Raw genomic sequence first — 57,426 nt, forward strand, 5'->3', positions numbered from 1 at the left:
TGCCGGAACCTTGAACAAGTGTTTGCTCTTAATTTAAAGGTTGCATGTTAAAAGGAACTGCCACATATTAAACCGATCATTGCTTTGTGATTTAGCTCCGATGGTGGAAGTGAACTGAAAGCAGAGGGACTTCAGAAGTCCAAGTCTTCTATTCCACTCAGATCTGATGCGCTATCCCGCTACTAATAAGTCCCGGGTGAATATCATCCTGCATCGGAAAATGTCACTTGTTTTCACCCCCTCAAGAATACACACCTGCTAAAACAAAGAGCATAGAGTGCTTTCATGAAACGATAAATAAATAAATTCCTGCTTACACTGTTTTCAGACCTTATTCAGTTACTCATCCTCCGTACATGGAAATGCTGACCCTCCTACGGTGGTGACTGCACTGCTGCACCTGCAGTGACAGACAGGTGAGGCTTCTGTCTGTACAAAATATTTTTTCTTCTTAAACTCAGTGTTTATTTGATTAGATCCAGGTGCGCTGGGTAGTCCGGAAATCACGGTAGAAAGCAACCGATTTTTATGAAATTACAATATGGGTTTAAAACATTAAGAATAGCAAAAGTGTAACATTTGTGTGCCATGACCTTTTATCATGGCATTGAATACCAAAATCATAATAAACAATAAAAATTGCTGAAGAAAGTCAGAATTGCCAGCTGAAGGTGTCTATATGATTACTCTATATTCATGTCTAACAATTATTATATTATTACATGGCACTAATTATAAAAAATGTACCGTAATATAGAGAACTATAAGCCACTACTTTTCTCATGCCTGAACCGTTGCACAACTACACGGCTAATATATGGATTTTTACAGGCTAAAGAACGTCATTCTGCCAAAATGTTGAGTCTCGTCACATCAAACCGATGAAATCACAGGCATTTTATTGACCTTAAAGCGCTCAAAATGTGCTGCCGACAGAGCTAATCTCCTGGAGGAGCAAAGACGAGAAGTAGCAGCTGAGACCAGCTGTGGTGTCGGAACACGCGGTTGAAAACAGTGCATTTTGAGCACTTTAATGTCAATAAAAGATAGAGGAGTTCATGATTCTAGTTCAGGACATTGCTGAGTTTGTTTCATGACTCAGTCTCGATGCTGGACCCCGTTTTCAAAACTAGTTTAGAAGTGAATCCCCATGCATTTTTAAGCACCACTGACCTTTCTACAGTGCAAGCAGCACCACTGCGGCCGCAGCGCATAGAGCTACTATTCTAGTGCTCTTTATAGTTCAGAATTTATGGTATGTTGTTATCTTACTAAATACTACTATAAACTATTTATTGATTTTCTTTTTTAATTATATTATTTTACAATTATTCATTTTCTTACTTTTAAATGAGAATAATTGCATTTTATCTGTGTTGAAAGGTTAAGAAAAAAGATAACAAAAACTTGAGGAAGTGTGAGAAGTCCTGAATCATCTGTTCTGTGAGAGCAATAAAGTTACATAGTTGACAGCCAACTCACACTTTTACACTTTGAGGTCAAAGGGAAACAGGTGGCCCTTCTTCCACCCGGCAGTCAAGCTGTTAGATTACTATATTAGGTTGCTTCAAGATCACCAAAATCCCGTTGCTTTGCGGTTGTTTTCTAACATATATCAGCCTTCATAATCTAAACAGATAATGGTAATAAAGAAATGTCAATATGATGAGACAAATGAGAAAAGACTCATCACTTTCCCTCAACGCCTCAGAATAGCCGTGAGAATATGAGTGACCCCCTTGTGGCATGCATTGTGAACTTTGACCCCTAGAGCTGGCCAAAAAGCCGATCGTGACCTCCAGTGAGGAGTCATCCAGCGTTGCATTTGCCCGAGTTCTTTTCATAGCCAGTGTTTGTGTTATTCAAGCGGGATGGAGGAGATGAGCAGTTTGGCTTTTCCTCTGTGAGAACAGGAAAAAGCTCATTTTCCACCTAATTCAAGGCCGTTTGGAGGCTTACTTTGATTTTCAGTGAACTATTTTTATTAGAAAACGTCCAACTTTCAGCACACTGCACTAGATTTTGTTTTATTTAAACTTCGGCTGAGGTCAGGCTGAAGTTGAAAATGTGCAAACAATAGAGCTATATGATATGACGATGACACGATTGGATGTTTTATTGACATTTGTTTTCATATTAAAATCATCCGTGACACGATATCAGATTTTTCATATCTGGTCGAACAACAGAATTAGCTGGGTAGATGTTGATCATATTGTGCTGTTGTGTTGTTTTTGGCGTTCTCTCAACATACATTTGTAAACATATAAATATGTAATTACAAACTTAAAAACATTAGGAAATATCTGTCTAAAGCAATCTTAAACACTGTCTCCATGCCAGATCTTTTCAGTACCGTTTCTGTAGACCTTTAGTTGAACCCACGTTTGCATATCAATGCCTTCACATCTGACTTATCTCAGATCACCGGTACCCACTGCTCCATAAAGAGACATAAAGGAAACTTTTCACCAGGGAGAAGCGCGACTACACGGCTGGTAGGTTCCCTTGACTCATTCAGCACCTTTGAATGGGATCGTGTGACTCCTATAACTGAGAAAATACCAAATGAAAGAGGATCTACGACAAGCTGTCAAAGAAAAGGTGACATCTGACACTTGAATGCGAAGCAGTGGCAGAGGAGTCAGGTGAACAAAGTTCATTTTTTTCTTTAGAAGTTAATTCAATATACTTCCTCAGAAAGAAAGCATGTCCTCAAAGAGAAGAAAAATCTAGTTTTATTATTCTTGAGGCATAAAAACATGAATGAACCACGTGTTTTATGTATCGGCAACAATAAACATTACATAAAAGCAAAAATAAATCCATAAATTAATTTAATCTAAACCACATGTGCAGTTTTATTATCGATTGGGTAATCGGGAATGAGAAATATTAACTGGGGAATTCAGCCATCAAGAACTTCAGTGGCGGTAACTGCACGGACGTGAGACCCCAGAGTGGATCGTATTTAAGACCACGCATCAATTGGGACATGTTGAAGATATATCAAGTGTTAAACAACATTTTACAAATGTGTAATAGCGAGGCATCCAGGAGCCGCCAGCTAAATCAAAGTGACAGCAAGACATGGGTCGTATACGCGCACATCCCCTCCTCCCATAAACTAAACAGGCAGGTATTGATCGGGACGCACTCCCTTCAGTGGAGGTCTTGGAGGTTGAGGATGCAATATTAATGGATCAGGAGGGAGTCGTTTCATGTGTGTGTGTGTTTATTTGTGTGTGAGCGAGAGCATGCCTCCACACTATGGCTGACTCCATTAAGCAGTCTGCTGGTAGCGGTCAGCAGTTTATGGCGAGTGGGCTCACAGGTCAAGGGGGAGGTCAGAGATCCCCTAAAGGTCACCAATCAACTCAGAGAATCGATTGCTTACACATCAGAAAGCCGCTGTGCAACTTCAAATTTAGCGCCGGATGCTTGTGCAGGCATTTGACCCTTCATTTCATCACCGTCTCCATGCACCGGCTGCTTTCACTTCCTGGACACTTGTAGGTGACGAAATTGGTCACAGAATTCACCTCTGAGTTCAAAGAAGTTGCTTAGATCAGTTAGGCAAAATACGAACTTCTGCAACTGATGTTAACAATGGCAGGAAGATTTTAGTTTTTGAATTATCAATTGCAATTAACCACATTTAAATATTTAACACTACAATGACCTCATTGAAGTTGAATCTCAGTGTTTAAGTGCTCCAGTTTGTTGCACGAAGAGCACAGAGAAACAACTTTTATGCATCTATCCTCGAGAGTTTTTAATTTTCCGTCCATCAGAATGTTGGTGGTGACATCACATTGTATGACGCAGTGCAATGAAAAATGCCAAAGAAAAGTTTACACAAGATTAATCTGTATAATATGCATGGATCAGTAATTTTGTTGGTAATTCAATAGTTGAAATTATTTGCTTACAATATGGGATCTAGTTATAGAGTGAACCAATATGTCATGTTCTTTTTTCTCATTGTGTTGTTGCAGCAGAAAGGAAGAAATGTGAAATGAAACAAAAATAACACACAAAAACATTTATAAGAATAAACACTTTACTCACAATTTTATATACAAAAGATCTGAGGGGAAAAAACTTGTCATCTTATAAATTAGGGAGTCAGAAGTGAACAGTTCTTAGCAAGCAACCTGAGAAGAACTTTTTAAGTGTCAGATTAAAAAAATGAACACAGAGATTCCATGGCAGTTGATTTGAGCCCAGTTACCAACAGGTAGTCAGCTTTCATTCAGATAGATTATCCTATTACAGACCAGGGGATTCTAATCGGTTATATGTCTTCTCTTTTCCTTGTGTTTGGCACAGAGTCCGTGGTTGGCACTGACAAGACACTACAGAAACATAGGACGATTCCAATAGAGCAGACCTGGGCAAAGTGCGGCCCGGGGGCCATATGCGGCCCTTTTCCTGTGTTTTTGCGGCCCTCGTGAGGTCGGACTAAAACTATACAACTGATAAGTAGTCATTTTTTGGACTATTTTTTTGTCTTGTTTCTTTCTTAGCATTACTATTTCAAGAATGATTATAACATGTTCAGGACTTAAATTTCTTTTCATCTGCCATTTTAGTGAGTATTTTTTGTTCCTCAAAATACATGAAAAGAAAATTGAAAATATATATTCTAATTTCCTTTTAATATTTCATAGATATTTTTGCTCTAGTTTCATTATTTATATTCAACTTAAATTGCATAATTGCCTAATAAATGCAATATTTTTATAGGTTTCATGCCATATTTGCACTTAATATCTTTGCTTCCATTGAATGGTTCATTCTTTGTTACGTAAGATTTTTTTTGTCCCGTCATGTTTCTTAGTCATCGCCGCCTTCCTTTTGGCATGATGGCCCCTCACTACTGTCACAGTTTATAATGTGGCCCTTTAGGAAATTTAACTGCCCACCTCTGCAATAGAGGATGCTTGGCTCAGTTCAGTATACCAACTCAGATAACAATAAAAAGGGATTGATGGTGAATTAGCTGACTTTAAAATATCACTGCAGACATATCAATGTGATATTATTGGTTGGTTTTATTCCCACTTGCAACTTTGAAGGCCAATTTATGCTTCTTTTATGTACAAAAATGTGCCCCTGCATTCTTTACTTGGTATTGTTGTTCACCAATATATTCACCAGGGGGAGCAGCCCAGAGTCAAAAACTTATGACACCAACAAACTCTGAAACCCACATGATGACTGTGAAAGAAGTATTGATAATGTAGCTCTTGCACAAAAGAGCAAAACCTAGCGAGGTTGTAGGAAGCAGTGGTTGGTGAGGCTGTTAAATACAAAGTGACTGAAGAATGGAGAATTTCCACCATTGTTATGTCTATATCTTCGCTTCTCATTAGATCGACGTGACAGGTAGTAACAGCAACACTGCCCCCATGGCTGCCAGGCTCACGGCTCTGTTCGATCTGTATCCGTAAGCGTGTAGACAGAAGGCTCCGTCCGTATCCAGATGTGTACGCAACATTGAGCATAAACAGGCCTTAAGTTGAATAACGTCCTTTAGGGGTCATGGCAGACACTCAAATGAACGCAGGCTAGTTTGAGTGTCTCAGGATTCCTCTAGCACCTGACGGCTTATCTATAAATAAAGGACACGGCACAAGTATTTGGTATGCACTATGATTGGGTGAAGAAATGTATGGTAATGAGGAGGAAAGCAAACAGCTGATGCAGATTAAATTGTGAGTGATTAAGCTAAAAGAATGACAAAATGTTCTAAATGTCTTCCACCATCCTCCGACAATGGTATTCACAGGAGACAGAAACCAAAGCAAGTGGCTCAGACTCATCTGTCCCTGCAGCAACCTGCTTGAGCATTAACTTTTAACCCAGGGAAATCATCTACTGTTTCTGATCACCAGTTGTTAGATCACCCATGAAAAGTTCATTTCAAATAGAACATTGTTCGCAGGTCTGAAGGCACAAAATCCCGGCTGCTAAATGTAATGGGTAGACTTCATGGCGTAATGGCATCACCACAAGTACTCAATAAACCGTCAGTTTCTCTGAGGTACATAGTTGAATGTCTTCTACAAACCTGCAAGATACATGCGGACCTGTTGGGAAACCGCTAGAGAACCAAAGGCTGAAAGGATTTGGTTCACAATGAAAACAGAACTGGAATTAACATCCTGTTGGAGCTTACTTTCCTCTGAGAGGGTTCAAATATGAGGCTGATGAGTTTCATTGTGACATAAATCCTGATTCCACCACAGCTTCCCTCAGTTTTGACTGCAGAAGAGTGCATGTGGATGAGCCCACTGCTGAGATACTTTAGTCGACACACGGTACCAGCAGCAACTCGGGAAGTTAGCTGGTGTATAGATATATGACCTTTGCCATCTTAACACACAAAACTGTGGTGTAAACTCAACAGATACCCAAACAAACAAGAAGTATTTGAGGTGGCAAATCATGAAAAAGAAAACGTTTCAGAGTGATGATGATGATGATGATGATGATGATGATGATGATGATGATGATGACAGCAATAATGTGTGTGTGGGCCGATCCTGATGTAAGAAGTTCAAGAAATGATGAATGAGACTTTGGTAACTCGTGTCTGGTTTGGGTAATTAGCAGGATCAGAAATGTGCTGACAACGTCCATAAGGATGAAGCTGTTCAGTCCCAGCCAAAATCGAGCCCAGTCATTTGGTAAAACTTCAGGTTGAAAGGTCTATAGAAGTCTCTGAGTCTGAGCAGAACCTCCGAGGGGATCTGAGGATGAGTCCTTCCCTTTGACTTCCCGAGGCAGCGAGGCCTGCTGCTGCCCTCCGGCTTCTTCAGGCAGGGGAAACCTTTGGTCTGGTTGAAGTAGAAGTGCTTGTCTGTCACAACACGTTTAAGTCCCAAGAAGTCCTGCACTCGTCCCATCTCACCAGCCGGGTCAGACACCAGGCGTTCACCACTGACAAACAGAAATCGTGAAAGTGGAAAGAAGCGCAGCCAATTCTCAAGGTGTTTGGCGTAGATGCCGATGCGAACGGCACTCCAGGAAGTGTCTATCAGGCCCGTGGTAGCATTGCGGAAGGCCAGGTTCTCGAAAGAAGGCAGACCTGGAGATTTGGACACAGTCTGGGTGTAGTCGGACACAGCCCGGGTCACGGGGTCTCGCACAACTACGATCAGTTTGGTGTTGCGACTCATGGAGTAGACACGCCGAGGGGCTTCTCTGGTGATGAAGTAACTGGGAGTCTTCTCCATCGTGATCTGACCTTCCAGGGTGCGTGGCATCAGGCTCCTGGATGCAGGAGGACAGAAACAGATGATTAATAACACAGAACTATTCAACTTTGTCAGATCATTTCAGATTTTCAAGAGAGGAAATCTGGCATCCATCTGGCCCAACACTAAACAGGGCATGATCGGGGGCATGCTGACAGTAATGGGTTTTCAGTCACCCCTAAAATGAAACCCTAAAATCTCATGCTTTCTGTTTATAAGAGCATGTCAAATTTGAATTTGTGGATCACAGGGTGCGGTTCCTCAACTGGCTACTGGGTGGATGGCATGGGTTTGGCATTTCCTCTTTATCCAATGTGAAACGGTTACAAAACACTGTTTAAATAAATTCCTAAAGATGGAAATATTACTTGTGCATAAATCTCATTTTAGCTGCCACCAAATCACTTCCCCCTTGTTTGCAGCCCAGCCTCACCAGGACTTGCCACTGGTGGTCCTGGGTGAATTGAGTTTTAGACCCCTGGTATATAAGGCCGTTTTGGCAGCGCAAGTTGTCTGCTTGAAAGGAAAGGTATTGGAAGTTAGTTTCAAGTCTGCTCCTGCACATTTATAAATTGTAGGTTTTGGGACTGTAAAAGTTGGGTGGTCCAATCTCTTGAATAACTTTGGTGGGACTGTGTTCTCTCATGAGTTAAATCCTGCGCACGTACGCACCCGATGTTTCCCTTTAAACAAATGTCCTTTGTTATTGAGAACTTAAATAACTCTCTTTCATGACACAAGTTTGGACACGATGGCCATGTTGTCACTACCTTGGATTTGCTGAGTATATTTTTGCCTGTCACTTGTTTCATTAAATCACAGACACTAGAGAATATGAATGCTGCACTAGCTGAAACAGATGTCAAGATAATGGGCATCACACCTCGTGTTTTCCTCTTTTATCATTAAGAGGTTTAAGGTTAAGCAGTGATTTGGACTTGAGTCAGCTGACATATTAAATTAAAATCCAGAGAGTTATTAAAAAAAAAGAAATTAATTTCCGTAGTGCTTAAGCTTCAGAAAAGCTTTGATGCTACTTCTGAGAAGTCGGGATAATTGATAACTAGGCTGCTAAGTTTACAATATTGTTAAAAGTCCTGTGTTAAACTCAAAGGCTTCCTCAACCATCGCTATAATTACAGAGCTGCACCAACAACCAGACAGAGATAAACGTCAACTGTTGGCTCAGTCACTGATGTCGAGTCTGTGCGTGGCTACTGTAAGAAAAACCACAAGGCTCTATTAACCCCTGGAAAAAAGTAATTTCCTTGTATTCGCTGACTTCCCTTTAACAGGCTCATAACTCCTGGGTCTCGCTTAATTCTGTTGTTTTTCTTTTTTTTTTTGTCTCAGAGGGTAGATATAAAAGACACATTAGTCAGTTCCTCTGAAGGATTTACTGAAGTATTTCATTTTACTTTCTTTGATTTGAATCCAAAATATAAAAAATGAACCGTTCCGATGGGAAAAAGGATATTTTGTTAAGAGAGACATCCCTCTACTTGGTTCATCAAACACATAAATAAAATAAATATGTTAAGTTTGATGCAAGCTAAGACGGAAATGGGAAACAAACATGCCTAAAAAGACACTTTAAAATGAATAATAAATCAATGTGAAGGTTATGTTGTATGGTCTCAACATTAAAAAGGTTTTCCTTAAGAAAGTTGAAAGAAAAAAAAAACATATATATAAAGTGAATATGTAATCATTGAGATCCACTGCAGGTACTGACTGGATGTGAGTATTTTTCTGTTTCTGTGCCAGTCAATTCGGAGTTCATCTCTTCCCCCTCATTGTGTATGAGGACGGAATATTAGGGTTCGTGTCTTAACTATTACCGTCTGCCCTGTGCTTCCAGTCTTGAGCCCAATTCAGCTAATTGTTTCCTGCCTTCGTCACTGCCAAAACACAAGAGCACTCCGACCAGCTCGGCCTCATGGGGCGACTGCATTAATGCCGTTTAAAGAATCTCCAGTTCTCCACTTCAATGTACTGTAATTACTATGATTTCTGACATGAAACTTGATGGAATTGGAAGCAAATGATAAACATACAGTACGTGATCTGGTTCATCTTAGCATGGTAAGAGCTTTCATATCGCTTTCCATATAAAGGTGTGTAAGCGAGAATTGTAAAATGAGCCGACCCTTTTTCCACTTCATCTGACCACAGTCACATTATTTATGACATAATCGTGAGAAGAAAAGAGAAGCTTTCAAAACGTAGGTAAGAATATTGCTTTTGCTCGGCTCTTCTTTAAGCATTAACAACTACAGTTCAAATGTGAATATAAGATGTGACTCATTTTCAGGCCAACATACTTTATTTTATTATTATTTATGAACAAAATAGCAAAGACGGTAAAATAATTGAGGATATTAAAGAAGATGAATCCATGTCAGTTCATTTCCAGTATTCTCTCCCGTTATTTTTGCAACAGTGAAGTAAATAAATATTTATGTTTCACAGACTGATTTCACATCTGGTCCGTCTGTGGTTTCACATTCTAGAAGAACTGGTCTGATTGCTACCACAGTCCTCCCCGGTTTAAGACACATTACGATCATTATGATGCTCTTGAGTCTCCACAACACACTTCCCATAATACAAAAGGTTATAACCCGTGAGTCTTGGCAAAGGGGAGCTCCTCTCCTTTCCGACTTGATTGTCAGCATTATCAGTGTAGTTCTGGTCTTGCGCTGGCTTCTGGGACTCCTTTCTTCCTCCTCTACTTAGATGACTCAGAGGCCGAGCTAAGTTCAACAAGCCTCCACCAGAGCGCCCTAATAACATGCCAGATCACTGTTGTATATAAAATAACAGACCAGAATTCCACTATTCCTCTTATATGTTTACATGAAATGCCACCATAATACTACAGTAGAATGTGGTTAAAAAAAGGTTCCATGTTGGAAACAAATGTCTTCCCAATTTATGCATGAAGGATTTTTCAGAATTGTTAAGAGAGCAATTCTTGAAAGTTGGTGAGATTTAACTTTTGGGGACTTTATACAAGCTAATGTGAAGTATTAGGCTGGCACTTTATTTGAGCATTAGTGTCACAGAAGGTTGCTGGTTCCTCATATTTCTCACAAAACTTTTCCATCAGTGGTGTTGTGGATTCCAAAACAAAAACTTCACCACATATTTTCTAATTCATTTCCTGTCAGTTATATAATAAGACAACACAAAAAAAGAAAAAACAAAGTATGACGGCAAGCTTCTCCATGCAAAAAAAAAAATAATCTGACCTCCCACACAGGACACTAATCCATCGACAGGGATGTCTAAAGACTGACTTGAATTAAGGACTATCTTGCTGAACCCAATAGCATTGTGCATTTTTGTTGCTATTTGAAGATAGCGACTGGACATTTATTTAATGTTTTTGCTGTGGAAGGAAGGGAGGAAGGATGAACGGAAACATGGAAATGTGTTTGTGGTTTTCATGATTAAGGTCCAAGAGTTGACCAGTGCTCTCAAAGTGCCATTTAAGTTGCAAACACTGAGGGCTAAATGGGCACATCCTAATGTCCATATCCTTAGTCACAGCTAACTGTATTGAGTGTCCGTAGAAAGGTATAACACAACTCCATATCAATCAAAACTCAGTAGCTCTACCCTGAGTCTTGGACGACTGAGTTCTAAAGAGTTGGCCAACTGACCGAGAAATCCCTGAGGTGAAGGTAAGAAGTAGGAGGTAGCACAAGCAACTCCATGTAATGGTAAAAATTCTCAATGAGGAATCGTAATTTTGTGACTAGTACGTCTCTTCGGCGAGTTTCCAAGTTGCATGTCCACAGTCACTGTGATCTCTGCTCTTCTGTTAAGTGCCGATGCGGCCGACTCCATCCCCTGCTTCGCATCCAACACACACACAAACACTCCACCACGTCTCTGGCACTGGGCAGCAAACATACAACTTCTGGTTTTCATAAGACATCCCAGAGTTGTGTTTCAGGACTAACAATATCAAGAAAAACACGGCTAATACCCCAGAAAGAAAAGTCAAGAAAAACAATCCGGTCTCTGTCAGTTTCACTGACTGTGAAAGTGCAGTGTATTCGAGTGCACGCTGGATGCCAACGTCTCTAAAGTCTTTCAGTCTGCTGGGTTTATTTCGGGCCACCACATGACGTGAGTAGCAATATAGTTTTTATGGATCTGGGTTCCAGAGAACGGATGCTGGATTTCACTTTCAAATCCAGGGAAAGTTTAACAATTCTGGCTTGAGTCGATATATTTCAGGCTTTGTATGCTGTACAACCCGCAAGTGTTATTTTCTGTTGTTCAGTTTTGCTGTTGTTTTTGGTCCATCCAGTCCATTTCACACGGTTTCCTTCGTCTTCCCAGGCAGCCTGCTGAGAGGACATGCTGGATAAATTAAACATGTGTTTCCAGTCGACGGTTGCATCCTTTAATCAGCACCTTCTGGCTCTTCCAATACGACAGTCAGGGGCCTCTTTTACAAGTCATTTCTCCCACTTCGACCGGTGAGCACAAAAACAGTGGCTTCACCAGCACACTGGCCTCATGCAGGATGACAGGATGTTTTAAATTCAAGAACAAATATGAGGCCATCAAACACGGATGTCGCTTGCCTAGGAAAACTCCATCTGTCAGGTTGTTTGCCGTGCGCTCACCACACGAAGGGCTGCGGCAGAAAGTGTGTTTAGGCAGCTTCATATGGATGTAAGTGAATGTTTGATTTAATTCAATCAGTCTAATGGAAGCAGCTCTGTTTCATGTGAGTATTCAAGAGTGGGGTGGAAGCTCCTGGGTGAACGACATGTTTACATTCTGAACCAAAAGTTTACAATCACAGAGGAAGGTGGAAGAGCAGGCAGCATGGAGGAGTGGATGAGGCAAAGAGGGCGTGTGGGGAGGGACACAGAAGCTCCCTTTGCCTGCAGTGGAATCACAAATTTATTCATAAAAGTCTGAAGCAGAAGGTTGTCTGGCAACTATTTCATGTGATCTGGTTTTTAGTGTTGACAGCAAGTGATCGGATGCTAGCTGTTTAGTAAAAAGCTCAACATGGATGTCAATAAGAACTAACACACAAATGTACAATGAGCTGTCATTCAGAAAGTAATGAATATCTAATTCAAGAAAAAGTAACATGATGCATGCGCCATCTGTTCTTTAGTCACCCTCCCCGCTGTTAGACTGCTGTCTGTTTATACAGTATGTGAATGGCAGCTGCTGATGCCAAGCCCCATTCTACCTGTAATTTAGACACATTTAGATCACGGAAGGCTGTATGACACCAACCTAGGCATCACATTAAGTTCCAACCAAACATTTACGCATAGGTTCACCAATGAGGTGTCAGCTGAAACAAGCCTGACTGACAAATTATTACAGTCTTCAGATGCCTGATTGGTGAGATGGTGTCATTTTCAATCTACGAAACCTGCATGCAATGTGGTACATTTGTGGCTCAGTTTGAGACACATACAAGTCCTTACCTTTTGAATGTACCTTTTCTAACTGTATTTCATTTGTCCTATGTTCTAGTACTGCACGTTTTTCCTATAAAACTTTATGTTTACTGCTCTTTCTACTAGGTTCTGACAATTGTTCTGCAAATTTGCTTTGTTTTTTTCTCTATAATATATCTTTACAGTAGAAAAGTTATTCAATGCTGTGATTTTTCTTTTGTCTATCAAGCATTTTGTATTATATGTAATGATAAATTTGTTTCATACTTCCTTATGAGTTTCTCTTGATGTTGACTCACATGTTGCGATAACTCACGCAACAATAATATCGAACTGCTGTCAATGTTTTGGTCTCAGCTTATGGGGATTGTGCATTTATTGTTTGTTCCGAAGAGAGTGTGTGATAGAGATGCTGTGGGTGTTTGTGACAGGACCGCGTGGGGGGCAATGTGTGTTTGCTTCTGATGCACATTTTAAACACAAATCAGGTCGACACACACACACACACACACACTGACACACACACCTTCCGGATGGATCCACATCTGGGAGCAATGAAGTCTGCATGTGTGTTAAGTATTTGGGCAATTGGGGAGATGAGGGAAGTGTTTCTGAGCGCGGAGGGTGCTCTCTGAGGGTCTTGAAAACTCACAGAGCCAAACACTGTGATCCATACCAGCGCAGCCGGGCTTCGGGCCAGACCCCTGGACCCCAGTGGTTCCCACCCCCCTCTACCTTGCAGACAGAGTCTCCTCCGAAAACGAAGGTCAGATGGTTGTGATTCAGGGAGCGAGACCACCAGGGATCAGGAGGGTTCGTGTAAATCAACGTGTCATCATATAAAGATTTCACCGCTGCTTCTACATCTCTCCTCTCATTTCTTCACTTTTCTCACTCTCCATTTCAAAGTCTTGGCTTCTACTGCATCCTTGACAGTGGGGCTATTATAAATTTATTTGAAAAGAAACTCAGGTTCCAGCTCAGTCCAACATATGAAGACAGATACACTCCTTCCCTGACTATGCTGGAATATAAACATTAACTCGGCTTATGTTTCAACCAGGCTTCACGCTGAACGATCTCGTTATTCTTTGCTCGCCCATAACAACACACAGAAATCAAATATCTCAAATGACCTTTGAACCTAAAACAACCGTGGAACCATTTCGTCACTGCTTCCTCTTGGTTTCATAGTCTCATCGTGACAGAACAAATATGAAAATTAGCAACTAAAAGTCTGACAATTGAGAATTTTATTTATTTATTTATTTATTTTTAATGTTTCAGAGGACAAGACAAAGCACTATAGCTCTGAATCAAGAAAACAACAAAACATCACTGTTTATTAAAGTTATCAAGTAGGAAAAAAAAGAATAAGAAGTTCTTTCTGAAGTCATCAGAGACTTGCACATGAGGTGCTGCACTTTACTGTTCTTTGATACACTTCACCAACTCTCAACCTAACCAGAGTGTGGTGGTGGATAGGGTTGACAAGTCTGGCCAGCTAAAGATAATATATTTTAATGCAGTGACATGCATTCCACATCTATCTGAGGGTGGTAAACGGCCCCTGGGCCAGACTTTGGACAGACCAATCTGTTTTGAAGTTTAAGTCTTGCATTGTGGTGACTCAACTTCCCAACAGGGTGTGTGGTCAACACCCTCTGACGGTTACTGTCCGGCTCAGGACGCAGAGTGTTTTCGGAGGTCTACCTCTCTGGTGTAGGTCGGTAGGAAAGAGTTGAGAGATGCGTGTGAAGGGAAAGAAGAAGAGGTGTGGCACTTCACACGGTTGAGCAGTGAGAAGTGACTCGTCAGAGTTTCCTGAGAGAAACTCCGCAGTTGAAATGACAGAGAGCGACGTCCTTCTGACTGTCTCTGTGGTCTGCTCTAAGCCAAACCTCTAATTTGTCTGTTTGCTCCTTGCGTGCAACTGTTTGGCAAAAATAACTACATTTTTCTGTCTTAATGATTATCAGCTTGTTCTCAACAGCCCTTGTGGAGTGATTCAGAAGTTTTGAAAGATCATTACGCACTCTGCTGCTGGAGACCAGAGCGGACGACTGATGATGGTGGAAAAGATACAAGGACAAGAAGAACAGACCCTGATTCTTGGCAGATGGGGGATGGAAATAAATGAAAATAAATGAGGGGACAACAATAGCTTTTACCACATATAGGTTATTTTTATTTATTTATTTATTTTTTGGTTTTAATAAAATTATATTTTTGTGAAAACAATCCCAGCATATACTGAGCTATCAGGTTTATAATTAATAATAATAACATGATTTGCACTGATAAAGTATGACAATACAATACATAGATGACAATTCAAGGAAAATAAAAACTAATCGTGAAACTGGTCCATGAGGACAATTAGAGTAGACAGAAATGTGAAAAGATGATTCTGAAATCTGTTTTTTTTCCAACCAAATGTTATGAGGAAAGATATTAAAATATGAGATTTAAAAAAAACATGTTCAATAATCAAATGAAAAATAATCAGTTGTTAATATAATAAAAACACAATATTTAACAAATAAAATTCATTACACAGTAATTACAAATTACACAGGAGGCTTAACCTTAATTTAACTTGGTCCAACCAGTCAGCTCCACATTATTATCTAAAACGATTTAATCAATGAAGGGTTGTGTACATGGTAAAATGTGTGTGTGTGTGGATTGCTTCCACCCATCCCCTCTTATCCAATGGGAAAATCTGCAGCGGGCCACATGTGTGGCTTTATCAGTCAGCTACCAGGGGTCCACAGCTCCGCCCTGTCTTCATCAGATCATTAAACATCAGGGTGGGGTGAACTTCAACTCTGACCCCTGAGTACAAATGTAAAGGACGATGCACAATTATTATGTGGACTTTTTTTTTTCATTTTTAATAACATTTTGTACCTTTGATATTTCATATGGCATTTCTATGACATGTGTATTATATTTTTGCATTTTGTCTCTTAATTGCACTTAAACATTGCTAAAATGAAGAAAATGTATTTCTTGATAAACCATTTAAGATTTATAAAAAGTCGTAAGATTGATAATGTTGAAACTAAGTTTACATTTTTCTTTAAATGTTTCCACTAAAAAACTCATAAATGCTCATGCCTCAAATTCACAAAAATGTAAAAGAAACTAAGTTCACTATTGCTCTATTTTTGTCTCTAAAAATGCCATCTTTATTTATCCCAAAACATTCTCATCCCACCTCTTAATTTTTTAAAAACACAATCTGCTAAAACGTATTATCCACCTCTTACATTAGATTATTTTGTCATTGTTCTCCAATAAAAACTAAACCATAATTCATTCATTTCTTCTGTTCCGTTCATTGAGGCTCTCGTCTCCCAGCACCTCCATTTGATCATGAAGCCTTTTGTTGAAAAGAAAAGTTGCACAACATGAAACCTTTTGCATCTGAGTAGCTCCTCCTGTGGCACAGATGAGGCGAGAATAAACAACCACTCATTCAGCTGCTTTTCTTTGAACAAGCACACACACACACAGACGTGGGACACACAGCAAACACAGTCATTATCTCAGCCTGGTCTTTCCCTAAACACAACCAGCACCAGTAAGACAGACTCTCGCATCAAAGAGTGCTGCGACTCCTTCACCACCGAGTCAGGGCCAGCATTTACACCAGGACACCACCCAACTAAGGCGGTTCAGAGAGGACTCACGCAACTGCACCTCAGCAGAGTTCTAGCTGGACATGCAGTCAGAGTCCCTGCCAGACTTTCAGACGTAATTAATCTCATTTCCCCTCAAAATGAGTACAGACGCTGCGGCCGATTGCAGGGCTGTTCTCTGGTAGGCTTTTCTCCCAGCAGCCTTCAGGGCTTGTAATAGGTTAAGACTTTTGTAGCGGCAGAACGCCTCCCGCGAGGAAGTCATCCTCTTACTTTGTTTTTGCTACTTAGATAGATATTTTTTTAAATCATGTCACTGCTCTGCGCAAAATTTATATCCAGTGCCTTCTTTTATAAAGGTTATGGCCAGTTAGTTTACTATGTAGCATAAATGCAACAACAAACTGAAACACTAAGTCTAAGGCTAAGTGATGGACTCCAGCTTGTTACGTACATCTGGGTTGACAAATCTGGAATAATGAATTTTTGTTTCGAAGACAAGGACAAGTGGGACATTGACAGCAAAGTAATATACTAAGAAGTGTACTGCTACATCACATGTCAAAGGCCCGTGGGTCGAATCAGGCCAGTCATTTCATGTTGTGAAACAAGAGGATTTAATAAGCGCCGTATCTTGAGAAAAATGCTGATATTGTGTGACATTAAACAACAGCGTGAATTAGATTCAAACATAAACATTGCAACATAACCTAACAGAACATAAGGACAATCTCCACTCACCAAATGTAGAAAAACAATGCACTCTTTAACAACGCAGCAAATCATAGTAAATATAATGAAGAAAGAAGAATCCCCCACTAAGCAGCTGAGTCAGAGCTGATGTCATGGTGTGTCGGAACTGGTTAGCTTGGTGGCTAATGCTACAAACAGATGCTGTGAACCTCGGCAAAAGTTGGCAAAAACATTAACAAACAAACACTCTTATTTATTAGTTGAACATTTCTGCTCAATTTCAGTGAGAGAAAATCCACCTGAACACTGTCCTGCGACAACAGAATGCACACACTTCATTTTCAACTATTTTCCTTTCTCCATCGGCATCAGAATCAGAACACAGCAACGTCGGGGAGGAGAGGTGCATCCGAGTAGCTCGCGAGTCTGTGTTTGACTGAGACACAGGGTGACGGCTGACAGTTGAGACTGACTAGAAATTTTCCACTTATGATTATTAATCGCGGTCGATTAATAGCACAGCCTTCTGCACCACAAGGAGCCGTCAAACCACTTCTCTTTTGACAATAAATCTGAAAAAGACAACAGAACAAACGGCGAAAATCTGGCAGAAGAAACAACAAGCAAGATGCTGACATTACTGACATGTGTTTCATAGAGGTGCGGGGATTTACCTGTGGCAGTACTTTTGCAGAAATACTCCTCCCTAACACATTACTCCCACGAACACCTGTCAAACTGACACTGACACACATCCGTCAAGTGCTTTGATGCGGGCGGTGAACTTTAAGGTGTTTCTCACGGCCGTCCCCACTCTGCTCTCACTCAAGTGGTCAGACATTACACAGAGCTGGACACTGGTGACACATCAACAGCAGCACAAGCTCACACCCACTCTCAATAACTACCTGGCTCTCCAGGCTGACTGGAGGTGGTACACTGAGGCTTTCTTTGCATATATGTTCTGTCCAACCAAAGCAAACAGCAGTAACTCTGAGTGCTAAATCTGCTTCCCTGTCTAAAACAGAACCGTGCATGTTTATGGGGGACAGTTAAACTTCTGTTTTTAAAATCAGGTTTATGAGCTGCTTGCATGGGAAAAACCCCAAGAATTATAAGATATGCTGTATATGAAGATGCATTTAAGGTTAGAGGTCTTGTTAAATAGGTGGAACTTTTAAATGCTGCTGATGCATCAGCCTCAGTGAGCCTTAGTTCTGAGGATAATGTTTTTAACCACAGATTTTTCTTTAGTATGTGGGTTTCTTTTCATGCACTGATAGCAACACTGCGACCCTGTTGTAGCTTTAATAAGTCTACATGCTGACCTTTCTACTCTAAATGGATTCTACTGGCAACAGTTCCAAATAAACTGCACTAAGGCTTCGGAGCCTTACATGACAAATAACAAATCTAATTTGTAGATCCAACAAGCATCGAAAGAAATAAATCAGTGCTGATCAACAGTCATTTTTTAAGCATGATTTTAGGAAGAGAAAAGACTAGTTACTGTTTGAACAAAACTTGTGCTTGTTGATCTGAATGGATCAATGTTTTTACCAAGGACCTTTACATGCTTTTGATCAATCAGCTCTTTGTCCTTCTGTCAACACCATTTATTAAGATTGTTGCATTCAAATCAAGTAAAGGTACCATAATTTCTGGAACTATGTCGCTACAGTAACATATGGATTTTTACAGGCTAGAGTCTCATGTTGCCAAAATGTTGAGGAAATCGCAGGCGTTTTATTGAACTTAGAGCGCTCAAAATGGGTTGTTGTCGCCTGCGTGTTTGCAGCTCCGCCAACAGAGCCGACCTCCTGAGGACCGCAGACAAGAAGCAGCAACTGAGACCAGCGATGGTGTCGGAACTTCGGACACACGGGTGAAAACGCCGCATTTTGAGTGCTTTAATGTCAATAAAAGATGTGAGGAGTTCATGATTCACGTTCAGAGCATTGCAGAGTTTGTTTCAGTGTCAGTGTTGATGCCGGAACCCATTTTCAAAACTAGTTTAGAAGTGATCCTCATGCATTTTGAAGCACCACTGACCTTTCTACGGTGCAGACAGCACCACTGCACCCACAGCTTATGTATGAACAAGACCTATTTTCCTTCTTAAATTTAGTGGGTGCAGCTACTATTCCGGTGCGCTCGAACACATGGTACATTTATGTGAAAGAACTTCCATAAAAAGGCAAAAACATCAACAGGTACATTTAAAATTGGAAGCTACATAAAAATTTAAACCCTGTCAAAGTGAATTTTCGCACATTTATCAACGTGCCTAAAATGAAGGCGAGGTGAAAGGTTGGACAGTGACGAGGTGTTGAATTATTGATGACTGAGTTGGATAATGATTATTTTCTCTCTCGAGTTAAAATCCATATCTCTCCTGCTTCAGTGTATTGATTATCACACTGACCTATAATTTACATATGTTGAGAAGAAGTGAAAAGAAACAGCTTCTGATTGCAGTTATATATTCACCGATTCATTTTCTAAGACAGTTTATTTCAAGTTTTTAACAATTTAATATTAAAATAAAAATATTTTGTGTTGAAAGTATGAGATCACTGTTATTTACCCGGTATTACAGGACATTTTAGAATGAACTAGTCCTTAAAAACACTGCTGCCGTTTCCCTGTGCACGGAGGAATCTGTCTTTTGTGATTGGCTGAATAGAGCAGATTAAATAACGTAGATATTCCTGTCTAGGTGGTGCAGGAAATACGCAGCAACTTCTTCATGGGACAAAGAAGAGATTCCGAGAAAGAAACACACTGACTGAAAAGCATCGATCACAAAGGAGATTTAGAGACGTGTAGATCATAAACCAACAAGAAAGAACTTGTCGGGCGGTTTTACATGTAACACAGGAAAACCTGTGCAATCCGATAATTCCTCTCACGGCAGAGCGGGGTGTAAATGCCATCGGTGGGGTGCAGTAACAGCTTCTTGTCAAGGAGATTGAATATTCTACAGTGAATTCATCTCTGCTGCTGCAGCGGGTGATAAAGCTGGAGATGGGCAGATCAATAGAGAGAACCTATTTTGCCTGATCGATGGTGTGAGATGACACACACATCAGCGAAGAGATTTGTGCTGCCAAGTGTAGGCAGGCGAAGGCAAGCAGCCACAGATGAGTGAGGATGGGATTAAATATGCTCTGATTCAGCCTCCAACCCCACAACATGTTTAGCCAAAGTGAGCACTCAAATGATAGCAGTCTACCATTCAAGATGCTTGGTAAAGGTAATCAATACACAGCTGCCATTCAGAGGAGACATCTTTGCTTGACCTTCATCTCTTTGGCAGATTTCAATTTCACTTCTCACTTGTGTTTTTCTCTGCAACTTCCAAAGCAAGTGGCACATGAGGACCAAGAGGCAAGGATCTCGACATAGCACCAACATTTCTACAGTCACATATGATCACAAGTGTTTAGTAGATACTGTACTACTGTTTAGTAGATAACAGCACTATCCCAACATACAGGCAGCTGAAAAGAGATGACTGGACAGTGACTGGAGACTGGGTGAGGTTCAGGAGAGAACTCCAGCATTGGTGGGCATCCACCTGGGGAGAGGTCCTGGTGCAGGTCCAGGAAATGGGACTCAACATATTTTTTGTGGGAGAACATCAGTATTCCCGCGAAGAGCCCGGGGAGGTTTCTGGTTTCTCCTTTCTACTTAGACTGCCTCTCCCACAACCTGACCTCGGATAAGATGGAAGAAAATGAATGGATGGAACTTTGATGTTGCAAAAAGCAACATAGCGATGTAAATTACATTTCAGGGGTTGCAAGCTTATATTTGCGTCCTTGGGTTCAGGGTCGCTTGCTTCGAATTTGCAGCAGTTTGTGTGCATCATGATTCAACCTGTGAAGTCTCCATCTCGAATGGAGGAGCGACTGAACACACACGCTCACGTCTGCACATTGAGGATGTGTAAACCTTCATGCTCCACCATCTGACCACAGAATGGTTTCCAGTTGCTGGCAGAGCGGAGGCTTTTCCACATGTAAGCATTTTTTTCTCCAATAATTTGCCAAAGGCTTCCTTTAAGGATGTCCATGTGTTTGACTTGGTTACCAGCTGAAGAGCCCAGCCAAACTTCTCCAAGCTCCAGCGCACAAACACTATGAGCAGGATGAAAATGAAACTTTCTGCTGGACCTTGTGAGCTGGACTTCAGGTTCTGATTGATTCATTAGATTCGACCAGTCTTTACATTGTAACTGTGATGGACTCCTTTGATAGGAGTTGCATGAAATCATTGGAATAGAGGGATAGTCAGACTGCAGAGGAGGAACTCGGGAATAATGTAGCTCCAAGATAAAGAAGGAAATAAATATCAATTGAATAGAGTGAAAAAAAGACTGAATATGAAACAAGGTTAGCTTGGAAGAAGGAGGATAGAAAGTCATTGAGAAAATGTCCATGGGAGCTATAGAAATACAATTCCATGGGAGTAATGGAGGAAAAAGACAAGGAAAAAATTCTGGGAAAAAAGGGAACATATAACTGTGGAAAAAAAGGTAGAAGAGTGTCGTAACAAAAGGAAATGAAATATAAGAGTGAAAAGTGAAAAGAAATCTCAAAGAAAGTCAGGGAAGACAATACAAATTAAAAATACAAGTGAACAACTAGAAAAGACATGGAACGAGGTTTATGTAATTTGAACAAAAGAAGATAAAACAATACTTATACCAGTAAGTAATGAAGGGTATATAAAATAACTGAATTTTAAAAAGGAAATTAACAAAATGAAAAGTATGCATACTTTTAAGCAAGCAGACTTAGTAAAACAGAAAAAGTAACACAAGACTAGAAATAAAGACTAGAAAATACAATTTTAAAAATCATATTTGAAGTTGTGCAATGACTTGGGAAAAGAAGGCGGTGAAATTAAGGGAAATTCCGGAAAATAAAACAAAATATTGTGGTGGGAAGGAGATGCATAGAATATGAAAGAAATACAAACGAAAGAACTGAAAAATAAAGAAACTTGTCGTAATTCTGGATGTTATGAGACAGCAACAATTGTATGAGAATAGAGAAAAGATGTTGTTGAATTGCATTTCTCTTCTCTTTTTTCCCTTTCATTTACATCTTTTCTCTATTGTCATATAATTGTTCCTGTCTCGTAGCTCAGTTACATACAAAGCAGCAATAGAGAAGACCCACTCGTACTGAAGCTGCACAGAAGTAGCTGGAAGAGTTGACTAATGCTTCATAAGACCTTGTTGAACAGCCACTGGGGGCCCTGATCCCTCTTGGCCCCCTCGCGTCCCTGAGCTGTCCGTGCTAATGCCGACTTGTCATTACAGTGAACCAATTCACACTGTGTTGACTTAAGCTGTCAGCAAATTAGACCGAAGCAAAAACACTTGACTTTACATGGAGACATAGGGGGCAAGGGAAGCAGTGGAAGAATCAAATAAACCTGTGAAGAGGTCTGTTTCCTATAAACATAGGGGGGAACTACAAATGACCTTTCACATCTTTTACTATTCCATCGGCATCTTCACAATACTGTAAAAAAGCACTTCAGTATTTTGCGAGTGCTGAACATTGTTGGAAAAAAAAGATTCCGTTTATTCTATGGTAGGCTCTAGTATAATAAATGTAGCATGAATACGGAACTAAGAAGAAAAGCTGGTGTACTGGTGCAATGTCTAATCATATGAAAGTCTGCCACGAGAAGTGAGATAAATGCGACGAGCTTAGTTTCAGAATTTAGAAGAAAAATCAGTTAACTGCCATAAAATAAATACACAAAAACCCTGCTACAGTGCAGTTTGTGCTTATAAGGAAAAATATGGACAATGACATTAAAACCATATTTACCACATTTACCATATTAACCATATTTAAGTCTGAAAATATAAATAATGAACACAGCATCAAGCCTCTCCCAAAACTCAAAATACTTCAGCTCAAAAGAAAAGAAACCAGAAGACCAAGCGCACACTCTTGTACAGTCAGACTCAGGTCTGAGGGAGTATCATGCTGACCTGAACGTTACCTGCCAGTATTGATCCATCTATAAATCTTGTGCTTCCACAGGACATATTTCTTTACTGCCTTCCCCTCTCACAAGTCAATCTCTCGCTACTCTCACTACGCAATAAATATTTGGGTTATCTCTCTAGAATATTCTCTGTCATTCATACATTTCGCATCACCGAGGCTTCAGACTTTTTCTGCAGCCTTCAACCTCCCACTTTAAATTGAGAAAACCCACTACATAGATCTCACACTCATTTGGACCAAGGTCCACCACTGCCCATCCTCCCCTCTGTGATCAGGCATCTGAGGCCCTCAAGGGACCAACATGGACACTTCGGGAAGCAGCGAATCAGCTCTGCAAACAGCAATTTATTGGCAGGGGACTGAACATGCTGCCATCCCTGGAAGATATCGGCAGAGTGTCTTATTGCTGCTGAGAGATATTAATGAAGAGCAGAGGCAGTGATCAGAAAAGCTCGACTGCCTGCTGCCTGCGCACATCATTGGGTTTGAATTAAAACTGGAATCTTGAAAGACATGGACTAAGTTCAATAACATGACTTTCTTTGTTCATTTCCTATCAAGGTTTTCAACCAGGATAATAATAAAATCCAGTAAAATACATGTGTGGTGTAAAATACTACACTACTCCTACTAATACTATAAAACACAAGACTTCAACGTCCTCTTTTTTCTTCTTTTTTTTAGTTTTTTTTTCTAGTCTTCAATTTACTTCAATAGTTCATCAGGATTATTGATTCAATGTGTGGCTGTCATAGTTATAGCCTCATAAAATCCCATGCAAATATACCAGCTTAACATGCTACTATATGATACATACTTTATTCAATTTGTGCATTTCATCCCAGTTCCTTTTAAAATGTGTCATAAAAATATGTTACTCATCATAAATGTTATCAGAAAAGTCTCCTTTTTTAAAACAGTTTCTTTAAATAAGATGGAGAACAACTCTGGCACAGCATAAACGGAGAACTTTGTAGTGTAACCTGCTGGCTTGTAACTTTTCCTCGAGGCAGTTTTTTAAAGAGTTAAGCGAAAGTGATGTTAATTTTCTTGGAAAATGAATTGCTGTAGGTGATAAAATGAAAAACCGAGCATGTAATCATCTTTAGTCGATGGCTTCATGGTGTGCAGTGGTTTTGAAATTTTCACACAAGCTTGAACTTCATTTAAAATGGAATGATTAAAAGCTCAAATTAATTAATTAATGTGTAGCAGCGCAATATTGAGAAGGAAATTAGTATATGAAGTAATTGCATGTGAACTACACAGATTTGACAGGTAAACATTCAGCAATAAGCAACTTGTTAAATAATGACGTTATTAATTGAACTTTCATTTTATATCGTTATTCAACAGCAAAATATACATTTCATGGAGGACAGCGAAAGTTTCGCGGATCCAAAACGAAAAGCACATTCCATCTTGCCCCGGATTCTCGACCTTTATTTGTCAGCTTTATGCACCGTCAGTGATTTCCGGCCACACAAAGCGGAGAAATAAAGAAATTCCAAACCGTATTGAGTGATAAAGAGTCGTGTTTACCTGTACCATTCCAGTCCCTTATCGTAGAAGCGGTCGAAGAAGTGCGGTTCCGCTCCCACGGCTCTCACGTCCGGGTGGATGCGCAGGAACTCCAGCAGCGCTCTGGTTCCACCTTTCTTCACCCCGATGATGATGGCTTGCGGAAACTTTTTACTCCCGTAGTTGTTTGCTATAGATATATTATTCGATTGCACGTGGTTCTCTTTCGAGTCCGACAGCTGGTCGCGCACCAACGACACCGCGGACGCGTCATTTGGAGACGCGTCCTTTCCGTCATTCTTTGACAGAATCTTGATTTTAGGATGAGTTTGTCGGTCAAACACCGGGCGTGGGAGTGAATCACAAAATCCATTCAGACAGTATATGAGATAAGTGAAAAGAACAATCATAGTGAAGAAGACCGACTTGGACTGCACCTTCAGGTGTCCAAAGTTGAACCCAGCGCTCCATGTTCTACATCCCATGAGTCGCAGTCCAGAGAGCACCGCGCAGGGAACATGCCATGGCAAAAGGCGTCGTATACCAGAGGAATGTTTACGTCCACGACAGAAAAGTTCCCGCTGAAGACTGAACCGAACTTGTAGACATCTTCCACCTCACTGTCGCTTCAAATCGCGACGACAGGTTCGCGCTCCACAGGCGTCCAGCCTGCTGAGAAACGCGTGTGAACACTGGTTCCACAGATCTTGACTCCTGTGATCTTGGCTGACTCTCTGTGGGAGACAGCAACTCCTCGTCCCGTCTGTGGCGAATCCACGCCCTGTGGATCACACACGCCCTCTCGCTCCTCACACCCGGTAAACAGCAGCTCAATAGAGATGTCGGACTCTTGCTTAAATTAAATTAAGCTGTTTCATCGCGCAGCTTTGGGATCCGTCGGGGCCTCAGCGCTCAGTCCAACGCGGAGTTCAACACGGTGTGGGTCACTTACAAAACTATTATTACAAATTATTTTCAGCTTCAACAGCATTACCCACTCTGACCAAGACATTGCTTTATTCCACAAGGCGGTAACATGCATAGTTTGGTACCAGTTGGATTAACTAAAATCAGAATTGGAAGTTACTGATCCAAAGGATTATTAATAATGATTTATACCATTAGCACTTGACCTCAACTGTCATGCATTATTTGCTGACGGGTGAAAATGCCTTTCATCATTACCTTTGGCTGTTAAATCATGACTTTTTGTTTGTTTGTTTGTTCACTTGGTCATAGTGACCCAGAACCTCTGATGTCCCTGTTGAGGTTTTAAAATGTATTGTAAAAATGTACACAGATGTCAGAGGTAAAAAATATTTGCATTAGTTTTAACCGATTATCATTCTTAAATTATCGTTCTTAAATATTGCCAAGAGACAAACAATAGTTAAGCAAGCTTTTTCTCACTTCAAATTCCAACTGGAATCTTCCATGTTAGCTAAAGCATGAACCACAGCATGCAGCGATCCTCTGGTATTGCCACTGTGTTTGCTACAGGGCTACAGTCATGGAGAGAAGCTGAGTATGTGTGATACGTGATTAGTTTTATAGCAGAGACCACCAAATCTGTTTTATGGAAATGAACAGGCACTTTTTGCAGACACCTGCTGTCTGCAAGTGTCTCCGAATGTTCACCCCCACGGAGCCAGTCATGAGACACATTTAACCTTTGAACTCCACTGGGACAGACAGGTGTGTGCGTGCATTTTTGGGTTGGCATACGTTTTCTCCTGTCCACTTTCCTCCGAGATTGTTTCCAAACAGTGACAAAGTAATCAAGCGATACTGCAGTTCTACATTTAACAGTTGTTTAGGTTCAATGTTGTGACAGTCAAATCATTTAAGACATGTGACAAGTTGGTTGAGTTGGTTTAATGTCACGTTCTAATAATGAAAATATTGTCACAATGGAGTTCTGGCCTGTTACCGTGAAAAGGTTTTCATTTCCAGATGACCGATCAGAAATCCAGGTCATAAATTGGGAGAACAATTCATCATGTCATCTGACTTTAATTTCCCACAGCTTTATTTTAAATATTCAGCTTCAAAGCTAACATTGAATATGAGTAAAAAAAGTGATGTAAATCTCCAGAGCATTACAGATGCGTGGTGGTCATTGATCCAAATGTATTATTTGTAATGTATTTTATTGTTGTGGAAGGAGAAGTTGCAGGTTCCAGACAAGTCAGGAAATCCAGTCTACAAATGAAAGTTCTGAATGTGAAACTCAGCAGAAAATAAGTCCTCGCGAGAATGACTCCCATGATGCGAGCAAGAAGTGAGCATGACAAGGAAGATGCGTTAGCTGTCGACTCAAAACAAACAAACGCACAAAAAATGACAAGTAATGCAAAAAGCATAAGGTTTCAGCAAATAACAAAAACGGTTCAATTCACATGATGATTCTAACAGTGTATGGAGGCCTCAGCAAGGTTAACTAAGTGAGTGATACATGGATCAAACTGAGGGTGGTTTTGAAATAGTACCAAGAAGGAATAATAAAGTAAACAAAACTACTAATAATAAGAAATTAAAAGAAAAGCTTAAAAGAAAAGATACTATTTGCAGGATAGAAAAGGTCGTCGTGTATCCCTTTAACAGCTTCATTGAAAGATGATACGAGGCTGATATTGACAATGCCCGTGCTAGAGCATAAATCAGTGTTGACTACAACAGCGTGCGTGCTGAAGTACAAGCCAGCCGCTACATGGCAACACGTCCATCCTGATGACAAATCTGAGCCAGGATGGTGAAATCCATCGACCAAAGGCTCCACGAAGCTGGCAGTACGTCAATTTGCTCCAGTCTCTAAACAGAGAAGGCATCATTTACCTCTCGGAGCTCTCAGCGCGCTCCTCAATATTGATCAGCTGTGGTGTTGAAAAACAAGCAAAGACGTGACACCCTGAAGTCCGCACGATCAATACCCTGCTCGACGCTGTGTACTTCAGAGTTTCTGTTCGGTCTGGAAGTCATTACGCTTTCAAATGAAGCACAGCAAGACCTACGTTGAGCAGAAGTAGAATCCATCAGCTTTGTTTTAAAAAGCAACAAACAAAAAGGCGTCCAACATACTCAAACAGTACGCTAGATTAAGGACTGTAGCTTGAATCATTCCGATATTCTGCTTTTAAACAGCTAATCACTGAAAATGAATGTCCGCTCCATGGAGGAAGATTGTAACTGATGGTGTGTCATTGTAATTTAAGTAATGGTTCTGCAAGTTAATGGATGTTGTTTGGCAAGCATTCATGTTGTCCAAATAAAATGAGGTTGGGTTGTCTTTGGCAAGGTGGAGTCAAGATCCCATTTGATGCCCAATTATCTAATCTAACCCCTATTTTTTAAAGGAGCTGTGAACCAAAATAAACTCCAGAAGAACGAAGTTGTTTTATTCAAAGCAAGTTCTTTGAGAATGACTAAGTCTTGAAAAACATGTGGATGTTGCTCTGTCATCAGGCTGGGCCCTATTTGTGCGGGCGTTTTCATTCTTCTCTCTCTTCTGCAAAACTCAAGCATTGATAAATGACAATCACACCAGTCAAAAGGTCCATAAAAAACAAAGTTTTTTTTTTGTTTTATCCAAACTGGTCGTGGTAAGAAAGTGTGAGCGATGGAATGCTGTTGAGGATTGTTGTTCGATCCAGGAATTGAGGCCAAAGCTGAGGAAGGTACAAACGCAAGAATCTTGCACTTCAGCACTATGTTATACTTGATATTTGGCTCTCTATTTACATTAATTCATCTTCATTCTTCTGTCCATCACACCTCATTTCATTATTTACATGATTTTGATTGAGTATAATGTAATAAAATTAAAATGTGTGAGAGAGTTATTTGTGTGTGTTTCTTTTAATCTGAGGGTGTTGGTAACCTTGAGTTAATTTTGATCTTCATACTCTCTTCTCCAGAGTAATCTCACATTTTCTTGTCCTTTTCCCTCCCACTACTGCAGTGTACATTTGTCTGTGTGGTTCTAGTGCATGGTTGGTAGAAGTTCCCGCTTCTTCTCTGCTGCTCCTCGGGAGTTAGTTTAAACAGTCTTTGTAGATGATCTGGTCCCAACCCATTTCTGGCTCTAAACATGACTAATTGAGTTTTTCTCTCTACCTGCTCAGGTAACTACAGTAACCTTGCATTAGAAAAACAGTTCACTGCTATGTGCTCTGTAATCTGCCGTACACTTTGTTCTACTAACCTTCTACTGTAGCAGAAGCAGTGGCCTTGTACTAAAAAAAAGACCATGAATTTACTGTTTTCCACATTTGGGGAAAGTCTGTTTGTGTCTAGCTGTTCTTTTTCTGTGTTCTCATTTAATTTTTTTTAGGTCCTCCCAACTGTTGATAGAATTTGTGCCATCAGCAAACAGGACATGAAATCAGGAGCATACATACATAAGCATAATACAATAAGAAAGGAGTAGAATTTTAAAGAACTGTTCTTTCAGATCTTCCCTTCTGTGTAATAGATGGGTTTCGTATCAGTACTATTGTGTGTCTTCGGTGGGTTTTCAAAATAATTGTTTAAAATTCTCATTTCCTTTCATAGTTGTGGTTTTTGTAGTCACTTTATCTTAACCCTTAATGTTAAAACAGGCTGCATCCCCTGATTGTTGAGTTTTAAACACAATGGACATCAAGTAAATAATGAAGAAGGAATGGCAGTGGGAGAACAGAGAAGGTCGCCAGCCTCTCACAGGGCTCATGTAGGCAGACAAACTTTAACACACAGACACACTCACCCCTATGGACGATTAAGAGTCAATGCTTTTGGACTGTGGGAGGAAACTGGAGTCACAGTAGAAGGCCCACATAAGCATGGGGTACAAAACACAGCTTCACATAGCACTAACCTACCACCACGCTGCACCTGGTCAGCAACCTCTCATTCCAAAATATCACAACATGAAGACACTCAAGGACACCTTTTTCTTTTCTGCGGCTGATGTGACATAAGAAAATCAACCCGGAAAACTGACACGACAGTCTGTAAGTCCAGCATGGGTGACTTATGTCGGAAAACCACACTAAAACACACCTGTCTGTGACGTCCTGTGTAGAATAGAGGTGTGTGTCTGTGGGAAAGCAAGTGACCGTACAGAAGAACTGCTCTGTAATCCTGACTGGAGTCGCCGCCATGACCTGCGGCAGCTGCTTCAAAGCCCAGATTTGTTTCACTGACCTCTCTTCCTCATTGTTGTACAGTAGAACATGAAACTCACGAGAGGTCTTCAAGTTACGAAACATTTTCGTTGTCTCTGTTTACATGGTTCACAAACTGACATCAAAACATCTCAGCCCCACCACCGACTATCAAAGTCATAAATAACAAAATAAGTCTTACACTGAACCATACAATATATATGTATATATATATTTATAGTCAGAGAGACAGACATTTTACAAGAGAAAAAATGATTGAGCTTCACCAAAAAATCACACCAAAAAACAAATAATGTATATCACAACTGTGGGCACTGCTGACTGCCGTCTTTCTTCCTCTTAAAGTCTCAGCATTGTGCCGAGCACTGAGAAGAATACATGAGAGTGGAGCCTGTAAAGGTAGCTGCACCTTCACTGGTGGACAAAGGATGGAATGCAATAACTCGCTCACCTCACGAAACACTCATTAATCATCTCCATATTATTAGTTTGATAAATACTTTCTCAAAAAGATTCACTAAGGTGAACACGTTATGGGAATCCTGACAATGAATCTATTATTATTATTATTATTATTTTCATTATATTATTATATTCATTCATTTGCTGTTGTTGGACAGGTTTCTTTCATCTGAAGATTAATTTCCCCATTCATTTCTATCACTTTCAGTCACGTGAACAACTGTTGCAACAACAAAAGGTAAACTAAAAAATTTGACTTCACAAATACAAAATACAGTCACGTCACTGAAATGAATCAACTGTCATGTGCCTATTGTGACGAAATCTGTGTTCCACATCTATTCAACAACTCTATGTGACACCATAGAGCTACAATATGACCATGGCATGGTGGGTAGATCACCTCGCGATGGAACGCAGGTTTGCTTCTGCTCAGTGTCTTTTAAATGTAATGAATTTTGTCGTGCAGTTATTCAAAATATCAAATAAAATGTGCATTTTGTGTGCATTTTAATTACCAAACAATACACAGAACCATTAAAACCTAGTTATAATAAGAATCCCCACTTTTCCCAATATTTTGTCTGGTTTTATATGTTTCCTGTGGTTAAGATTTTGGTGACCCATGAGCCAATAGCTGCCGTTTCAGAGGACCATTGGGCATTTTCAACCACAAAGTATCCCTGGACACTCTGAGGATTACGTCTAGTTGAGGAGAGTTTTAAAGCCACTTGGATTATATAAAAGGACGTTGGTTTTGGGTGACAGCATATTTGTGATTCCTGTTGTGTGTTTGGCCACAGAAACACAACAATGGTGGTTAGCACTGCTTCACTGCTTCAGGAAATAGCAAAAAGGATGTCATCACAAGACTGATATGTGAGTGGCTCTGGTGCACTGTGTGTGTAAAGCTGGTGGCTGCCCTCGTAACTGAAGGGCAGAGCTCTGCGGTGAGCTGGTAAGTACAGGGAACGCCAGCCGTGTACATTATCAGATGGGTGTGACTCTGCAACTGGAAACATCTTTGAGCAGTAAACTGGCTACACAGGAGTGTCACCGCACGAAGGGACTTGTCCTGGGGGGGATAAAAACCATCCACCTGGTCAAAGATGAGTCACTAGAGCAAGTCATGTCACCTGATAGTTGCGATGACTCGGCACTGTGAGGCCAAATCCACCCTCTGCTTGTTCTGTACATGTAGTGACACCTTTATATTATTTTTCTTTAATGAGTAAAAATTTGGAGAATGAATTTGTCTCCATAATGAATTGTTAAACTATTTCATACTCAAGTTTTAGAACAGGGGTGGCCAACCAGTCGGAGGCTTGGAGCCACATTGTTTTACTGTGTTGCTGAAAAGAGTCACATCCTACCAACATGTAAGGCTGTAAGGCTCACCTCACACAGCTGGTCACGTGACTTCGTGGCAGTATAGTGGTTAAAGCACATCCCTGTGTATCACAAGGTTGCTGCTTCGCTTCCGGCATATGTCTCCTGTGCATGTATTTTTAAAATTCATACATTTTAAAATTGGAATATCAAGTGGCGTAGACAGAAATGTGTGCGCCATTTATTTTACTTATATATCTATTTTTTTACGTGCCTCATGTCACCAATAACATCAACCCAGTCTGTGTTATGTGAGCGACGCTGCAGACTGGACAGTCTCATCTTCACTCCACTGAATTAAACAGACTGCACGATGATCAATGACAAAGGAAAGGAATGACAAAGTGAAACGTGGAACTAGGTCATGTTAAATCGTGTTGATCGTGGATCTGATGCAGCTCACATCGGCATTGAACGTGCTCTTAGCCGGGGGGCGGCGGCTTGGAGCACGTGCTGCCAGGTTTATTTTTTATGTTCCAAAGTTAAACTCATGTCACAGTCTTTGAACAATATTTTGATATTTTGTTGGAATTGCTCTTACTTTTTCGACTTATTTCCTGTATAAACAATCATCTGAATAGCAACTTGACCAAAATCGCAGCCAGTTTGTGGCTCATTCTGTAAAGCACCGCATGAAAGTGGGCAAAGAGCCGCATGCGGCTCGGAAGCCTCAGGTTGGCCAGGCCTATTTTAGAAGATTTCATTTGACTTCTTTAATTCTATTTTCTATGCACAGGGATAACAGAATGGATAGCTAACATATACCCAAATGTGATCTCATAGGATGCCTAAAACATTCCTTTTGATGTTGGCACTCACTCCTAAATTCTTCATTCGACGCTCACAAGCAGCCTTTTGTTTGGGTGAACAGATGAGCTTCAGATGGCGGAGGGTGAAAAACATTCTCCTTCTGCCTCATAGCTAAATATTTGGACTTCCAGTCAGTCATCATAAATGTGCTCTCGGCGTAATAGGATTGGGAAAAATTCATAACAAACCTCTAATGACTGTTGACAGTAGCGAGACCGGTCACATGCCTCCTGTGTTTCGATGGCACTTTTACGACCGCAGATCTGGTTCCAGACACAACAACGTGGAGTTTCTCTGCTGACGTGTTTGTGACTCTGAGCTAATGCTGGCGTTTAACCACCCCTTATAAAGTCTTATCTAACAGGTCGAACGCCATTGGGATTGTAAAACATACAGAGAGCATTGTGTGAGCCGGGTGACAGATTCTGCCTTTCGAAGGTGTGGTTCCCTCCTCTGTGAGGTCCAAAGTTTTAGTTTGAATTGAACAGTTTACTGAGCCATCGCTTTCTGTGATAACTTCACGGTGCACCACCGGGTCACGTGAGTGCAGCCTGTGCCCGACCTTTTGTCCAATTTCAACACAGCCAGCCAAGACTCCATGGTACAGTTACAATACAATTTACTGCCGTGGGTATTCAGGCGAATTATTCCATGATCTACAGTCATGATGTCATTCGCTAGGTCAGGCCTGTAATCATCTCACTCCCCATCTTCTCCTCGCTGTGAAATTCCATCAAGGAATCTGTGTAAACATACATGTAGCACACCCTGCAGGAATTGCATTCACAGAAAAAAATAATAATGCACTTCAAGTCTGCGCTCAAAATAAACCCCTGTTGAAATTGTATTGAAAGACTGCAATTTATGGGTCATGCTTCAACACAGCAAGCAGCAACAATCTTTGGCGTTCAAATATATCATGCAAATGAAGTTGAAGGCATGACTGCTTTTGGTCACCATGGTGATAATAACAAAGGATATATTTTTTTATACATTGTTTTTTAATGAAATCTGTAATGTCTGTAATACAAAAGCTTAGAACTACTAGAACTAAAAAAAAGGGCAACCAAAAACAAACAAACAACAGTAGTTTTTTATTTTATTTTGTCAATGATATATACAATCGATTACTGACCGCCGTGAGACCGGTTCCACAGTGCGATCTCACACTCTTTTCCTGTGGCTTTATTAGCTGGCAATGCCCAGATAAGATGAGGACGGTGAGTGAATGAATGCTCTTAAACCTTGCTCTCAGTCATAAGAACATGTTTACAGGGGCCAACACACCTCTGTGCACAGTCTGCACCCATCTTGAGTGTTCTTATCGACTGCTGAGGATAAAGCCTCAGAGACCAGGAGAGCAATAAGTTCACTGTTGCTGTCTGCACTGTTGTCAATAGCTCATCGACAGTGGAGCCTCCTTGTCGTCTCACTGTGCAGCAGCTCAATGTTCTGAGTCACCATGAGTGATGTGAGGCACTAATGCTGTATTTAGGTGGCTCTGGCAGGTACAGGTAGGTGAGTGGCACCTAAGAGCAGGAGTCAAGACGGTGTGCGGGTTTTCTGCCAACAGCATCCACAGAGTTGAAAACTCAACTGCCGCATTGACAAACTATGATGTCCATTAAATGTAACAGGTGAGGGAAATAAATTCTAATCTTCTAACTTCCCCATAGTAGTATAATGAAATTCCCCATAGTAGAAAACTAATCTTTATGGAGGTGACTCACAGGCACCAAGAGGATGATGTCAGTCGTCTGTTTTCTGCAGCCAGGAGGCAGCAACAGCTGATGAAACCATCTTGTATCATTATCTTATCTGGAGAATTACAAGAAATGACCATTGACAAACTCTTTTCAGCTAAAATGATGGTTCCTCGTGAAATGTTTTATCAGAATAGTAACCCTCAGTTCAGGAGGGCATTAAGAATCCATTGGTCACACTGTACTTCTGGATCTTTCTAGATAGCTGGCTGAAACTCTAAACACAATTTAAACCCCCAGCTTCCTCCTTTTCATGAGAAATGTGAAAATCTTTCCTTTGTAGTCAAAACCAAATCATGATTGTTTTAATTATACTTCACTTTTTAATTTGTTGACCTGAAAAATGCTCCTCTGAAGGTTGGAAATTGCTTATGAACATATTTATGTGAAAAATACTAGTGAATAGTGCGCAATACTATGTTAAATTCAATGTTTTGTCTAGATTTTTTTATACCCTTATTGCAGCATTTTTTTGAAGGATTCATTTACTTCAACATAAATAATTCACAGTATAATATACACTTAATGAATAAAATCAATTTATTTGGTCATTTTTCTTTACCCCCCGCAATTGTCTAGCATTTTTAGTCAAATTCTATTTTCAATGCATTCAATACATTTTAAATGTTGCAGAAAGGCTGACACCACAGGCAGGGAACCTGCAACATGTTTGAGTTTGATAAAACAATGGGCCTTTGGTTATTTAGTTCACACCGGATCAGCCTGTTATCGAGCTGGAAATTGAAAAAAAAAAAGGAACCCCACGATGCAGCTCTGGACCGCTGAGCTGGCGTGGAGAAGCAGCTGAAGATGATCACTTTGCAGTGTGATGTAAAAGACACCCGACTATAGAGAAATATTATTGTAAGCTGGCCAACGTCAGATTGATTTAACATCCAACAACAAGAAGACCTCAGCGTTTATTTTCTTAATTCACCGGCTTATCTGACGGTGCAATCACTCCCTGCATGGGCTTCATTCAGAAGGGCTGTAGGTTTCCACGCGCTCCTCCGCCAAGGTTGTGGGTTTGATTACTAGCTGCCGCTCACTAAGAATGCATGCAATCACAGCAGCAATGCTCCTAAACTGACTTGACTACAGGGATCTACTGCTGTGAACTTCCCTGCCAAGGCAAGTCGGAGGAGATTTACTCTGAAGGGGAAACCTCAGCACAAGGCCAGCCACGCACAGACTTTTGGCTTAAAGCTGATGCAGGACCAACAATGACATCCACTGGTGTTGTGATGACCTCAAGGAATGACAGGCGTGAGAAGTGATGTTTGTAGAGGGTATAGGCTTGAAATTCAAGTGGCCAGACCAGTGAGGAGTGTGTTTGCCTCTCACTGTGTGTGGAAGAGCTGTGTGAGTATGAATAAGAACTGTGTGGGGTCACCATGGACAGTGTGGCTCACACATTAATATCACAACAAGATCACTCACTGTGCTCAGCCATGCAAATACAACTCACCATATCAACGCCAGAAAGGAAATTGTTGCTTTAAGTAAATGACAGGTTACATTTTTATTTGTATTTTATTTCATTTTTTTGTGGTTGCTCAAACTAAATAATAAACAAGGCAGACCGACTCCATATTAATTCTTCTGCCTGAATTTGATCGACTTAACACAGAAAAGTCACGCAGAAACGTCTTTTCAGCATAAATCTTTTGAATAACTTTCTCCCTCCTGCCAAGTGCCAAACAGTCCAACTTCCAAGAATCTATTGGCTCGCTCACCCGCAATGTTTCATTTCATAATAGCATTTTCGGCCAGTCTTTTCTTTCTTTTTTTTTTTAACAGGCGAAATATTACATTGAGTCTTTTCAGTGTATTCAGTGACTGCAATCTAAGAGGGTTGATTTCCAGCCATAATAACATTTCATGACGTTTTCATTGCTAATGATGATTCGCAACAGAATCTTAAAATTAGAGGACAATTCAGTCTTCATGCAAACGAAGCTTTCGAAGACAACCGTGCTAAAGCAAGGCGATGTCTCCATCTAGTGGTCAATAAATCAGACATTCGAACCAACCAGAAATATGTTGAAACTTTCAATAACTAGCATCAAATATGACGTGTTCGCATCATCGCATGTGCATGATCCAAACATAATGCTACAATACGTTTTACTTGCATAATAATTTGATCAATAAAAAATATATTGCCAAAACGTAATTCAAAAATTGAAATATTTTTAAGCTAACTGCTCTCTTTAATAGCTAAAAACATTATCAAAATGGAGACAATGTGCTACATGATGAGGAGATTGCTTAATTTTAAACAAAGAAAAGGCACTTCTGAGTGCAAAACACACTCTCTCACTCAAACCTAAAAACATAGCTGTGACTCACTAACTCCACGTATGAGTATCTATAAAAGCATGAGAGAGCGATCAAAAGAAGACAGTTGCTTGTGTCACACGCCGGTCAGAGACTCTTCAACAGACAAGAAGCTCCTTTGATGGGTTTATTCCTGTCCACTTCATGAACTGACCAGAGTGACTCTGGTCCAGGACAAAGCAGCAGCGGATGGGCAGAAACAGGTCTCACTTTTATCGCCTGTCCTCATCTGGAAAACATTAATATTAAATTAAATTCAAATCAAAAGGTTGCATTGATAAATAAACAATGATGCCACCACCCATCATGCCACTCAGTGCACGTTACTCAACATTCTTACTATAATATATTGAGAAAATAGTTTTAACAAGTTGCTACTTTATACAGACCATTTATATAAATATGAAAATGACCTGCAAATACCTTTGATAGGGACAAACTTAAGTGAGTCACTGAATATTCAGAAGCGTGACCGTCCTTCCTCAGGGCCGTCGTTGACAAACTCGTGACCGAGACCATTACCGCACTTGCCACACAGGACCTGCTCATGAAAAAACAGTAACACCGGTGACAATTCAAGGAAATTAATAAGAATAGTTAACTTTCTACATTATACCATGAGAAGATCATGTGAGCGATGCAAACACTAGTTTATATCATTCAACCACTGAGCCCCAACACTTTATATGTAGCAGGTTATTAATATACTGTACGTATAATAGCTTTTTAACTATGTACAAATGTGATGTGGCACTCATTCTGGAGGTTTTGAGCGTACCTGTGCTGATAATGATTTATTTAAGGGGTACAAGAGAGGGTGAAAATATTGTTTGAAGTGTGTGACAGAGCCTGTGACAACTGTCTATAACCTTCAGCACTGACACCAAACTTTGATGTGATGATGAGGTTACGCTGTTGCAGGACACTGTCCTTGGTGGAGAGCTATGCATTACACACCAGCTGCAAATCCAACACAAACAAGGATGACTCTGTTGTACCTTGAATGCGGTAAGACTCTCCATCATCTTGGTGACACTGTCGTCCCTGATGGTTTCAGTGAAAGCCGGCCAAGGAGACGAGTGGCTGAACTTGGCGCGACTAGAGAACAGAGGGTGGCTGCACTTGGAGCATACATACATTCCTGCAATTGTAATGCCACAGTCATCATTTATTTATTTATTTATTCAAACATTTTCCCAACCGTTTCCCAACTCCAAAAGCCTTCTTTGCTATGTAAATAAAATAAAACAAATTCAAATGGATATATCATTGTAGCAATGGTGATAAAAATGCACAAACTCAAATTGTCATAGAAAATGACTGATTTAAAGGGACGTTTAAAAAAAACCCAGAATAAATGTATGTTTTTATGAAAGGCTCTGACATAAAAATGCTTGTTTATTTATTACACACAGGGCCTTGTGGCCTCGATAATAATCCTGCAGGTAAATATATCATGAGTCTAAAATTAAATTAATTGAATTACATAAAATCATTCATGTGAAACAAATTTCTGTCTTGATAAATTCATCCTGTAAAAGCATCGTGATAAAAATCTGTTTTCTACGGTGATCCCGGTGGATCAAGAGCCAGTTATTCCAGGACCAGACTCAAAGAACAGAAAGGTAGGAGAGTGAGTGGAACGCTAATCCATCCTAATCCAGACTAGCATGGTGCGCACACAGATAAACACTCACCCGGTTTGAAATGGTCTTTATAGACTTCTCCGCCGAAGAATTTACAAAAGGACATGGCGTGTATGAGTAATGTAAAGCTGCAGGTGACGCCACAAGAGACGGGACAGGACGGCTCCTTTACCGGGGCGGAATCCACGTCTCGTGAGAAAATTCTACACCAACGAGATTTCAACAAACCCTCCTACTTGCATTATACCTCATGACCGACAGATGTCCCCAAAGTCCTATAGTCATTTTTTTCATTGCTTTTACTTTTCAACGTTTGGAAATTAATGAACCAATGAAATCACCGCGTGACTTACGTAAAATTAAAAATAAATTATTATTATTATTATTATTATTGTTGTTGTTGTTGTTGTGTATTTTTTAAATATTTATATTCTATTATTATATTATTCAAGTCAAACAAGGTGACGGGCGTCACACGGGAATGTAGTCCGACATGTTGTCGATGGTGAAAAAAAAAAAAAAAAAAAATATATATATATATATATATATATATATATATATATATATATATATATATATATATATATATATATATTTGAATGGTTGGGATGAAAGGCCCTACCACCGAAGTGAAAATGACATGACACGTTTTTCGATGCTGAATATAAATATCGAGCATTTCCTTCAGTGATACCATCATAGCTGTTTTCTCAGTTGGAATAATTTATTCACTGACATGATCCCACTTCAGATTCGGCGATTAAACGACATCATCTCCACAATCTGTCTCATTGCAAACCTATGACGCCTGTGAACAGGATTGGTGCTTCGATGGAGACAGCAACATGACAACTGCAGGAAGTCCAACATCATGAATGGCTTAGTAAAAAACAAGTCATGAGTTCCACTTGTTGGTGCAAAGGTGCAGTTGCTCAGTTTGCAGTGGCCCTTCACTCGTATTTGCAGTAGTGCTTCAGTGCCTCAGGGAGGTCCAGCCAGTCAATGGCCATCCTGTGCACGATGTGTTTCTGGATGGTTTGTCTGCATAATGTCTGCAATGAAGAAACTGAGAAGACACATATAAAAGTGTTATTTATGAGCAGAAGAATGAATGAATATGGAGAACTGTCATAGAGAAACAGATTGTAAACCTGATGTCAACAGATTGCTTCACAACAGCTATTAAATTATCATGTATCATGTAATACAAGTCCAAAAAAAGGCCCAATGATGCTGAAGGCGGACAGAAAAATATCCAATTTTGAAAATAATCATCGCTATCACATTTGTGTGTTAACAATTTGGGTTAACGACAATCCATTTTGTTATTAAATTGATTTGGATTTGTTCATTGAAACCAAAAATAAATAAATAATTTGAGCATAATTTATTTGGGTACTCTTGTTTAAAATGACCGTAGTCTGCCTTTAACATGAAGTCAAGTCAAAAAAAGATGGTCCTGCTGTCAAACTGGGCTGAAGAAAGTGTCAATTCTGCCATTGATGAACTGGAGACAATAAAAGTAGTTGACGACTCGAGTTACTCGCAACTTCGATTTCAGCAAGTTCCCCACTTACATCCATACTCCACCTGAACGATCCGTACACACTTTGTCGCGGCAAAGACATCCACCACAGCGTATAAGGGCTGGATGGTTGGGATGTCCTTGGCAGAAGCCCCCATGTCCTCTCCATTGATGATAATGTGCATGTCAGCCAAGTCTCGTCCCTTGGGCACGTAAAGCACCCCGATCCTGCTCCGTCTGGCTGTTGGAGGCAACGCGTTTGTCTTGAACAAGTCATCCAGAATGTGACTGAAACGTCCTGGTCGACTACGCCCGACCAACTTGTCTCGGGGTATCCGCACATTCTCAATGTACAAGTGTGAGTCTGTGAAGAACGTTTTGGGGTGGGGATTGCTCATGCCATCTTCCAGCTCACCACGACCAAGCCTCTGACCGCCGGCTTGTCCGTCTCCTCCATCTTCTTCCTCTACCACTTTATTGTGGTTACGAGTTATCGCAAAAACCCAGCTGTCCCCCAGATCTGTCAAGTCTGGGATGGAATATTCTGGAACAGCCTCCAAGCTTATGGGGTTTCTGGCAGTGAGACCTACACGGAGGTGGCCGCACCAGCCCAACTCCTTGTCCTCGATCTCGATGAGGAAGATCTCCCCTGGATTCAGTGGGTGTTTGCTGAAGCAAACACCATTAGCAAAGCTCTCCACACGTGTCGCCTGAGTGCCTGAGTGGTCCAGCTTTACATTGGTCCCATGGATGGGGTGGAATTCCATGTACTGATCAGAAAAGGGCTCCATGTCCAGGTCCACTCTTGGGGCTCGGTACAAACGTGACCACAAACTGTGGCAAGAAGTTCACAGGAGCACTGTCATGGCGAGCAGTGCTGCCTCTGTCATGACCGGATCCCTGAGCTGAACTCTTCGCTGGTGTCTAGTGGAGAGCTATTTTTGAACGGCTGCATGTGTCAACAGATGGTGAGGAATCTGTGTGTGTGTGTGTTCTTGTATTTATCGCATTGTGGAGACCAATTCCTGACAAAACCTTCCGGGGTCCTTATGCCTTTGTGGGGACCTTTTGCATGTCCAACTCTCATTTTGTAGATGATGATCAAAACATAGGGTTATTATATTGGGCTTCAATTCGGTTCAGAGTCCTGGTTAAGGTTAGCCATTTGTTATGGACGATAAGGTTTGGGGTGAGAGACTAACTCACAAGGATAGAGATACATGCGTGGGTGTGCATTTCGAGGGTTAAAACTATAATATAACTAAGTTATTATAATTAGGTTTCAGTTTGGTTAAGAGTTAAGGTTAAGGTTAGCCATTTGTTTTAGATACGTGGGGTGAGAGGGTCACTAAGATAGGAAGTCAAACATACGTGTGAGTGTCTGAGCATTTTTTTGTCATACTTGTGAGTACCAAGTCTTGACAAGCAACCTTCTTGTGAGGACATTTCGCTTTGTGAGGACATTTGGCTTGTCCTCACAAGGTTTAGAGAGTTAAGACCTGATAACTACAGCGTACTACATTGTATTACATTATGACCAGTGTTCAATAATGTCCATTTGTCCACAGCTGAACCCCTTAATATTTGACAACAAAAAACACCCCACAGTGACTGTAGTTTTGGCAACATAAGGACCTATGCCATATAAGGGTGTTATCCACTGCACACTGAGTTCTGTCAACCATGTTATCATATGAAAATTGAAGTTTGGTGGCCTTAATTCCAGCATCTGACCGATCTGATCAGTCACTCCTCACAATGTGATGTGTGAAAATAAGAATCTAAATGAGCATAAAAAAAGACGATAGGGGTGTAGTGTGGAACACTTCTCCATTGTGGTCCATCCTCCATCATCATTTTCTTCTCCAACACTCCAATCTCGCTAGGTCCACACATCCTCTGGTGTCTCCCTCTTCTCCTAGCCATTGCCATGTCATGCTGTAGTTGCAGGTGACTAAACAATGCACCAATCCAAGCTATTTTAAAGTGAAAATATAAATGCTATAAAAGCTTTTCTACGGCAGTGCAGGAAAAAAAACTAAATGAAAACATCATAGAATCATAAATGCTTCAGACTTTATAAGTAGTTTGATGCGCATTTAAAGATGTTGTTTCATCCCTGCTGTTAATGAAGTGCAGTGATGGATGGGGGTTATTGTTTAAGCCCAGCTGCAGCCTTCGCCTCACGCTACCCTGTTCCTCACTTTGTCATTTCTAGGGCTTCCCGTGTACTTAATGTAGGCCAAGATGGAGGAGAGGAAAGAGAAAGTAGTATTTCACATGTCTCTTCCTGACACAGTCCTGATGGTGAAGACGTCTTCGAGACGACTGGGAGTCATTTGAGGCGGTGGGACACAACTTCGAAAGCCTGGAGATGTTTTCAAGGAAAGCAGCATCTTGAAATATTAGCGTGTTGTGGGCACGAGTGCTGGAGCTGCAGTACTCGTAATCTGGATTACCATGCAGCGTGGCCTTGCTTTTTATAATCAGTTTGGTGAGCTGTGATTCTCGGCGTGACACATCTGGATGCAGGCAGTTGGGTTAACTGGAGGTGTGTGTGTGTGCTTGAGAGAGAGTGAGAGAGAGAGATAGAGAGAGAGAGCGAGAGACAGATCCTCACATTCACAAATGGAGAGAGAACCAGCCGGAGACAGCACAGAGCAGCAGGTTTTAGCTCCGACGTTAATGGACTGGTAAGTGTTTTTCTTGTTCATCTGTTTGCTAAACACAGCCTGGAACATTTTATTCAATAGGAGAAGGGATATATGTTTTTCGTCACACTTGCCATAGCACATAACTTCAGAAATGATGCACTCCTTCATCAACACACGAATGTTGTTTGTTTTGTCTCCTCACTTGTTCACTCATTTTATTAATCTGAATATGTGATATAATAATACTGTTTTCTTTTTATAGGGCTGGGACTCAGATAGAAAAATATTCTTTCAAAAAACATATTAAGCATCATTGTTAGTTCCAACTCCAGATGCACACTGTACAGAGTGATGCCGTAAGCAAAACATACATAATAAAGGAAACAAAATTCAAATTGATGGATTTAAGCTAAAATGTCTCTCTTCCATTTTAGTGGTTCATTAATATGGTTTCAATTCTTTTTATCCTCAGTTTTGTTTTTGAAATTGGAATGTTATTACTAATGTTATTATCGGCAATTGAAATGTAAAATTAATTTAATTTAACTGACTAACCGACTGACTGAGAGGTTTTTGGGGAGAAAATTGCATAGTCCCGTAAGGAACTAATATTGATGAGAAAAAAATACATGTAAGCAGGAAAAAAGTATATGCATAAAGAAAAATATATATATAAAAAAAAAACTGTGATTCGAAATTGTCTCAAAAATAGATTAAAATTGCTAAATTTCACCAAGAAAACAAAACATTTTCAGTGCACAGTATTAAATTTATCAGTGAAAGAAGGAAGCATGATTATCATGATAGTAAGAGATTAGAAAGAGAAGGGATTAAAAGAATATAAAAGATGTGGTGACGTGGCAGATTTCTGTCTCACACTCCTTGTGATGTGGTCTGAGGCAAGTCAAGCACAGTGAACCAGTGCAGGGTCATAGCCGGTCAGTGGCAGGGGTCAACATCAGGATACAGAGGGGGACATACTGATTTGTGTATGCATTCATGTCGCAAGGCTGAGAAGTAACAGTGTTAGAGATCTATATAAGTCCGGTGTCCTCCACCTATAATGGTGATCTGAAAGACTAAAACCTATAAAAACCAAAAAAAACAATACAAAGATGAATGAAGAAGGTCAGTAAATGTTGATCTGGAACTTTAAGAATGAAAGACAAGCAACATCAACAGTGAACAGGGGGTCACTGAGACGAAGTGACTGTGTAACACACTGCACCAAATGTGGGTTTATCTGATAATCCTGCAGTGTGATTTGTCAGATTTCACAGCTAAAGCCTGCATTAATGTTAATCTGAGATGGTTAGGGTCCATGTCTGATTAGAGCTACAAACACTGCACAAAGACTCGGGTCAGAGTGCTACTGGCCGCACAGAGACTTGATCAGACATCAGTTCAGCAGAGAGCAGATGCGGTCCATTATTTGAGCTGCATTTAACATGAAACCCTATGGAACACATCTTTACATGCTGCAGCTAGTAATTTGTCGACAGAAAGCAAGACACACAATTATAAAACAGAACGCCGTGAAGATCATTAATAGTTCTACTTGGCTGACCTTGTTTGAACCGCAGCACTCTCCCAGCCTTCAGGGTCTTTCACAGCTGAATACCCGCTGAAAAGTTAAACCCAAAAGACGTGCTCAGTGGTGTCAGTAGTGCTTCCACAAAATGTGCTAACCACAAGAGCGTATGAGCAATTTGGGGGCAAAAGTTTTCACATTGCACTCACAGATTCACAGGCAGAATGAGAAAACAAATCTGCTCCACTTTTATGTAACAGACAGACACTGCGATGAAGATTGACATACAGTACAGCTGGTGGGACTGTGGAGAGGCAGGGTGGGGATCAGCACCTCCAAGTCTGCACTGTAACAGGTGTACCACGGGAGAAAGTGTTTGCACGACTCCCTAACTTCTCAGCAGTGAATCTTCATGCAGTGTGTACACATCCATGGCTTTAGTCTGTCTACACATCAAGTATGCTATCTGAGATGGATCTATCATCAATAGAATTTAAATATTTCTGATATATTGAAGTGTAATATATTGCACCATATTGAGTACAAAGTACAAGTTCCAGTGTTCATTCTAGCCATGAGTAGGAAGCGCCAAATATGGAGTGCACACACTACTATTGACTCCTATTGTGCTATTGAGTGGTAAACTAGATTTTAAAGTTGGGTGTTATGTAATATTAAACCCTCATACAGGTCACACTAATAGGAATATTCTGTTGTTCAGAAAGTACAGATTGGTTTGTGAATTTTCATTCAAGAGAAAATCCAACCATATGGCCTCATTACAGTCCGTGTCTGTACCCCTGGCAGGCCTCGCCTCTGTGGGACTGTGAGACTTATCTCCCGACCATCCATTTCGGGTGACAGCAGATTAGTCAGAATCTACCAGCTGCTGTGGAATTGGTCGAAATTGTGCTACGCAGCGCTGTAATGCAGTTATGTAATTCTAGCCATTCCAAGGTAGGATTTAAGTCGTTTTAATGCAGATGTAAGCGAATAAAAGGCTCCCTCTGACGTCCATTGGCTGTCCATGCTGGTGATCCGGAGCTGCTCTTTTCTCGTACGCAGAGAAAGCGGATCCCAGCGACACTCTCCTCTGCTGCTCGTGTGGTATTTTTTTCTGACAAGTCAGTAGGAGGTGGACTGTCACATGAGAACATGAGATGCCATTGACACACAAAAGCCGTGCTGGGGAAGTGACAGAAACTGTCTTAAAACCCACCTTGTGACTCATCGCAGGTTTGCGTAATGATTCTTAAAACGACTTTTGTCAAGACCGAAGGGTGTGAGCGGAGAGCTGGCTCTGTGCTGCGACAGAAATAAGGGATTAATGGATCCCATAACATTTTCCTCATACACAGACAGCATTTAGACAGCAATGATGTACATGTTTGTTATTCTGCTCTTCTATTCTTGAGCATGTGAATGAAATAAAGAATATGTACATATATTTAAATGGATTTTTTTATTATCTTAATTAATTGTAGTAGAGCTTTCATTTCTGCTATAAATGTAACTTAAAGGAAGATTCTCAACACCAGTGTCCAATAATGTTTTCCTCGTACAAACGTCGTGTTTAGTCCAACAACCCAATCGAGTTGCACAGGGTCATCTTACTTTGGGGGTTTTCATGGTGCGATTTTATTATCTGTATTATCTGTCAAGGACATTCTTTAGAATAACCTGAGATTCACTGGAGAGGCTCTAAAACATGATAAAAGCAAGTATTAATGGCTACTCTTGTATTGGTTAAATCTTCCTTTACGTTCCATTTAGAGCAGATAAAAAATGTGGGATGAATTTGTCAATAATCGGCAGGTAATTCAGCTCTAGTGCAATTATTGAGATTAAGAATCGTAATCTATTGACAACCCTGATGTTTATATATATCTTTTCTTTTTTTAAACTATTTTTTTCCAGATGACTGAGAGAAGATGAATATAACCCTAATGTTTATTGTCATGCAGGAAGTTTAGCTGTGAAGTAAATATCTCAAAATGGCTGACATTGGAGCAGCTGAACGCAGAAGGGACAAGGATGGTGGTCGAAGAGGGGGAGGGTCTTTACAAGGGACCAACAATCCGGCCCAAGACCACAGTCCAGTGGGTGCTGCCCCCCTTGGGACAAAAAGGCATCTTCCTCGGGGCATAGTGATCCAGCTCACCGGGACGGAGGGTGAGTGGAACAGCCTGGATGAAAGTGAACTTATCTTCTCTCTGGATCGTGACGAAGACTACCCCCCTATCTCGCTTTCGAAGGAGAAGCAGCTTTCTGTCGATGATGATTCTGGGCTGCAGTCTCCAGCCTTCCATGTGCCTCTCTCACCCTCGTCCCCAAGTTCCCTTGGTCACTGCTCCAACACAGGCGCTAGCTTTCTCTCCCCAGGACCATCCACACCCACACATCGACCACTAGCAAGCCTTGTCAAGTCCCTGTCCACTGAACTGGAACCGAAAGAAGGATCCACCCTCCGACCAAAGCCCCTTCTCAACCTTGTGAAGTCCATCTCCACTGAGCTCTCCCGTTCTGAGCCGGAGGTGTCCCAGTCAAAATCAGACTCTCGCCTTAACCTGCACTTGTGGAAGCAGCTAACAAAACCTAAGAATCGCAGCAACGGAGACTCACGTACTGCGCCTCCTTCGCCTAGCAACCATTCTCCTCTTGGTGACAATCTAAAAGGGAATTTCTTCAAGATGGAACTTGAAGACACCAAAAGAAAGCTCTCTGAGGCTGTGCAGGAACCGCTGAGCAGCATGCTCAACAAAATGAGGAGGGAGGAGAGCACTGGCAGCCCCAAACACCAACACAAGACCCAAGGACCAAGCAACGCCAGCTCTAAAGCCACAGGAGTGGACGGGCTGTCTGACTTTGGAGCACTGGAATCCCCAGCCAGCGGAAGCAGAAGTGACAGCGAGCTGGTTTTTCATTGGCCTCCAGTTCGGCATTCTGGGAAGGGTCAGCGCAGCCCCTGCCCTGTGCACCACAAGAGCCGCAAGGAAGAGAAGTTGGAAATAACTACGGATGGTGACATGATGCAGATTTTTGCTGTGGCCACTAAAAAGCAGAAGAGTGAAAGACCAACTAGGTGCAAACCATCTGACCCAATGAGTAACTCGGCTGTACCGCCCTACCAGCCACTCCCACGCTTGACCCTTTTCTGCGCAGCGGTTTTATCGTATGGATACTTTGTCCTTCCTCTTACCCCGTACTGCTCCGGCCTTGCCTTAGGTGTAGCTTTGGGATTCTTGCTAGGACTTTGCCTCATCAGGATGAGTTCTTCCAAGTCTACTTCCTCAGTTTCTCAACACAGAGCATTTCAACTTCTTCTGAGTAAAGATTCTCCAAGCAATGAGTCAGAGGTGGTGAAGGTGAGTTTGCTTTAAAATGTTAACCGCTGCCAATTGTTCATTGTGTGATGATAGAAATTAAAAATGACCCGAAAGCAAATATTTTGCAAATATGTGAACTAGACGTCCCAAACTTGGAGCTGTTGCCGAACATATTTGGCCTTTAAATCCACAGAGATGAAAAAGTGAATTGTCCAGGGGTGAATAATTCTGAAACAAGTCAGAGCCGCAGCGATCATTAGGTCTGAAACCGTTGTGGCCTGGGCAGCTAACACTCTTTTTGCCAGCTCCAGGGGCCATTAACGGCAGTAAGACGCTGTAAATTTGTCAGATCTGCCTTTGATAGCTCTTCGGATTGGATTCAAGGCAGAGAGTTTGCACGTTCTTCATCAATTAGTTGCTAAAATTGGGTTTTTCAGGACTGTCCAAAAGGCATTTAACCTTCAGATTATAAGCCAAACAGATTCCTGTATCCTCAAGTGAGTCCATCTTTGATATAGATACTCAAATGTCAATATGTCTCAGTGAGAGAGAACTGCTCTTTGCTGTGAAATTCACTCACATCGATTGTCGCTGAGCATTTTCTGAGTCATGTGATAGTCACATCAGCCCAGACTGAGTTCGGATTTGACTGAGCCCCTGTGTCTTGTGCATTCCCAGGGCTGGATGAATGAGAGCCATGATTATGATGCAGAAACGTGCCACTTGGGACTGACTCATTCAGTTTTCGCCACCTTGGAAGGGTCCTGTCTACGTCTGGACTCCCCGCGGTCCAATATCGGCCGCCGGGCAACATTCGATGAGAAAGTCCCTGAGACCACATTCATCAAGACACGCTCTTTTCATCTCGCAAGGAGTAAAGTAAGAATGACCTCTGCTTACTTTTGTTTATCCCAATATTTATGCCAAATATGTTTTGCTCCAAAAGATAGACTTGTACAGTATTATGTCAGGACATCCCACTCCCCTGGGATGATCTAATCCTGCTGATGTTTGGATCAGAATGGGACCATCACCATGGCAGATTTCTTTTTAAAGGCCGTGTATGCATGACTGAGTGGCTCCAAGTCAAAGGATTTATCCAAACGGTTAGGAGTTTAAGGGAGTGAGCGAAAGCGCTGACCTTTCTTCTGCACAAACACAAGCCTGTGAGACTAGCAAATGTCCTCCAGAATATACTTTCTACTCAGTCATGACCTCATTTATTTGAAGAACCCATCGTCAGTCTACAAAAGCACCCAGTATTTGGTCGCATATTTGTGATCGCACAGTGAAAGCAGAGCTAAGTATCATCTGTGATCAAGCCTTTTACACTTAAAACCAGTCTTTCTCTGAAGAAAAGGTTTTTTAAAGGGTGAGCATCTGACAGGTCAGTCGGCTCAAAATCTACCTAGAACTCACCAAGACAATCATCATTTTTACAGTAAAATAAACTTGACAAACTAAGCATTAATGCAGAACAATAGCTTTTCAGTCTGATATTTCCCTTTCAAACTGGGACTCAAAACATCAGGCTTTTGAATATGACAATTCTAACTATAAAATATTGGACAGGATTTAAAAAAAATGATTATTTATAGGGTATCGGGTATGGGTCCAATCCAGGCTTGCGTACTCGTATCCATAGAATGGCCACCAATAATACGAAACCAATACCACCAGTGGGCAGTTTTTGAATGCCAGTTAATGACAATTTTGTGAAATTTCTGTTTGTACTACAATGACACTTGTGACCATCACCCATGTTCAAATAACATATATGGAAAAATAAAAAACTAAAAGTAACTTTATGTGTATCAGTGAGTACTCAAATGCACGTACTGGTACACTACTCGTTTTGGAAAAACAATGGCATCAGTGTATTGCCAATTATTTACTTTTTACTGATTTTTCCCTCTTTACATTTGTTGTCAAGGTTTTCCTGCTCCCCTCAGTGTTGGCCCAGAAGAGATTGTGGAACCCAAAGTATCCAATTTGCATCCAACTGCATGAAGGCATGAGAGCTGAAGATGAGGATAAACAACAGCTTAAAGAAGATCATGAACAAGGAGAGACGAGACAAAAGTCCTCTGAGCCTCAAACGCTTTATCTCTTTGGGCGCACAGGAAGGGACAAGGAGGAGTGGTTTCGTCATTTTCTTCTCGCGTCCAGTGATAGAGCATGTGAGAAGGAGAGAGCCGGCAGATGTGTGTCCAGATTGGGTATGACAAACGTAAATAATGCATTAGTGAAGCAAACATATCTGGATAAGGACTCCATGTACGATTTGAGCACATGTGCGGATTATGGATTACGTGGTCCAAATCTTCGCATGCCAATGTTTGACTAAAGAAGCAAGATTGTCCGGTGCCCTAACATGCAGGGCTGCAAATACAGTGTGTCCCAGGTACTTTGCAATGAAAGATTCAGCGGTGTAGTTTGGCTTTCTGACAAGGAATACAAGTATCAGGATACCATTTCGACTTATTCATTTGGTTTTAGCTCGCATCTGTTCCTAATGAGAATCGTGCTGGCTCACCATTTATTGGTTGCTCAACATTCCTGGGTGAGGGTGCTATGGGGTCGTGGGGCGTCAACGGAGAGAAGACTGAAGGCTAAACCTAGGACATGCTGGGAACAGTGATCAGAGGCGGGTTCTGAGGATAGGAAAATCCTTGCTTGGACTATGGGTTGCCTTTAGATGATAAGTCATCCTAATGGAAACCCCAATGAAGTAGTGAGAATGTCATCGCAGCTGCACACAGAAAAACTTAAGAGAGTATAGCCAGGGAAATATCAATGGCAGGTGCACCTAAATCCTTCTGCAACAAACCAAACATTGAAGAGCCAGTTGTAGAAAGAGTCCAAGACACCATCATAAGATGACAACCTGGGGTACTGGACTATTCAGAGCCACACAGCCACCTTTGACCCACTCAGAGAAAAGACACCTTTGACAGTCCAGTCAACATCAAAAATAAAATCTGTGTGCCGTGCAGAGTTGAATCCAACCTGGCGAGTGAACATTGGTTTTATTGTCTGTATGTTCTCAGTGAACCATCATAATGGCCCGAGCAGTCCAGGCTCCTGCAGTGATGAAAACCCAGTTCCCTCATCGACATCAGAAGCCCCCACCAAGCAGTCACCCAGTATCACCAGGGGCCCGTCTGAGCTTGACTATGCGTGGTACATGTCACGTCTTCTGGGCCCTGAGGAGTCCACCCCAATGTCCAGCCCTGGTGCCTGCAGCACAGAAACAAGCCCTGGAGTCAGAGGAAAGGTAAGACTGATCATAACTTTGAAAAATGAAGTTGTTTTCTTCCACATATTTAACTTCTAAACTGCAGCATGCAAAAATACTTCTTTCATCCACCGCCTTATTTGGCCATTGATGTGAAGTTTTGCGTCATTCGAAATACAATTCAGAAACAGCTATAGGCAGGAGGAATGAATTTGGCGAGTGGCTCAGCGAAATGTGAAATGACTGGATGATAAGATTTTTACTTAGATCGAACAAACTCAAGACAGTTTGTTCAATAAATATTGCTTGGCCTGCAACTTGTTTTTGGGTTTTGGCGCCACTTCTCATTGACTTCTCTGGTTAATTTGTTGTTGTGTTATGGTTTAACAAGATTTTAAACATTAAAATGTTGTAGTGTGCTGTTTTAATATTTGTTTAAAATGTAATTTTCATCCCTGCAATAAATATTTTTACCCACCTCTACTTCAAACAGTGCACCTGTGATCCCGCAGATGAGTGCGGCAGCAGTCACAACTCGTGGGCCAATGCTCTAATAGGACGAATCTTCTGGGACTTTCTGAGAGAGAAGTACTGGTCCGATGCTGTGTCCCACAAGATTCAGAAGAAGCTCAGCAAAATCAAAGTAATCTTATTGGCTTGAAAATATGCTGTGTTCCGTTGAGCTGAGGTCCAATACTGAGGTGGTGGTTCTGGTTCCAGCTTCCATACTTCATGAATGAACTGACTCTGGCTGAGCTTGATATGGGAAACTCCATGCCCCAAATCGCTTCTTCATCCAGGCCAGAAGTTAACCACAGAGGTGAGCGCACGCACAGAAGCTCCAACATCCAATCTGACCAGTCATGGCAACGTTGTTATCACTCCCTAACCTCATGGAGAACCACAACATATTGGCTTGTTTGTGTCTCTGATCTTAGAGACCTTCATCAATGATAGCAAATCTGAGACTGTTTGACCTAAGTATTTGTGAGGATGCACTATCACAACCACGACTGCATCAACATAATTAATAATGAATTTCAAATGATGGATTATCACGGTTAAAGCTGTATAATCTGGAGCTGATCTGACTGCAAATGTCATCTTGAGTCATTGGCTCTGCCCTAGTGATGACTTTATACTGGCCTTAAAAAACAAAGCATCATAAATAAATAAATGGTGTATTTATTATTTCAAAAACAACTTCCTCTTTCCATATCAGCAGTTCCTGTTATTCTTTGTCTGTTTTATTGATTTTGTTCCTGTAGTATTACTGTTATTTTGACACGTTTTTGTCTATATTTTTATTTTTGTCAGCACTTTTACAGCAAAATACACTGCTAACACATTGCTCATCTTTTCCGTATCTCTTTTATATGCTTCTAGATATGCTTTATATGCTTCTTTTATATGCTTCAACAAATCTAGTACATTTGTTGAACAGTTTATAGTATACAGTGTTGTCTTTGTCGCCCTCCGCAGGCCTATGGGTGGAACTGCAGCTGGTGTACACCGGTGCCCTGCAGATGACCCTGCAGACGAAATTCAACTTGTCTAAACTTGGCAAGGATGGCGGCCAGGACATGGATTGCATTACGGAACCTGGTAGTACACGGTCAGTATAATTTTAAAGTGGTGATCTGAGAAAAACGGAAAACTAATATCCCATTTCATTTTTATCAGGATCAGAGCAAGTTTATATCAAAAATAGAGGTGATATTATCCCACTGAACACACACAGGAGATTTGTCCATGAATACACACCTATATCTCCCTCCGATTCTCCTGATCCCTCCACACTGATCCTCCGGGTCTTCACATTAAATTGATTAGAGTGGATCATCCTCTCAGCCACAGAGCCACATGGATTAAAATCCAGAGAAAGCTCTGCTCTCGTGTCTGAAAATCCTACCTGCTGCCCCCAAGACGCATTGTTCTTTGCTCTCACAGCTGCAGGCCCGTCCTGCAAGTGTTGGCGGACAGTGATGAAGAGTCGTCCAGTGCCGGATCGTCAGACGAGGAAGACCTGCTGCTCTCGGAGCCTCAAGTGTCAGTCGGGGATAAAGGATCCACAGCAGCTACTGAAGGGTGATTTTTATTTTTTTTTAAGAAATACCCATAAATCACGACCACTCACCCAAACCCATTTAGATGCTGTCATCCTCCAAGCTACTATTTACAGCAAATATTTGTGAATAGGCTTTGATTTATGGAGGTGAAGAGGAGAGAGCAGACATGGTGGAACAGGTGAACAAGATCGAAAGGGTCAATCTACGACCTTTAGGGTCACGTGGGGAGGTGGGGTGGCTCAGGTACAAATGTACATGACATGCTTAGGTTTTCATTGGGAGAGACTAGGAAGGCTAAGAGAATGACCAAGATCACAGCTCATGGGACAAGGTGGTGAGGCTGGACAGCAACCGATGATGGGATAGGCTGAAAGCCCAGACTTCAGATAGACTTTTGACAGAATACATTATAAACATCATGATGTATCTCGAAAAAAAAAAACATATTCTATAGATGGACAGTGTAATAGAACATTCATTGTAAAATAACATGGCGATGTGCGTTTAGTTCGGATGCCACACTTGACGGCGCGTTTGCAGTATGCGTCTATTTGCAGCAGATGTCGCTGGAAAACTGTAACTGAGCAAGGCACTTTATTAACTTGGGTAGCTGGTTTCATTCCTTAGAGTTGACAGTCATGGGAAGCAGATATTCACCAAAGAAAAAGTGGCTCAGTCATTGCCATAATCATTTGATTTTGATGTTCATGTCTATTTGCATGTGTTTTATAGGGCAGGCGGTGGAAGAACTGGAAGAAAAATTTTAAGATTTGTGGACAAAATCGCAAAATCCAAGTACTTTCAGAAGGCGACTGAGACTGAGTTCATCAAGAAGAAGTTTGAGGAGATGTCCAACACGCCGCTGCTGCTGACTGTGGAGGTTCAGGAGCTGTCTGGAACTTTAGTCATCAACATACCACCGCCACCAACGGACCGAATATGGTGAGGACACTTGGACCATCATGTGGAATGCTTTACTTTGGACTGCCTTTGTCTTTGTCGTACGTTTTCAGGTACAGATACGACAAGAGGGAACATGAGGAAACAGGGGAAAGATTTTGTAACAATCCTCTTTAACACAGAAATTCAGATAGAAAATACATAAATTGCAATCTAATACAATTTTTCAGTATAAAACTGAGTCAAAAATTCAAAATGTTACTGAATAAAAGTATCTTGACAGTCAAAAAAATCTCAATAAAATGTTACATTAATGTAACATTTTATTGAGAACCAGAGAGATGAAAAACATCCCCCAAAAATACTCTAAATAAAATAAAACAAAATGTCACGTATGTAACGTATTCTGTCTGCAGGTACAGTTTCTGTGTTCCACCCAAGTTGGACCTTCATGTCTGCCCCAAACTTGGTGAGCGAGAGGTGACTCTGTGCCATGTGACCGAGTGGATCGAGAAAAAGCTGCAGGACGAATTCCAGGTGCACGGTGCCTTGCAAGTATAAAACCAAAATGTGTCAGACACGTCCAAATAATCCAACTTGTCTTTCTCAACTGCAGAAAGTTTTTGTCATGCCAAACATGGACGACATCTACTTACCTGTGATGCATTCCGGGACTGAAAGCCCTCAAGCGTCACTTCATCTGTCCTCACGCTCGTATCAGTCCTCCACAGAATCTATCGAGAGAATCCCAACTGAGTCTGACTAGTGCCTCGCCTTCTGCTCTGGTGGATTGTCTGTTCTCTGCAAAATCTGAAAACCATGAATCTGCTTCTGGACTCCAGAGCAGATGTTTGCCAAAACCTTTTTGAGTCCAAGTTTGAAGCAACATGCCGCCTGGTGTGATGCTGACTGGCTGCAAGTGCTGATGTTTACAAGGGAACGATCGATATGAGATGTAAATAGCTGTGTTCAAGTGATTATTTGTTGATATGGCAACCCAAATTACGAAATAAAAGCAGTGTCTTCTAATTACAATGTGTTATTGTTTAATTTTTTTTCTGTGCAAATTCATGTGGGGTGAATGGGAGGGTGAGTGCAGCAGGTTAGTGATTGGTTGTTTATGTCTGGTGCTGGTTTGTTGTGAATGAATGATAGTGTCCTTGCAGGCTGTTGATAAATGAGTTCACGTGTTGGCAGATGGTCGATGATTGATTTTTTTATTTATGTATTTTTTTGCAGGTGGAGTGCAATAGTAGTTGGATTGGTTTGCAGGTGACTGTGGGTATTTGGTTGGCTGTTTTATAAATAAATCCATCTGAAAAAGTGGCTTTTTTTGGACGATGGCAGGTGGCTGCCTTGTCAGTGGCATTTGAGTTTAGCCGGTTAATAAGTTGCTTAATGATGTGGAGGTATGCGCATGAATGGCTGCTATGAACATGAGCATGAACACATAAGTGGTTTCTCTGCAGCCCGGTGGCTCAGCATATAACAGGTGTGACCTAGTGTTTGGTGCTTCTTTGGTATTTAGTTACCGCATTGTAATTTGGCACTCAGTGTGTGATGTTAAAGTTATTAAACAAGCTAGACATGGATTCAGAGTTTGGATGTCTCTGAGAACTCTGCTTTCCTCCCACAGTCCTGCAACATACAGAGGTGAATTCTTGACTCGAAAAATCAGGGGTCACCAACGTGGTTCCCGCAAGGCCCAGCTTGCCCACAGAGAGAGAAAAAAACCCAAATAATAATAATAATTTTCATTCCCTTCCTTCTTGCACTGTTGGTAACTATTGTGAAGACTCTATCATGTGATCAGTGTTGTCCAAGCAGCCAGGATCAGCTCCAGCACCCGCGACTCCAGAATAAGCGTTTGGTCGGTCTGAGTTGTTTGACGTGGCCAATGTATGTGAGTATGTTCATGGGTGAATTTCCCACACGCCTGCATTCATTCTACCCTTGAGCAAGACATTGAACCTGCAATTAAGTTTGATAAGTTGAAGGGTACTGACTTCTGGTCTTTGATAAGTGAAAATCAAGTTTGGTTTGCCAGTCATTCATGCATCAGTGTACGTATTGATTTATTTTACCGTTTTAAGTTTCAGTTTTGTCTCTTGAAAGTATCATTACGAAACTGTTGTTTGCTGCCTGAACTGTCTGCTCTGACAGTCAGCTGCATACTAAGTTTCAACTCAGAGGCCTAAAACATTACCTTGACATTCTTGTTTGTTTCATGTTACCCCCCTTCGGCCAGGCTTTTCTTCGTATTCTATTTTCAACCTACAGAGAACAGGCTCGCAGGTATTGTCATTATACCCTGTTTATTTTAAGGCAGTCGGGGAGAATGCAAAATGAAAATGTTTAAAGGTGAATTTTCAATTGTGAATCATTAAAGTCACTTTCTTGAAACAAGTAATTGTAGTTCAGGAAAAAGAAAACAATAAATAACAACATACATGTCTGAGTTTAAGAGAAGATTTTCAGTGTTCTACCCATGCATGCATAGAAAAGATGCTGTTTCATGATTGGCTCACTCAACCAAGTCACGTCAACACACGCAGTCGCAGTAATATGAGTAATAAGAACAGTAATAAAACTTGACCTACATTTAATTCTCCACTCCTTTGGAACTACAGGCCAAACCTATCTTGTCAATTGCTACTGGATAGCAGTCAAATTGGCCACTGTGGTGCAGTAAAACTTCAATTGCCGTCTCTATAAACACACAATAAAAACGTATGACCTATGTCACAATTTTGTCTTAATGTCTCGATTTTAGTGCTGTAGTGAGGCTTACTTTATAGATACAGATACAGGTAGATAAAAGTAATGCAGGTCCACCATTATTAAGAAAGCGTGTGTGAATGTGCGGTCCTTGTATAGCTTTTCTTGGAAACACGCCAACTTGTCGGGGTGGACCTTTTGGATTCGTGGGGACATGTTGCCGGTCCCTGCCTCAATTTCTGAATTAAAACTTCAAAATAATTAGGTCACTGCAATATTTTAAGTTTAAGTTTACTTCAGAGTCCTGGTGAAGGTTAGCCATTTGTTTCAGATGGTTAGATTCATGAAGGGAGGCTGGGGAAAGCATGTAAGTCAATGAAATGTACCCACAAAACATCAAAACATGACTGTGTGTGCGTGTGTATTTTTTTAACCCATTCTTCTGCTGGCTAGAGAGCAAGGCTTGGATGAAGGGTTACAATGTTAATGCATGACTTTCCTAATATTCTACATTCCAAATCACAAATTAAACTGAGCATAAACAGAAAGAATAGGGGCTAAGATTGCAACCACATAGCCTTCACATGCCAAACAATACAACGTTTCCTTATCTGTTTCAAGTGGTTTAGTTAACAAAGCGCTGTTGTCAGAGATATGTGTTCCTCCATCCAGCCATCTCTCCTCTGGCAGGAGAATGTAAACAGAGAATTTATATTTCTTAAATTGATCAATGGATATTAAGAATGCTGGAAAAACAAACATTCAAAAAACTTTTTTAAAATGTGGATGGCGAATGTCAAAAATGGCGAGTACTTTATTAAATAAACACACATTTTGTGTGAGTGTGACATATCCTTAACCTCAAACGACCCAGACCCTGACACTGACCAAAGCTATCACCGGATAGTCTAATGTTTAACGGGCTTTTTGAAAGCCAAGCCATGACAAAGAGTCACTCAAACATGACTGTTTAAACAGATTAATTTTCTCGCAACATAATGCTTGTCAAAGCAGAGGACAGATACTGACTTATGGTATGTTTTTTCGGGAACTGCGTTTTCATCAATCATTCCTCCGTGCTTTCCTTGTCTACACAATCTCTGTGAGGGGTTTCTTTCTGATGTGCTGACTCAGACGGATTAGTTCCTTCTGTCCGCTGCAAACATTCACTGGATCGTTGATCAGGTTTGTTGTAAGTAAATCTGATCTACGCGCAGAGGCACTTGCGGATTGAGTGAAATGTTAACTAGCATAAAAACATTTTAGTGAGACATGCCAA

At 40.9% G+C, this 57,426-nt stretch overlaps 4 protein-coding genes across 4 annotated transcripts; 1 reads left to right on the top strand and 3 right to left on the bottom strand.

Moving 5' to 3' along the window:
• Positions 1 to 4,129: 4,129 nt before the first annotated feature.
• Positions 4,130 to 25,324, bottom strand: LOC128764012 (heparan sulfate glucosamine 3-O-sulfotransferase 6-like). Its single transcript, XM_053873356.1, has 2 exons — positions 24,633 to 25,324; positions 4,130 to 7,281 (listed from the first exon to the last, which is right to left on the bottom strand). The coding sequence occupies exons 1-2, from the start codon at positions 25,094 to 25,096 to the stop codon at positions 6,663 to 6,665; spliced, it is 1,083 nt and encodes a 360-aa protein (XP_053729331.1). The 5' UTR covers positions 25,097 to 25,324; the 3' UTR covers positions 4,130 to 6,662.
• An 11,329-nt stretch (positions 25,325 to 36,653) lies between these two features.
• msrb1b (methionine sulfoxide reductase B1b) lies at positions 36,654 to 38,384 on the bottom strand. The gene is made up of 4 exons (XM_053885663.1): positions 38,238 to 38,384; positions 37,539 to 37,681; positions 36,964 to 37,081; positions 36,654 to 36,769 (listed from the first exon to the last, which is right to left on the bottom strand). Exons 1-4 carry the CDS (start codon positions 38,290 to 38,292, stop codon positions 36,753 to 36,755), a joined length of 333 nt encoding a protein of 110 aa, XP_053741638.1. The 5' UTR covers positions 38,293 to 38,384; the 3' UTR covers positions 36,654 to 36,752.
• A 752-nt stretch (positions 38,385 to 39,136) lies between these two features.
• Positions 39,137 to 40,502, bottom strand: neurl2 (neuralized E3 ubiquitin protein ligase 2). The gene is made up of 2 exons (XM_053853398.1): positions 39,764 to 40,502; positions 39,137 to 39,252 (listed from the first exon to the last, which is right to left on the bottom strand). The coding sequence occupies exons 1-2, from the start codon at positions 40,500 to 40,502 to the stop codon at positions 39,137 to 39,139; spliced, it is 855 nt and encodes a 284-aa protein (XP_053709373.1).
• Positions 40,503 to 42,229: 1,727 nt separating this feature from the next.
• Positions 42,230 to 54,442, top strand: tex2l (testis expressed 2, like). Its single transcript, XM_053854560.1, has 12 exons — positions 42,230 to 42,404; positions 45,861 to 47,261; positions 47,901 to 48,101; positions 49,156 to 49,441; positions 50,273 to 50,499; positions 50,954 to 51,103; positions 51,181 to 51,280; positions 51,943 to 52,075; positions 52,411 to 52,548; positions 53,262 to 53,471; positions 53,846 to 53,966; positions 54,046 to 54,442. The coding sequence occupies exons 2-12, from the start codon at positions 45,891 to 45,893 to the stop codon at positions 54,193 to 54,195; spliced, it is 3,087 nt and encodes a 1,028-aa protein (XP_053710535.1). The 5' UTR covers positions 42,230 to 42,404; positions 45,861 to 45,890; the 3' UTR covers positions 54,196 to 54,442.
• Positions 54,443 to 57,426: the final 2,984 nt, after the last annotated feature.

The sequence above is a fragment of the Synchiropus splendidus genome, chromosome 1 (assembly GCF_027744825.2).
Source record: "Synchiropus splendidus isolate RoL2022-P1 chromosome 1, RoL_Sspl_1.0, whole genome shotgun sequence".
Classification (NCBI taxonomy): Eukaryota; Metazoa; Chordata; class Actinopteri; order Syngnathiformes; family Callionymidae; genus Synchiropus; species Synchiropus splendidus.

What these genes read in the sequence shown, in the direction of transcription:
- LOC128764012 (XM_053873356.1), bottom strand. Translation starts at nt 25,096, where the DNA reads ATGGGATGTAGAACATGGAGCGCTGGGTTCAACTTTGGACACCTGAAG. An exon ending in AAGGGACTGGAATGGTACAG is followed by an intron (nt 7,282 to 24,632) that starts GTAAACACGACT and finishes TCCTGCATCCAG; the next exon opens with GAGCCTGATGCCACGCACCC.
- neurl2 (XM_053853398.1), bottom strand. Translation starts at nt 40,502, where the DNA reads ATGGAGCCCTTTTCTGATCAGTACATGGAATTCCACCCCATCCATGGG. An exon ending in CGTTCAGGTGGAGTATGGAT is followed by an intron (nt 39,253 to 39,763) that starts GTAAGTGGGGAA and finishes GTGTCTTCTCAG; the next exon opens with TTTCTTCATTGCAGACATTA.
- tex2l (XM_053854560.1), top strand. Translation starts at nt 45,891, where the DNA reads ATGGCTGACATTGGAGCAGCTGAACGCAGAAGGGACAAGGATGGTGGT. An exon ending in GCCAGAAGTTAACCACAGAG is followed by an intron (nt 51,281 to 51,942) that starts GTGAGCGCACGC and finishes CGCCCTCCGCAG; the next exon opens with GCCTATGGGTGGAACTGCAG. An exon ending in CCACCAACGGACCGAATATG is followed by an intron (nt 53,472 to 53,845) that starts GTGAGGACACTT and finishes TTCTGTCTGCAG; the next exon opens with GTACAGTTTCTGTGTTCCAC.